The sequence below is a fragment of the Eptesicus fuscus genome, chromosome 2, assembly GCF_027574615.1.
Source record: "Eptesicus fuscus isolate TK198812 chromosome 2, DD_ASM_mEF_20220401, whole genome shotgun sequence".
NCBI classification, from domain to species: Eukaryota; Metazoa; Chordata; class Mammalia; order Chiroptera; family Vespertilionidae; genus Eptesicus; species Eptesicus fuscus.
In genome coordinates, this window is record NC_072474.1 from 771,920 (window position 1) to 832,867 (window position 60,948).

Sequence of the window (60,948 nt, forward strand, 5' to 3'; positions counted from 1 at the left end):
GTAGGAATTGCATAAAATGAGGGAGACCCACCTACATGTTGTTCTGTAAGCATCTTCATTCATTTTCATATTTATTTATGAATCTTCCCAATCTGACTGGGTTCCTTGTGGGTGGGAACCCATCTCCTCTTGCCTTTGTATGGCCTTTGTTACCTACCTTGCCTGGGCCCTGATAGTCATCTGTGGAAAGTGGGAGGGCTCCCACTGCTCCTGGAAGTTAACCTTATGGCTATTGTTTTACAGGGATCATACCTAGAAATCAAGAAGCAGATGGACAAGCTGGATCCCCTGGCCCATCCTCTCCTGCAGTGGTATGGATAGAATGGTTCATCCTTCCCAGAGTGGGGCAGGGACATGGTATTAGACGTGTAGCCTACACCTTCTCTTAGAGACAGTTTCAGCTTCTTTCCTGAGGTTATATATATATAACTAGAGGCCCCTCAGCTCAGCCTGCACCCTCTCCAATCTGGGATCCCTTGGGGGCAGTCAGACATCCCTCTCACAATCCTGGACCACTGGCTCCTAATCGCTCACCTGCCTGCCTGCCTGGTCACCTCTTACTGCGCCGCCCCCCCCCCCCCCCCCCCCCCCCCCGCCGCCAGCCTGGTCACCCCTAACTGCCCCCCCACCCACCCACCTGGTCGCCCCTTACTGCCCCCATGCCAGCCTGGTTGCCCCTCATGGCCCCCCCACCGGCCTGGTCGCCCCACGCAGCCTGCTGTTCAGTCGTTTGGTCGTCCCTCACTACACCCCCACCCCCACCCTCACCCCCACCCCCGGTTGTAGGCAGCCATCTTGTGAGGGTTAATTTGCATATTACCTCTTTATTATATAAGATGGCTGCTTTTTCTTGTGGTTTTATTGACACCAGGCTTTGACAAGAACTCAGATCCTATAGAGAACCCACAAATTCTGAGATGTCTCAACTTCTTTTTAGGGGTTTCTTATGTCTCAGTAGGGTTTTGAGTGCCCCTTGCATATAGGAATTAACACCTTTTGCGTCAGATAACTTCAGTGCACCCTTCTATTCCCTTTTCTTGTCTCAAGGTCTTCCCCATTGACATAGACTGTTCAGAGCCTTTCAGCAAAGATTCTGACCATTCTCTGCTGCCCTCAACCCCCACCCTCCCTCTCTGATTTATTTTTGTATTGTTGACAGTATTACAGATGTCCTCCTTTCTTCCCCCAGTCCCCCTCCACCCAGCCCCTGTCCCTCATCACACTATTGTCTGTTCTTTGGTTAACCTCTTCCAGTCTCCTTCCTTCCTCCCCCACCCCCTCACCTCCAAAATATATCAGTCTGTACCATGCATCCACGCCTTTAGACCTATTTTGTTTGTCAGTTTATTTTGTTGATTAGATTCCACATGTGAGTGAGATCATGTGATATTTGTCTTTCTCTGACTGGCTTATTTCACTTAGCATAATAATCTCCAGGTTCATCCATGCTGTTGCAAAGGGTAAGAGATCCTTCTTTTTTACAGCTGCATAATATTCCATTGTGTAAATATACCACAGCTTTTTTATCGACTCATCTATTGCTGGGCACTTGGGCTGTTTCCAGATCTTAGCTATTGTAAATAATGCCACTGTGAACATAGGATGCATATATTCTTTCTGATTGATGTTTCAGGAGTCTTAGGACATATTCCCTAAAGTGGAATTACTGGGTTATCCTTTTTCTCCATAGCCTCACCAGCATTTGTTGTTTGTTGATTTATTGAAGGTAGCTATTCTGGCAGGTATAAAGTGATACCTCATTGTAGTTTTAATTTGCATTTATCTGATGATTAGTGACATTGAGCATTTTTTCATATGTCTATTGGCCATCTCAATTTCCTCTTTGGAGAAGTATCTATTCAGGTCCTTTGCCCATTTAAAAAATATATTTTTTTATTGATTTTAGAGCATGAGAGGAAGGGAGAGGGATAGAGAGATAAGAGAGACACATTGATTGACTGCCTCCTGCATGCATGTCCCCCTCTCCCCCTCCCCCCGCCACCCCACCCCCGGACTGGGGATCGAGCCTGAAACCCAGGCATGTGCCCTGACCAGGGATTGAACTGGTTCCTCTTGGTTTATGGGTCAATGTTGAACCACTGAGCCACACCAGCCAGGCTCTTGCCCATTTTTTAATTGAATAGTTTGTATTCCTGGTGTTGAGTTGTATGAGTTGTTTATATATTTTGGAAATTAACCCCTAATCAGATGTTTCATTGGGGAATGTTCTCTCATACAGTGGGTTCCCTTTTCCATTTTGTTTATGGTTCCCTCCCTGATCTTGATTCCTGTTCTGTTTTCTTGACATGGCTTTTCCCTTTCTTTTTAGTCAGCCTTAGACATCAGTAGTTTCTCAATGCAGCATGCTCCCTCTTTAGCATGAGGAATGACCAGGCATAGATCCTCCAGAATGGCATCATAAGTACATGGGTGAAGCACAAAAAAACTAAACCATCCACTATAGCAGATAAGGCTCCTTTGCTGATCCCTCAGTGTTTTATGCCTTTGTTCTCTCTTGTCCTACATATAGCCTAGTCCCGTGGTCGGCAAACTGCGGCTCGCGAGCCACATGCGGCTCTTTGGCCCCTTGAGTGTGGCTCTTCCACAAAATACCACGGCCTGGGAGAGTATTTTGAAGAAGTGGCGTTAGAAGAAGTTTAAGTTTAAAAAATTTGGTTCTCAAAAGAAATTTCAATCGTTGTACTGTTAATATTTGGCTCTGTTGACTAATGAGTTTGCCGACCACTGGCCTAGTCTATCCTTGAATCCTCATGAAGTTTGTTCTAGTTTCATCTGCTTCTTTCTTCTGCCCAAGCAGTAATACTCTATCCATTCTTCCCCATCCCCGAGAGCCTTCAGGCTTCCTCTGAGCTCAGGTGGGATGGTCCTGAGCTCAGTTCTGAGTTTCCAAATCCCAAGGATAATTCATCACCATTCTAATACAGACCGCTCTCTAATTTATGTAGCTGACCTCTTGTTCTCTTCCTTTTGTTCTATTCTTTTCTCTCCGTAGATGCAGCAGCTCACCTCCCAAACCTCTCTTTCATCTGTTATTTAACTATCAGTAACTAGCTTTTTTCTTACATTTTTATATGCAAGCATTACTACCCAAGGGAATATCCAGATGGTGGCCTGGGTATTTCACACAATTTAGACAACCCTGGAATCCTTGCTTGTTCTCCCAAGGGCACAGCAGGGCTGCTGCTTTGTTCACAACGGCCTAACCACACACTTACTCTGTCATTTTCCTTATTTCTCTCTCTTGTTCTAGGATCATCTCTAGTAACAGGTCACACATTGTCAAACTACCTCTCAGCAGGGTAAGTGACCTTTTTCCCTCTAAACTTAAATATCTGATGAGAGGCAGGGAGGGGCCTCCAAACCAGCCAACTACATTGGTCCTAGATTTTCCTGATTGTCTCCGCCCATCAATAATAGTCTTTGGGCCTAAGCATATTTCTTTTATTTGGGGTCATTGTAAGCCTTATTTGCTCCCTATCCCCAACCCTTCTCTCCCTGATCTCCATTTCTGCTCTGTTTTTCTAACCCCACCCCCACCCTGGCAGCAGCTGAAGTTCATGCACACCTCACACCAGTTCCTCCTGCTGAGCAGCCCTCCTGCCAAGGAGGCCCGGTTCCGGACTGCCAAGAAGCTCTATGGCAGCACTTTTGCCTTCCAGTAAGAGGGGGGTGGTGGGGAAAGCAGAGGGCAACAAATGTAAGGTGATGGGAGAGTTCATTCGAGATTAATGAGTTTGTGTTACCTATGTCCATCACCAGTCAACAATTAGTTATATTGTGGTAGATTCTGTAGAACAAGCATGTCAAACTCGCAGCCCGCAGGCCGCACGTGGCCCACAATGAATATTTTTGCAGCCCAGCCAATATAATGGTATGTCAGAAATGTTTTAATAAAAATTTTGTAACCTAATTTTTACAATATCCTGTTATACATAATTATTAATAATGAACTACAACATTCACTAATGACTGACTACTATAGTCGTGTTGCATTCATTTCCCTTATGCGCCTTGCCACAGGCGCACCATTTCTCTCCACTGATGCTAGCAACGAAAATTTTAGAAACCAATTGCCATACCATTAGTCTTTTACTGACTTGTTTGGTGTGCACAACAGGGAATATTTCTCTTTCGGAGAACAAGAAAAATAGGTTTATTTGTATTATGCTTATTAATTTGTGCAGTTATTCAGTATCTGGAAAATTAACGTTCAAGAAAAAATATTTTTATTAAAATGTTCTATTATTTTATGTTAACGATGACTCATTTATTTCAGCCCTTTGTATTCAGCGTGTCTCTATCAAAATAAACCTATGTTTCTATGAGAATTGAAGCTTTTGTTTTTTGCGGCCCACATCACAAACTTAAACCTTTTTATTTGGCCCATGTTAGCCTTTGAGTTTGACATGCTTGCTGTAGAAGATAAAAAGATAGCATATGATATGGTCTTTACTCCCAAGCTATTTATGATGTAGTTGAGGAGAAATGGCATTTGCATATAAAAGGGAGGTTGAAAAAACAGATTAGAGGTATTAGATTTGAAAACGACTTTGAGGAAATCGTAATTGTGGGAGAAAAGAGAAAGAAAGAGCCATATTAAAGGTAATGCAAAGGGAGTGGTGGGACCCTTTTTCCAGAGTACACCTCAATTCAGGACTGGAAGCCGTATTTGCATTCAATGATAAGTTTGTTGAGTTTGAGAAGAATTCAATTTGAAATATAGGGGAATAGGCCAGTGAAAATACTGAATCGGCAGTTGAGGATTTATAATGCAAGTAGCTAAAGCATGGAAGAGATGATGGGACTGGAAATTAAGATATAAGAGGTTAGTCACACACATCCATCTGCATGCCTGTGACTATGTCCATATGCATGCCCATCACTAAGTATATGTGTCCATCTTCATGTCCTGTGTGGGTGGGAATGGTATTCTTGAAAGTACTCCTGGGAACCTCATACTGTGAAGAGATATGCATTCTACCCTGCCTTACAGTGGGTCCCACATTGAGAACTGGCATTCGATCCTGCGCAATGGGCTGGTGAATGCATCCTACACCAAACTGCAGGTGAGGCTGTGCCCCTTTTTTCTTGTTCTCCACCCCCTGTTTTCTGCCCCGCTTGGTTTTGGGAAAGTCTGCCCTAGAGTACTCAGTTGTTTTTGCCTCAGCATCCTTAAATCTAGTCTGCGAGTGGCTTCCCTAGGGAGGAAGTTGGAACTGTATGTAAAGAATGAATGTAGCTTTTACGTATTTTACCTCCAATGTTTTTTTGGTGGATTGGCGAATGGGAATGTAGCTGTAGGCAGGAGTATGAATTGCTGATTGCAGTCATTAGATGAATTACCCTATTAGAACTTTTCAATATATGTGACTATTCATTCAGAGTTGTATAATATCACCAGAGAATTAAATTTCTCCTATGCTGATGGGAGTGGGGTGGCTCTAGAGGTACCACTGAAATAAGCATTTTCAGAAGCCCCCATGGGAGAAGGAGATACGGTAAAGGCTTTATTGGCGGGAGTTACATTCCTCAGGTTCCAAAGTCCCATGCTCCTTAAACCAGTCCTGAAAGAGTGCAGCTGGTGTTCCAGTAGAGCCAAAAGGAGGGCCAGTGTCCAAAGTGTCCGTTCCATGTTGAAGCTGGGTCCAGTGCATTCAGTCCAGATTCAGTCCATTAATCCATTGTGTGGGTCCCACATGGCCATGAGCCACATGGGTGCAGGGTAGCTCGCCCCTGCAACAGGATAGCCAGGAGCCCAGCTGTGTGTGAGAGAGAGGCTCCTTTGTTCAGAAGCTTAAATATTCAGGTAGAGTGCTGCAGTGGCCACACGCATTCTGGCCACTGATTCGCTCCCCGGTGTGACTGACAGACAGGTATCTTCCCACATCACTCAGACCTTACTGCGCATTAGTCCAAACTGCCTTTGTTCACCCCCTTCCCACATCTCTATGGGGAACAGGCTTGGAGAGGGTGAAATTAGCAAAGCTGTGTAAATGACATGCCTGTATTACCTAGTCTTCCCTTCTTTTCTGTTAAATAATAACCTGGTTATTATAATGGTATCCATAGGAGCCTTATTTCTTTGCCCTGAGAGACCCCAAGGAACAGTTATTGCCCTCTTCCTGGCTATCTATTCTGTAGTTCTTTTTTTTTTTTTTTTGAATCTGCATATATTCCAATACCTGGGGACAGGAACATGGATTCTGAGGGACTGACTCAGTGGCTGTGCTATTCCTCACTCTCCAAGGCTTCAATATTTATTATTTCATAGACAAAGGGGTTAACCTGCAACCGATGTTCAGCCAATCGGCATTTTAAGAGTAGGTGCCTAGAGCCATCTGAATGAGTGATAATGGAGGGAAGAGAGGGCTGGCTAAGCCTTGTGGCTCCCTGATATTCAGTCATGGAGGGCCCAGGCTCATAGTGCTCATCCTGGTGTTTCCCTGCAAGCTGCATGGAGCAGCCTATGGCAAAGGCATCTACCTGAGCCCCATCTCCAGTATTTCCTTTGGATACTCAGGTAAGAGATACTTTCTGGCCACCTTGACTTTATTTATACTGCATCCATTTTGTGAATACACCATCTATGCTGTCTCCTCCTCTTCTGCCATAGATACTTGGTCTATGTCAGCTCTCTTTCCAGTCATGGATACAAACTCTGTCTTTCTCAGTTTTTCCTCGTTAGAAATTTGGATTCTTCCTTTTTTCCATGGGGATATGGCACTGGGAACTGGTGAGGGAATAACTGGGAAATGAAACTAGGCTTTTGGTAGACAACATTTTTGGTGTTAGCAGTAGCCCGTCGTCATAAATTGTATATGTGCACATGTGCATGTGTGTTTACCTGTAAATACACTTGAAGGCTTGAGTCCCTTTTATTGGCTTACATTTCTGGAGACATTGTTCTCCCTGGCAACTATCTTTTCAACAATGTATAATTACACACTACGCTATCAGTCACATTGAATGCAAGAGAAAGCATTTCATTCCAAAGATAAGGCATGAGCAAGGTCCAGAATCTGATTAGGAGATGAGTCTAGTTTTGTCCTGCTCAGAAAATGATTCTGACTTAAAACTCTCTCAGTGTTCCAGGTTCATGTGTTCATTCCTTTTCTGTTTTCTTTTATTCTTGTTCTGAATAGTTTCTGTATAAAAGAGAGCCAACATGTAGTTGTATGTCTACCATATGAAGGAGACAGTGCTAGAGTCTTTATAGATTATCATTTAGTATCCTCCAGTAATTATAACTGTTATAAAGATTAGAAACTTGCTCCATAGGTGCAGAACTAGAAAAGTCTCTAACAACACAATAAACTAAAAAAGTAGAAAAAAAAAGAATACAGGTAAGAACTGAAATCAACCAAATAGAAATAGGTACAATAGATAGAACCAAACAAGCAAAAGTTGATTCTTTTTAAGAACTAAAAAATATATATATATACACAAAACAGGTACAGCTGGTTAGGTTGAAGAAAAAGAGCACAGATAACTGAAAAAGGGAACATAACTACAGATGTAGCAAAATTTAAGAAGCTAATGGGACAATTTTGTCAAATTTATGTCAGTACTTTGAAAGCTTTGACAAAATGTATAAATTCTTAGAAAAATATCACTAAAAAATGATTCAAGAAGAAATAGAAAGCCCAAATAGTCCTAAAACTATAAAAGACATTGAAATGGTAATTTAAAATTTTACACCACACTCCACACTGCCCCTCCACACACACACACACACACACACACACACACACACACACACACAAAACCCCAAAAAAGCTACCTAACTCAGATAGTTTTCAAGTCAGTCTAAACTTTCAAGGAACAAATTATTACACAATTTTACACAGAATCATCCAGAGAATGAAAACATGGATTCATGAGTCATAAAAGATTGGTAAATTTGACTTTATTAAAACTAACAACTTCTGTTTATCAGAAGACATCTTTAAAAAGTGAAAAGATGCCCTGGCTGGTTTGGCTCAGTGGATAGAGCGTTGGCCTGTGGACTAAAGGATCCTGGGTTCGATTATGGTCAAGGGTACATGCCCAGGTTGCAGGTTTGATCCCCAGTAGGGGGCATTCAGAAGGCAGCTGATCAGTGATTCTCATCATTGATGTTTCTATCACTCTTTCCCTCTCCCTTCCTTTCTGAAACCAATAAAAAAACATTTTTTTTAAAAAAAGTGAAGAGACAAGCTATAAACCAGGAGAAGACATTTGTAACATACATAACCACAAAAGATTAATAATAAAGATATATTTTTAAAATTCTTAGAAATTTCCCTGACTGGGTGGCTCAGTTTTGGACCATCATTCTGTGTACCAAAAGGTTGTGGGTTCAATCCAAGGTCAAGGTGAGTTCAGGAAGCAACCATTGTTTCTCTTTCTCCCCCCTCTCCCTGTCCCTGATACCTTCAATCTCTCCCTCTTCCTCCCTCTCTAAAAATCAAAAACATACCCTTGGGTGAGGATTTTTAAAAAAATCTTACATATCAATAAGAAAAAGTCAACCCAATATAAAAATAGGCAAATGAGAAAAAGACTACCGGTCAAGATGCAAGATGGTTGCCCTAGCCCAGTGGTCGGCAAACTGCAACTTGTGAGCCACATGCGGCTCTTTGGCCCCTTGAGTGTGGCTCTTCCACAAAATACCACATGCGGGCGTGCACGTACAGTGCGATTGAAACTTCGTGGCCCATGTGCAGAAGTCGGTTTTCGGCTCTCAAAAGAAATTTCAATCATTGTACTGTTGATATTCGGCTCTGTTGACTAATGAGTTTGCCGACCATTGCCCTAGCTGGTTTGGTTCTGTGGATAGAGCGTCGGCCTGCGGACTGAAAGGTCCCAGGTTTGATTCTGGTTAAGGGCACATGCCTGGGTTGTGAGCTTGATCCCCAGTAAAGGGGCGTGCAGGAGGCAGCCAATCAATGATTCTCTCTTATCATTGATGTTTCTATCTCTCCTCCCTCTCCCTTCCTCTCTTATATCAATAAAAATATATTTTAAAAAAAGATGCAAGATGGCCACATAGGTAAATGTACTCACCTAAAATGATTCAACAATGATGTCAAAATTACAACTAAAGTACATCTCCCACAACCATGTCAAAATTACAACTAAAGTACATCATTCAGAACCACCTGTAATCGAGCTGAATGGAAGTCTTACAACTATGAAATTGAAGAAGTCACATTAAGACTGGTAGGGTAGAGACATGGAGGGCTGGTCCCACACCCATGTGTGGTGCATAAAAATCAAGAGCAATCTCGGCAGTGTAGGCCTCCCCTGAGGAGTGAGGGCCCCAGTCCCACACCAGACCTCCCCACTGAGGGTTTCAGTGCCAGCAAGAGAAGTCCCAGTAACTTCTAGCTGTAAAAACCAGTATGGCTTGAGACTGAGGAAGGCTGGCACTGCTGGAGTCCCAAGGAGTTTCTCTTAAAAGGGACTGCACATGGACCTACTAGGACTCACTCTTTCTGAGCTCCAGCATGAGGGAGCAGCTTGAAAGGCACCAGAGATATGTGAGGAGAAATTGCATTGTTTGGCATCAAGGTGAGAGCTGGAGGGACAGCTCTCCCAGACAGAAGTGTTGACAGAAGCCGCCATTTGATGAGCCTTTCCCCCACAGAGCTATCAGGTGCCATATCTGAAACTACCAACCTACCTTACACTGTGTGCCCACCCTGGTGATTCCCTGAGGCCTTTACCACCCAACTTTTGGGCCCACCCAAGCTGTTTCCAGTGACTTTACCATAGGAGTAGCCTGTCTTGACTGGTGCTTCAGATTTTCCTAAAATCTCTCAAGCAGCTTCTGGCATCAGTGAGCCCTTCTTGTTAAGTGGCCCTAGGCCTGGTACTAGCAGCAGCCAGCCTTGCCTGGGCACCTCTAAGCCCAGTGCAAGAAACAGCCATCTGCAGGTCGCTTTGTAGCTTATGCCTGGTGGCCTTGGCAGAACGCAGGTAATGGCTGACCTTGACCTGCAACTCCTAGGAGATCCCAAAGCCAATGCACCCAGTGGATAGCTTCAGGCAACATTGAAGCACCACCACTCAAATACCTCCACAAGTGATACACTGAAGTGGTGGAATCAGCGGGTACCAGAGCCCTGCTGAAGCAAGTCTTGCATTGTGTGGTGGGCCCTAGCACAGATGATCTACCAAGGTGATTAGAAGTTTGTGGTCAGCTGATCAGCCTGAGTAAATCCTTTCCATTGACATGCCAACAGCAATCAAGACTCAATTACAACAGAAGAGTTACAGCCCACATTAGGGGGGGGGGCGGGGGGCAGGTACACCTGTAGTGCCAAACTTGGGTGATCAGGAAGACTGTGCTGCTGGACCCCACAGGTCACCAACTACATTAGGCTACACTACCATGCCTAGGAGACATAGCAGCACAGAAACAAGTACAAGGAGGCAACCAAAATGAGACAAACGTCCCACATGAAAGAAGGGAATAGAACTCCAGAAAAAAATAAAATGGAGACAAGCAATCAACTAGATTCAGAGTTCAAAACACTAGTTATAAGGATGCTCAGGAAACTTAGTGAGAACCTCAGCAGCATTAATAAAAGTAAAAATAAAAACTAACTGAAGTAAATAATTTACAGGGAATCAACAGTAGAGTAGGTGAAGTCAAAAATCAAATCATCAACTTGGAATATAAGGAAGCAAAAAAAAAAAAAATCAGAACAACAAGAAAAAAGAACCCCCTCCCCCCGCCCCAAAATGAGGATAGTGTAAGGAGTCTCTGGGACAACTTCAAGTGTACCAACATTCGCATCATGGGGGTGCTGGAAGGAGAAGAGAAAGCAAGAAATTTGAAAAAATAATTACAGAAAACTTACTTAAATTGGTGAAGGATACAGACATCGAAATCCAGGGATTGCAGAGTTCCAAACAAAATGAACCCAAAGAGATCCACACCAAGACACGTCATAATTAAAATGCAAAGGTTAAAGACAGTCTTAAAAGTAGTAAGAGAAAAGCAATTACCTACAAGGGAACTCCCATAATACTGTCAGCTGGTTTTTCAAAAGAAACTTTGCAACCCAGCTGGCATGGCTTAGTGGTTGAGCATTGACCTATGAACCAGGAGGTCATGGTTCAATTCCTGGTCAGAGCACATGCCCAGGTTGCAGGCTCAATCCCCAGTAGGGTGCATGCAGGAGGAAGCCAATTGATGTTTCTTTCATTTGTTTCTCTCTTTCCCTCTCCCTCTCTCAAATCAATAAAGATATATTTTTTAAAAGAAAACATTTTTCAAAAAGAAAGAAACTTTGCAGGCCAGAAGGGAGTGGCAAGAAATATTCAAAGTGATGAAAAGCAAGGACCTACAACCAACATTATCCTGTAAAACTATCATTTAGAATTGATGGACATATGAAGAGCTACCAGCCAAGAAAAACAAAAGGAGTTCACCACCACCAAACCAGTATTACATGAAATGTTAAAAGAGTCTTCTTTAAGAAGAAAAAAAGATAAAAATATGAACAATAAAATGGTGATAAATACATATCTAGTAACAATTGAAACAAAATGAACAAGCAATAGAACAGACTCAGATACAGATAATTTTTCGTTAGTTGCCAGATGGGAGGAGGGTTCGGAAGAATGGCAAAAAAGGTGAAGGGATTAAGAAGTACAAATTTGTTATAGAATAGTCATGGGGATGTAAAGTACAGCATAGGGGATCCTATCTAATAAAAGAGTAATATGCAAATTGACCGTCACTCCAACACAGGATGGCTGCCCCCATGTGGACACAAGACGGCCACCACAAGATGGCCAGCAGGGGAGGGCAGTTGGGAGGGACCAGGCCTGCAAGGGAGGGCAGTTGGGGGTGATCAAGCCTGCAGGGGAGAGCAGTTGGGGGGGACCAGGCCTGCAGGGAAGGGCAGTTGGGGGTGACCAGGCCTGCAGGGAAGGGCAGTTAGGGGTGACCAGGCCTGCAGGGGAGGGCAGTAAGGGGCAATCAGGCTGGCAGGGGAGCAGTTAGGCATCAGTCAGGCTGGCAGCAGAGTGGTTAGGGGGTGATCAAGCTGGCAGGCAGAGCAGTTAGGGGCAATCAGGAAGGCAGGCAGGCAAGCAGTTGGGAGCCAGCAGTCCTGGATTGTGAGATGGATATCCAACTGAATGTTTAGGCCCGATCCTACCAGGCGAAATTGCATTGTTTGGCATCAAGGTGAGAGCTGGAGGGATCCTACCAGGATCGGGCCTAAACGGGCAGTCAGACATCCCTCAAAGGGTCCCAGATTGGAGAGGGTGTAGGCTGGGCTGAGGGACAACCCCCACCCCCATGCACGAATTTTGTGAACTGGGCCTCTAGTCTATAGTCTATACTAATAAAAGGGTAACATGCTAATTAGACCAGATAGACTGGATGTCCTTCCAGACAAAGCCGCAGTGGCTGCCAGGGCCGAGGAGGACTGGCAGCCACGGCGGCTGGGAGTGGCAGCAGCAGTGGGGTGATGGGGGTGGCACCTTCCCCTGATTGGTCTGGTCGCCTCCCGCAGAGGGAGTCCAGCACGAGGATCGGGCCTAAGCCATCAGTAGGACATCCCCTGAGGGCTCCTGGACTGGGAGGGGTCAGGCTGGGCTGAGGGACATCCCCCGCCCCCAGTGCATGAATTTTCGTGCACCTGGCCTCTAGTATAGTCAGTAATATTCTAATAACTAGGTGTGGTGCTGGATGGGTTTAGGATTTATTGGGGTAATCACTAGTAAAGTTATGTAATGTCTGGTCACTGGGGAATACACCTGAAACTAAAGATGTATGTCAACTGTAATTGAAAATGAAAATGATTTAAAAAATAAGATGGCACGAACAGGTATGTCACTGAAGAAACGACCAAAAAATGTGTAAAGCTGCTCAGCCACTATTAATCAAGTAAGTACAATCAAGACCAAATGACTTACCATTTTAGCACCCAAATGGATTAGCAAAAATTAAGAAATCTGATAATACCTCTGATGTACCAGAGTTCTAGGTCATCACGATTTCTTTTATTGCTTATCCTATATAATAAAAGGGTAATATGCAAATGACCACATGGTGGAAGGACAGGTTGCTATGATGCGCACGGAACACCAGGGGGCAGACGCTCCACGCAGGAGCTGCCCCCTGGTGGTCAGTGTGCTCCCACAGGGGCAGCGCCACTCAGCCAGAAGCTGGGCTCATGGCTGGCGAGCACAGCGGCAGTGGTGGGAGCCTCTCCTGCCTCCGCAGCAGCGCTAAGAACCCCTCGGGGGATGTCCGACTGCCGGCTCAGGCTGCTCCCTGGCAGGCGGACATTTCCCAAGGGGTCCCAGACTGCGAGGGAGCGCAGGCTGGGCTGAGGGACCTCTTCCTCCCCCGGGCCTCTAGTTAAATATATGACAGTGTGCCATGACCAAATATTAGGATTAATCCGCACAGGGTAAGTGCCCAATAAGTATTTGTTAAATGTGTACATGGATCTCATTCTGTGTGCCTGGTGTCTAAAGCAGGGTGGGGTTAGGGGATTCTTTTTGGCTTCTTTGTCTAGGTTCCTCAATTTTTATCTTTATCACAGCCTGAGCTTGCCTCTAATTAAGCTCTTACTATTTTCCAAATAGTGAAATTCTCCTGGTTCTCAGTGCCCACAAGATTCTTTCTTCCTATCTATTTTCTCCCTATTCTCTCCCTCTGTTGCTGGCCTTTGTTTACCACTAAGTGCCTGAATGCCATTAGTTATCAGATGGAGCCAGGTCTTTACCGACTTCCTCTCTTTCTTCATCACTTTACTGATTACTTAAAAACATCGTATGATACCATCCTTCTCAAAAAGGTCAATTGACTATATATACAAAATACCATAGGATTTTAGTATTAGAGTTGTAGGTCATCTTGTCCAATCCCTATTATTATTTTGATAAGAATGCTGAAACTCAGAAATATTAAGTGACTTTGTAGTCACACAGCTGAGTAGCAGAGCTAAGACAGGAATCCAGATCTCCTAACTTTTGGGACAGTGTTCTAACCATTATATTAGACTGACAGGGTAGGCTTTGCTCGAATGACTGACTCCATGAGGGCCCCATAGATATTGGAGCCTATGTAACAGTGGGTGGAATGTATGCAAGGGTCCAACTTAATGTAGTTAACTCTAGAATTTGGTCAACTTTATCTTATTGCATGTTTCCTTCCACCCTATTTTGCTTTTCTTTGTTCTTTCTCGGGGTAGGATCCTTAGCTAGCAGCATTGGGTGCCTTCTGGGAGCAGTATAGAGAGCATCCCTTTGACTAGCAGAGCCCCCAATGACTTGGCCAGAATATGCACATTAAAATGAGGACCAGTGAGAAAGGAGATGGTAAACTCCATCTATTTAGTCCTGTTTAGAGACTTGGAATAAGTATATACGCCAGACACAGAACATCCAGGGAGTATTCTAGCCATCATGTTCTTAAGGTCTGGTCTTGGGAAACTGACTGAAGATCACTGGGGCAGTATGGACAGGACAGTGTGCAACAGGATTGGGATGGGACAGGATTTATATAAGGACCATCTCTAAGAACAGCCATAGAAATCAGATTGTTCTTTCCTATCCTCTGGGGAAGTGGTCGGCACACTCATTAGTCAACAGAGCCAAATATCAACAGTACCACAATTGAAATTTCTTTTGAGAGCTGAAAACCGACTTCTGTGCATGGGCCACGAAGTTTCAATCGCACTGTACGTGCGCGCCCGCACGGGTATTTTGTGGAAGAGCCACACTCAAGGGGCCAAAGAGCCGCATGTGGCTCATGAGCCGCGGTTTGCAGACCACTGCTCTGGGGCATAACCTAAATGAGAATTACACTCAGAATCTTGCACTGAAATACCCAGGCTAAGCAGTCATATTTAGATGCAGAGCTAAAGCTAGTTCAGGCTAATGGAGAAGGTGGAAATGGATGGTGAGTGTCTGTAGGAGGAAAAAATTAGCAGTTGAAGTCTTAAAGCTCTCCTGGCCCTGAATTGAATATTCAGACCACAATTCTATCATAGGACTTTAGTGTGAGTACATGATGAATTTACAGCCTGATCAGTAAAGAATGTTAGTCCAGTGGTTATCATTCCCACAGCAACACCATGGCTATCACAAGACCAAAAATTGAAGCAGAGTGGAGTTAGTAATAATAGAAAGTTCCAGGGTAGAATGGTTGATAAGGCCCCTGCTTATGGCCTGTAATGATAGCATCATTCTCCATCTTCCTCTCAGTCTCATACATACACACACACACACACACACACGAGTCTGTGATAAGGCTGCCTTATGCTCAAGCTGAGCATAGAGATTGAAGTCCTAATCACAGGCAAGAAGAGTTGGGAGCAGGAGCACACAAGCACTGTTTTGTATCTGAGAAAAATCCAAAATGAGTCTATAAGTGGTTATAAACAGGACTATTCATTGGTAGGTAAGGGTGGGGAAGGATTTATGGATTTAGATAGCGTGGAAACGAGGGAATTGGCACCACTTCCTAAAGTGTGGGACTTCTGAAGGAAGCATGATTCTTCAAGCTTTTTGCCATTGTGATTATCTGGAAAATTAGTTATTCCTTAACTGCTATGTTTTCTCCCTTTTCTCTTGAAAGACTCTGGTCACAGTATTTTATGTAACTTTGAGGCTAAAGCAGATCTGACTTGCTCTGCTTGCTTCCTCTTGACTCATTTCACTCAGCCTGACATTTGGTCTGAAGTGCTGATCTCACCACTGTCTTGGGCATCTCATTCCTCTCATTTCATGTGTTCCTCCCCTATCATAGAACCCTTCAGTGATTCCCTGATGTTCTCAGGATGAACTCTAGTTGCCTTAACATGGCTACAAGGCCTGCTTGAACTGATCCTAGATTACCTCTTAGACATCATCTCTTGCCACTCCTCTGCCATTGACTATACTCCATACAAACTAAGGCATACTGATTTTTTCACTCCAGACCTTCTATTTCCTATTACCTCTGCCCAGAACATTGCCCCTCTTCTTATAAATCCCTCATCCTAGCTATCACCAGGAAGCCTTCTTCAGACCTCTAGGCTAGGTTCCTTCTCTGCCTCTGACTTACACAGTGCTCTCTATTGTCCCCATCGCAACACTTGGCATGTTGTTTTGTAATTACCTGTTCTTTGCCTGTACTCTCCACCAGACTAAATTTTGTGAGGAAAGATGTCCTATTTGTTTTATTCACTGCTGTATTGCCAAGTGTCTAGCTCACTGCCTGACAGTAGGTACTTGAGTAAATGTTTGATTAAGGAATGGGTGAATGCACTGGTTTTGTTGTTCTATGACAGGAATGGGAAAAGGACAACACAGGATGCCCTCCAAGGATGAGCTGGTCCAGAGATATAACAGGATGAATACTATCCCCCAGGTATTAATACTCCAGTGAGTCAGTACACTTCTCCTGGGATACGTTCCGGTTACAGAGATGGATGGGAAAACAATGGTGGGGGTGGTGGGTAGTTTGAAGATCATTTGAAGGAATCAGGTACATTCTAAGATGAACATGCTTCCAGTCATAAGTGGCTTTAGTCATAACTATGAAAACAAAGACCGAGTTTATGAAAAAATGCAGGGACATGTAATTGTAAAGATGGAAGCTGTGGACTCATCCAGATTGGTGTGTGTTTTTTTGTGGGGGTGGGGAGGTGGTGGTGGTGGCTGGAAGCCCAGGATATCCCTGATCCCACCCATCATCAGCAAACCAGCCTCTATAACAGTCTACCTGGCCCTGCTCTCTTTCTCTTCCAGACCCGATCCATTCAGTCAAGGTTCCTGCAGAGTCGGAATCTAAACTGTATAGCACTTTGTGAAGGTAAGTAGCTCAACCAGTCCCTGTTTTTCTAGGTCCCCAACCTAGTATATATACACTTTATATTTTTATTGATTTCAGAGAGGAAGGGAGAGGGAGAGAGATAGAAACATAAATGATGAGAGAGAATCATTGATTGGCTGCCTCCTGCATGTCCCACACTGGGGATGGAGGCCACAACCTGGGCATGTGCCCTGACTGGGAATCGAACCATGACTCCTGGTTCATAGATCAATACTCAACCACTGAGTCACACCACTGGGCCCAACCTTTCTTTTTGGTGCAACTAATGGCACATGATCCAGCCAAGGGTGATGTTGAAGCATCATATCTTCCCTTCTTTGCCTGGACTCTGACCTAAGCATTATATGTATATATAACTTCTGGCCCCCTCTTCTCAGTCATTACATCTAAAGACCTCCAGAAGCATGGGAACATCTGGGTGTGCCCTGTGTCCGACCATGTCTGCACACGGTTCTTCTTTGTGTAAGTCTAGGAGGGTACCTCGGGGATTACTCTGAGGAGTGAGGGGTGGGGGGTGCTGGCGTGTGACTACTGTTATCTTAGACTTGCCCCTGGCTACCTGAGTGCAGCTGTCACTGGGATTCTCCCCTTGGAGGTTGGGGATGCCTATATATCAGGGTCTGTTTAGAGGAAACCAGGTAAGTTGAATCTCTTCCACCCTAAGGAGAACCAAGAAAGTGTTTTTATTTATAGAATGGTCCACCTCCAAATACAGTTCTCCTGGTTGACATTATTTCTAGTATTGTTCTCTCTCTTATGCTCACACTTGCCCTATCTTTGGCAGATATGAGGATGGTCAGGTGGGCGATGCCAACATTAATACTCAGGACCCCAAGATACAGAAGGAAATCATGCGTGTGATCGGAACTCAGGTTTATACAAACTGAGGGGGCCCAGCCCTCGTACCACCCCTGTTCCCCCCAGGATTCATCTGCCCTTACTAAAGGGCTCAGGAACAGCTAGTGATGCTGCCCTGAGGAACCAAGGGGCAGGAAAAGGATAGAAGAGGCGGCCTTCATAGTGGAGATTGACCCAGGAACCACTCCACATTTGGATGGCTCAGACTGACCCCCTATCCCTGATATTCCCAGTTGATTTCACCCTGTTTGTAAATAAAACAATAAAATGGAAGGTGCTGTGGACTGGATATGATCACTGTGGTCTGACTGGCCGTGGCCCAGCACCAGCCCCAAGCCCCCAAGGGTTGGGGGGAGGGGGCGGGAAGAGTGGAATATCATGAGGATTGGGATTATTTAAATTAGGTGGAGTCAAAGCTGAGTTCATCTAGTGTACAGTACTACAGATCTGTCAACATTTTAATGAATTAATTAGATAAAGAAGGGAAATGAACAGTTATGCAGATTACACAAACTAAGACAGATAACCTTACCTAATAAAAGAGAAACATGCAAATTAACCATCACTCCGCTATGCCTACAGCCAGTCAGAGTGAGAATGCAAATTAACCCAACAAAGATGGAGGTCAATTTGCATATGCAGGCTCGTGGAGCAGCGGAGAGGAGGTGACACCTGCTATGAGGGGAAAAGGGGCGGCAGAGGGAGCTACTGAAGCGGTGCTCCCTACGTGCGGGCTCCTGGGCGGCTGGGAGTGAAGCCAGGGGAAGGAAGGCCTATTCCTGCACGAATATCATGCTACGGGCCTCTAGTAGAATATAATAACACTGATCAACTGTTCCCTGCGTTTTAAAAGGACCATTAAGACCAAAGCAGCTCAGGTTTCCTACCTCTGGAAATTAGGTCACATTAGGACCTCTGCTTTCTGCACAAAACCTATCCATTTTCCCTTGGTTTGTATCTCAGGCTGGGCCCTTACTGTCTTCCTCCTCCCAGGTACTTCTTTGGGATAGGGAAGTAGAGGAGAGCCGACAGTTGGGTTTGTCTTTAACTTGAAATCTATAAAAAGATCCTAAGGAAATGCAACCTCCCATCCTACCTAATAAAAGAGTAATGTGCAAATTGACTGCACCTTCACAATGCCCAAACCACACCCACCAGCCAATCAGGGCGAGTATGCAAATTAACCCAACCAAGATGGCGGTTAATTTGCATACATAGGCGCCCTGATCGGACCCCTGCGACGGATCGCAGGGAGCTGGGGTCCGCTCTGGCACCAGGCCGAAAGCCTCCACTGCCAGAGCAGACCTCCTGCAATCGATCGCAGGGAGCTGAGGGTTGCTTCGGCCTGGTGCACCTGCGGACCCCCTGTGACCTATCGCAGGGAGCTGGGTGTCCACTCCAGCGGAGGCTTTCGGCCTGGTGCATGAGCGGACCCCCTGCCATTGATTGCAGGGAGCTGGGGGTTGCTTCGGCCTGGTACACCAGCGGACCCCTACAATCGATCCCAGGGAGCTGGGGGTTTCTTCGGCCTGGTACACCAGCAAACCCCCTGTGATTGATCGCCTGGGCAGGGAGCTGGGAGTCTGCTTTTGGCCTGGTGCATGAGCGGACCCCCTGCTATTGATTGTAGGGAGCTGGGGGTTTCTTCGGCCTGCTGCACGAGCGGACCCCCTGTGATCGATCACCTGGGCAGGGAGCTGGGGGTCTGCTTTCGGCCTGGGCAGGAGCGGACCCCCTGTGATTGATTGTAGGGAGCTGGGGGTCCACTCCTGCCCAAGAGGCTTTCGGTCTGGGCAGGCCTGGGCAGGAGCTGAGCTGGTGATCAGAAGGAGCTGGAGAGGCCTGCCCAGGCCTAAAGCTTCGGCCAGAGGCTTTAGGCCTGGGCAGGGCACAGCCCTCCATTGGTGTGAACTATAGAGGAAACACCTTTTCTGACTGCACATTGGCTAAGCTTCCTGTATGCCACTGGGAATATTCTTAGTAACTTGGGTAATAAGAATCCAAAACGCTGATCTAGGGTTTTTCCACCACACTTCTGGAGAAAAAAACAAAGGTCCGCTGCTGGAAGGCTAAGAAATGTCATATCCTGCCCTAGCCAGTTTGACTCAGTGGATAATGCCTCGGCCTGCAGACAGCAGGGTCTGGGTTTGATTCTGATCAAGGGCATGTACCTAGGTTGCAGGCTCCTCCCTGGCCGGGGCCCAGATCAGGGCTCATGCAGGAGGCAACCAATCGAAGTGTTCCTTTCACTTTGATGTTTCTCTCTGTCTTTCCCTTTCTCTTCCACATTCTCTAAAAGTCAATAGAAACATATCCTTAGACGAGGATAAAAATAAATAAAGAAATTCATATCCTATGAGAGACACATCTTGAAAATGCCTAAAGAAAGTTGTCATTTTTTCTTGGTGAAGGGACTGGGGTCGTGTTGATGAAAACACCTTGGTGGCTGCGGTGACTGACAGTGGCTGCAGCAGTGGGGTGATGGGGCTGGTGCCTTCCCCTGATCAGCCCGGTTGCCTCCCACAAAGGGAGGCCACACTGGGGCTTAGGTACGCTCCCTGTGGGGCACGGGCCTAAGCCGTCAGTAGGACATCCCCTGAGGGCTCCCAGTATGTGAGAGGAGGCAGGTTGGGCTGAGGGACCCCCGACCCCCAGTGCACGAATTTCGTGTATCGGGCCCCTAGTAATGAAATAAAATTCAGATTATCCAAGTCCAGCCAGCAAGGTGAGGGAAAACTGCTGTTTCTAGATCTAATTTTTCAGTGAAATCCATCTCCCTGTTGAAATTCCCACTGATAACCTCTACTAGCCTTTGTGCTCCATGTACCTACAACACTTAGTTGTAAGAGACAGGTTGGACATTGATAAATAGTTTGAAATATTAATGAAGAAAAACAGAAATATAAGCACAGAATTTTTTTTTTAAAGCATTTTCAAGTACAAGCATACCGTGGAGGTACTGTGGGTTCGATTCCAGGCCACTGCAGCAAAGCAGCTGTTGCAATAAAGCAAGGCATAATCTTTTTGCTGATGGAGGATATTGCCTTCAATTTGAAATAAAAAGGTAACATCTGTGAAGTGCAATAAAACTAGGTCTGCCTCCCAATAAATTCAATTAATTTTTTTTTAAGTGAGGTCTACCTGTATAGGCTTTTTTGTTGTTGTTGTTGTTGTTATAGCTTCTTGATTTACAAAGCCAGTGCTAGATCAGCTATTTTCTTTCATTACCTTCACCCTACTTTGGAGATACCCTTCTTTGCCTGGGTTCCTTACTGGCTTTGTAGTTCCTGACTTGCCTTCACTTGGAAGTACCATTCTTAAGGTCCAAACCTCCCTCTCCCCCTAGGAGCTATTTCTTTACCTGTTCTTGATCAAGACTACTACACTCTGACTCTACAAGTCTTCTAAGGCTCTCTCCCCTTCCTGGTTTCAAGTCTAGCAGAAACTGTCTTCACTAAGTGAATGACCCCATCAGGGAGCCACCCTAATTGACATTCCTGCCTCCTGGGATGACCCTTGCAGCTTATCTGTACAGTATCAGAGATAGCTAACATCTCAGTTTTTACTAGGTAGGTGCTAGGCATTATCCTAAACACTTTAATAATTTGCTAACACTGGCTTACTTACTATGTGCTTGGCATTATAAGCTCTTTACATGTATTGACTAATATAATTCTCTCAAGAAGCCTATAAAGTAGGTGCCATTATCCCCATTTTGTAGATGAGAAAATAGAGGCACAGAAGATAGTGATTGCCCATGTTGCACAGTTATTGACGGACAAGCAACCTGACTCCAAAACTGCTGTTCTGGTTTTATACTAGATAGCCTTTCAAATTTTACAAATGTTTTCATTTAATCCTGACAACAAAAGGTGGAAGGTAGGTTTTCTCTAGAGATCTTAATGTGTCCAAGTCTCAGCTAGTTAGTGGCAATGCAGGGTCTTTAATCAGATCTGCCCAACTCCAGAATCTAAGCTGTTAACCATTCCTTTACATTCCCGGAGGTTCTCAGACTGCTCCCACTGTGTTCCAGCACGTGCACCAAGTGCTGGACTACTCAAATGGCATAACAACATTTTTGCTCTATTTTCAAAAATTGTCAATAGATTTTTCTCAGTTGTAAGCATTTCTTTTTGAAAAAAATATTTTTTATTGATTTCAGAGACGAAAGAAGAGGGAGAGAGAAAGAGAGAAACAATAATGATGAGAGAAAATAACCAATTGGCTGCCTCCCACACACCCCCTACTGGGGATTGAGCCCGAAACCTCTGGCATGTGCCCTGACCAGAATCGAACTGTGACCTCCTGGTTCATAGTTTGATGCTCAACTACTGAGCCACACTGGCTATAAGCATTTCTTATTTTTCTTGACAGAGCAAGCACTAGTAAATGATGAAATGAGAAGTAATAAACAGATAGGGTATGTTACCTGAGAAACGCAAATACCTAAGCTAGTCTCATGGGTGTCTGGTTTTTTTAAAATATGCATGATGATCCTTTTTTTTTTTTTTTTGCCAAAAATTGTAATGAAATTAAGTACAGCAAGTCCTCAAATAACATGTCTTTATGATGTTGATGAGATACCATAGGAACTTAACTGTTTTTTGTTTTTTTTAAAATATATTTTATTGATTTTTTACAGAGAGGAAGGGAGAGGGATAGAGCTAGAAACATCAATGAGAAAGAAACATCGATCAGCTGCCTCCTGCACACCCCCCACTGGGGATGTGCCCGCAACCAAGGTACATGCCCTCGACCGAACTCGAACCCAGGACCCTTCAGTCCGCAGACTGACACTCTATCCACTGAGCCACACCGGTTTTGGCGGAACTTAACTGTTTTTTTTTTTTTTTTTTTTTTTTAAATATATTTTATTGATTTTTCACAGAGAGAAAGGGAGAGGGATAGAGAGCCAGAAACATCGATGAGAGAGACACATCGACCAGCCGCCTCCTGCACAACCCCCACCGGAGATGTGCCCGCAACCAATGTACATGCCCTTGACCGGAATCGAACCTGGGACCCTTCAGTCCGCAGGCCGACGCTCTATCCACTGAGCCAAACCGGTTTCGGCTTAACTGTTTTTTTATAACAATTAGCCTGTGATAAAATTGGTCTACTTGCATGCTAGACCTTAAAGTCACAGAAAGCTACTGATAACATTAAGTGAAGACTTACTGTACCCCATTTTAGTGTTTGAAAGCTATACATAATCATAGCTAAAAAAATTTAAAACATGTATGGTATAAAATAAATCTGATTAAAACCCTATAACAAGAATTATTGCAGGGGAACTTGCTAGGTTCGGCCATGAGTTTCTAGAGCGGAATCCTCCCACAGCCTGGAGGAGGAGTTGGGGGAATATTGCCCCTCCCCCCACCCCCACCTGGCTACCTTGGAGGAGGAGGGTGTGAAACCCAGGTTTGAGCAAGACATTGTCCTTCACAGAGGCCAAGGCTATTATTAATACTGCACACAGAGTTTGACAGTGCCCTCCTACCTTTCATATAGTCCTAGGTTCAAGCAGCCCTACTTCATTGAGACCTGGATATGCTTCGTTAGGAATAGGGCTCAGGGCCAGGAAAAGAACTATTTTCCTCAATCAATTCCAGGTGGAGAGTAGATGGCTGTGATTTCTGGACTGGGAACTCAAAAACCCTAGGAGCTTAACTTTCTCTTTCCCTCTCATGATGATTTTCCATCCGTAGGGTGTGGCCATGACTCAGTTTGTGGTGAGGATGTAGCCATCCACAGGGGAGGAGCCTCCTGTGTGGATATGCCTTTCATTCTAGACTGTGGGGAGAGGAAGGGAAGAGTCTGGTGCTGAGTCATAACTGGGTTACTTACCAGCTCTCACAGGATGAATTCTGAGCTGGAGGTTTGGAAAATGTCTCAGCTCTGGGCCCAATTTAGGAGTGATGGGAAGGAATTCATGGGTCACAGAATTCCCCCAGAGCCCTCTTCCCCAAAAGGGTGGGAATAAAGTAGGCTTAATTCATTTATGTTTTTGTTGTTTATAATATATTTTTATTGGTTTCAGAGAGGAAGGGAGGAGAGAGAAATAGAAACATCAATGATGAGAGAGAATCATCTATGGGCTGCCTCCTGCACACCCCACACTGGGGATTGAGCCCACAACCTGGGCATGTTTCCAGACTGGGGATTGAACCGTGACCTCCTGGTTTATAGGTCGATGCTCAACCACTGAGCCACCCTGGCCGGGCTTAATTCATTTGAAAGGGCATCATTCCCTTTGGAGTATAGGACTTTACATATATATTTCAGGACCCCCTGCAATGAGGCCAAATATACCACCCTAAATTAAAGCATTGTCTATCAAAGTTATTTTATCTAGTAGAGGGACCAAAGTCTCCTTAATCCTAGCTGTCATTTTTGGGCGAAGTGGGTCAGATTAGCTGGTAGCCAGTGAGTAGGGAGGTGGAGACTAGAAGTGTAACTGGACAATCAGTGGGTCCATGCTGCCTGTTACTACTTGAGCCAATTAAGCAGAGACAGGGTTGAATCATATATGAGTGTTTATTCCATACTGCCGGCAGTATGGGAGAGCAGCAGGTCACCCACAAACAGCTGCTCTGCAGCCCCCATAAGCCAGCTGCTTATATAGCGTAGGACAGAGATTACATGGGGAAGTAGGAGGCTGGGGTGGGACTCCATTGGTTGGGCAACAAGGTTGTTAATATTCCATGATGACAGGCAGTTCCAGAATGAGAATGGTTCCAAGGTTGACTCCCAGGTCCTAGGGGCATATAACTCCCAGCCAGGTCCGAATGTCCCTTCTTTAACCAACACAAGGCAATCATGGTTAACAGACATGATTAATATTTCCCATAACCAGAGCTAGTCCCCAATATTCTGTCTTTGCCCCTAACAGAAGAAGGTGCCAAAGGAAAGGCAGGCTTTTTCTGTTGATCTGCTACAGAACTTCCTGGGGAAGGGGCATTGATCTGCTACAGAACTTCCTGGGGGAAGGGGCGTTGATCTGCTACAGAACTTCCTGGGGAAGGGGCATTGATCTGCTACAGAACTTCCTGGGGAAGGGGCATTGATCTGCTACAGAACTTCCTGGGGAAGGGGCATTGTTCACCGATGCCTTTCTTGGCCGGTCCTCCAAATCTTGATTACTCTTGGGAGATGGGATCTGCTTACATTTGCATCTTAGGGAGCCTGAATTCTGGCTACACTTGTAGGGAAAAGGGCCTCCAAGGGAGTGGTTTGGTGGACGGGTTAACCTGCCCTAAGGAGACTTGTCCTGGGAGCCCTAGCAGGCCTGGACTAGAAAAAAGATGGCTGGGGGTTACTTCAGCTGACAGGGTCATGTTGGCCGAAGCAGTATTTCTGCTGCTTCCCTCTTGCTTCTAAGCGCTGATGGGGCATTTCTCAAGGGGGTACCAGATATATGGTTGCATTCAGAAACGTTCTTTACTGTTTCTTTCCCCTGGAATGGCCTTCCTATACCCAATTTCTATCCTGACCAACCCTCCATCTCTTCCTCCAATGAAACCTTCTCTTTCCCAGACAACCTGTTCTCTCTTTATCCTTAACTCCAAAAGGCCAACTTTCTCTTCCATCTAGGCCAGTGATGGCGAACCTATGACACACGTGTCAGCACTGACACGCGTAGCCATTTCTGATGACACGAGGCCGCTGAGGTGGCCGCATGCCGAGGATGAAACATTTGCTGCTCCTGAGGATGAAACATTTGCGAAATAATGTTTTTTCCTCAAAGTGACACACTACCCGAGTTATGCTCAGTTTTTTGGTGAAGTTTGACACACCAAGCTCAAAAGGTTGCCCATCACTGATCTAGGATTTTCTGGAGGGAACTCTGGAATTAAGATTTTGTGCTACCCTGGTGGGCCTGAAGAGATCTTGGGAGTCTGAAGGAAGACACAGAACAAATGTAAATGTCTACTTGGTCTGGCTCTGGAAAGGGCATATAAAATCCAAAGTTAAAACACTTCGGCTTTAACCTGACAATCAGGGCCTAGAGGCTGCTCTGGAAATCTGTATTGTACTGAGAGAGAAATAATATTGCTGTTTCAGGTAGAGGCCACAGGTCACATAATGGTAAAGCCTGTAACTAGGGCCAAAGCTCATCTTTGGGCTCCAAGAATGGATCTAGTATCGTGTGCCGACACACCTACCCCACCAGGAACTCCAAGTGGCCTTGGAGACTTAAGCCATGGAACTCCAGATTATGTGGTTCTGTGGCCCATAATCCAAACAGGCAACAGCAATCTATATCTCATTCACAATCCAGACCAGTGAATCTAGCGGCTACCCCTCCCATCCTGCTAGATCAGGGAGCACAGTGGAAGGACTGGCTCCAGGGAGAGGGGCCTGGCCTCCAGGAGAGTCTGTGCTTTCTCAGCTTTCCAGTTTCCTGTAGTCCTGGGATTACTTGTTGCTGGGTTGATAGAGGTGAAGATTCAGGAGGATGGCCAATAGAAAAGCAAACTGAGTTATTTGAATTCAGAAAGATGTCCTGGCACCAGTCATAAGAACAACCCTCCCGAACAAGTCAATTCCCAAAGAAAGAGGATGCCTTGTGCTGACATCATCTGATCAAACCCCATCCTATGAAGCAGGAATTGTCCTGAGTTTACTTTTTAAAAAAAATTTTCTTTTCTTTTTTTTAATTTAAATTCTTTATTGTTTAAAGCAGCGGTTGCCAGTTGGTGATCCGCTGACCACTGGTGGTTCGTGAGGTCCCAAAGGCTGGAGACCGCTGGTTTAAAATATTACAGGAGTCTCCTTTCCCCCCATTGACCTCTCCCCGGCCGCTCCCAACCCCAGCACTGTCCTCAACCCCCTACTGTCTGAGTCCATTGTTCAGTTTACTTTTAAGGAACTGGACTCTTACACATTAAATTCCAGGATATAGTCATAGGGCTAGTGAATGAAATTGGAACTAAGATATGACGACGAAACACAAGCTTCTATACCAGTGATGGGCAACCTTTTGAGCTTGGTGTGTCAAACTTCCCAAAAAACTGAGCATAACTCGGGCAGTGTGTCACTTTGAGGAAAAAACATTATTTCGCAAATGTTTCATCCTCAGGAGCAGCAAATGTTTCATCCTCGGCATGCGGCCGTGTCATCAGAAATGGCTACGTGTGTCAGTGCTGACACGTGTGTCATAGGCTCGCCATCACTGTTCTATACTATGCTACTTTTCAGCAAAATGACAATCAACTTAAACTCAATGTGACAAATTTTTCTCTATGCATTAATGTGAGCAAGGATATGCTGGATTTACCTCTGCCAGAGTTTCATGGACAGCATTTTTATAACTGTTGGATGATCAACATCTGTAACCAATAGTTTGCAACCAACTCTCTAGTTTAATAAATGTGTATTAAATCTTGGACATATAGTCAAACTTCGGTTCTTGAACATCTTTAATCTCGACCAAGTTTTTCACAGAAAAAAATGTCTCGGTTGTTGAACCAAACTTCTGTTTTGGTTTTTGACCTGACAACCTTTTCTTGCTGATACCTCAGAAAGACAGCATCTATCTGGCAACAAACAAAGGAGAGAATGCTTTTGTTGCTAGCACAATTTTAAAACATAAGGAGGCCTGCCAGAGTGCTAATGTTGCTGAGGGTGTGAGAGAACAATGACCATATGCAATTGAAGACATAGAAAAACTGTTATAGACTTGGAAAAACATTTTTAAAAATAGATTTTTGTTGATTTCAGAGAGGAAGGGAGAGGGAGAGAGTGATAGAAATATCAATGATGAGAAACATTGATTGGCTGCCTCCTGCACGCCCCCAACTGGGGATTGAGCCCCAAGCCAGGAATTGAACCTCGGACCCTTCAGTCCCCAGTCCAACGCTCTATCCACTGAGCCAAACCAGCCAGTGCTAGAAAAACATTTTTATCCAAAAGCAGACTGACAGCATTTCGGAGGCAATGATATATGAGCAAACAAAGATGCTGCATGTTGAAAGACACCCCTGGAACATGTGCTGAAAGAACTTCATTTAAAGCTAGTAGGGGGAGGTTTGATAAATTTAAGAAAAGAAGTGTTTATTTATAGATTAAACACTATATAAGAATGGTTAAAACAGGGAATCATTTGTGGGTCTGGAAAGGGTTAATTCAAGTTGCTTTATTTCTGATGGGGAAAAATGATTTGGTTTTCGAATAAATCACTTCTTGAACAGCCTTCCAGAAGGAATTCTATTCAAGAACCAAGGTTCCACTGTATATCTAGATTTAGAACTTCAAAATGCAACATAGTACAACACTGACCAGATCACTGTCCCCCTTAGCTCCAGTGCTGTCCACCACTGCACTCACCCAAGGGGCCAAAGAGGGCCACTGATGCCATTCCTCTCTCTGAACCGGGAAGAACAGGATTCTCCTGGTAGGGCATGGCCTTTTTCCTTTCAACCACTTCAACACACAGGCATTTACTTCCTGTCTTCAACTAAAGGACCCAAATAGGCTCACAGAAGAAATTAAAAGATTTTATCCCCAACAGAAACTCACTTTTGGGTTCACGTTTCCCTCCCAGCTTATCGGAGGCTCGGGAAGCAGAGTGACGGCCTGTGATTCCGCTGCAGGCGGTGTCTGCCTGAGCAGGCCACACCCATTGGGCTAATTTTCCAGGAAAAGCAAAGAACCTAAAAGAAGAGTCTTTTAACGATTTTTAATGAAGCAACATTGTATCTGCTCTCAAAACTTGGCTGAATGAAGGCAAGGTTTACATCTGTTTCACTGATATTTATCACTGGGTGGTGGCTGTATTACTGAGGAACTGGAAAATGCCTTGGAGAAAATGATCTGACGTAGTATTTCCTGATGGTCAGTTCTGCACGAATACTAATACCTTCTGTAGGATCTCCACTCTCAGGGGGTTCAGCCTACTGAAGCATTCACGGGGCCCCAATCTGTCCCTCCTAACCCCAAGAACAGAGGGGCCTTGCGCTCGCGCTCCCAGGACAGGCACCCTCCCCGGTTCTCCCGACCCCCACCCCCGAGCCCGAGCGCCCCGAAGGAGGCCCAACCTCCAACCAGCCACGCTCTCCAGCCCTCCCCACCTTCGGACCCACCGCAGGCCCCCGCCCTCTCAGCCCCGTCCCCGCGGTGTGCAGTAGGCGGGCGTCCGCAGGGGTGGGGCGGCGCTGAGGAATGCTGCCGGGGACCCCTAAACCTGGGCACCGCCCCAACAGGCCCGGGCACCGGGGCGGCCTGGACCGAGGGGCAGGAGGGCAGCCTCCTCCAGCGCGCTCCGGGGCGGCAGCAGGTGGCCCAGGCGCCCGAGGGTCTGGGGGTCTGCGGCTCCGAGGGCGGATCCTGCCGCCTCTTCGCTTCCTCATTGGCCCCACGAGCGCCACCGAGAGTGCGGCCGGTGTCCTTCCGCCGAGGAAGATAGTCCTCCCCAAAAAGGCCACCTGCGGCGCGTTCCGGCCCGCGGCGCTTCCTCCTGCAGGGCCTGCGCCCCGCGAGCACGCGGGAGGCGGGAGGCGGGAGGCGGGCGGCGGGCCAGGGGCGGGGCGGGCGGCGGAGGGATCGCGGCGGCCGCGGTCGGGGTAACCTTGAGGCGCAGACGGCGGAGCCGCAGAGCAGCGACGCCCGGAGCCCGGACCGCCCTCCCGCTGCAGCTCCCGCCGGACCGGACCGGACCGCCCGAGGTGAGCGGCGGAGGCTGCGCTGCCCACCCGGACCCGTGCCCGGCCAGTGCGGGGTCCTGGCTCCATTCCCCGGCGGCGCTGGGCCTGGGCATCCTGGACCGGACCGGGCCGGGCTGGGCTGGGCTGGGGAGAGGAGCCGCCTCTCGCACCCGGGGCCTGTTCTCCAAAGAGAGCCCCGGCCCCGCTCCTCCGGAGGCAGAGGGCCAGCCAGCGCCTCCTGCCTCAGCCCTCCTCTGCCGGCCCCCCGGCCACCCACCTCCCCCGACCTTCCCGCTCCCGCTCCCTCCTCCCCTCCCCTCCCCTCCCCTCCCCTTCCCCTGATGCGATTCCTTCCGCCGCCCCCCCTCCTCCTGGGGCTCCCCTTGTACCCTCTCCGTGAGGGCCTCTGGCTCCCGTCCCCCTCCCCGCGCAGGTCCCGGTGCCCTCTGCACCCCCACCCCACGCCACCCCATGCATGCTCCGCTTCTCCCCCCTCCGCTCCCCTCCGCTCCGCTCCGGTCACGTCTGCTCCCCGCACCCCTGTCCTCCGCGCCGCGCGGCCCTCGCCCCTCCCCCTCCGTTCTGGTCACGTCCGTCCGCTCCCCGCCCCACCCCCCATCCCCATCCCCCATCCCGCATCCCCATCCCCGTCCCCCACCCCCCATCCCCATCCCCCATCCCCATCCCCGTCCCCCACCCCCCATCCCCATCCCCCATCCCCATCCCGCATCCCCCACCCCCATCCCCGTCCCCCGGCTCGGTCCGGTCCCTGCTCCGTCCCGCCTCCGTCCCGGGCTCTCCTGCAGCCCCGGCGCATGGCCCGGGCACCGCCCGAAGGGCAGGTTCTGCGATGGGCAGGTTGCCCGGGGGCGGCCGGTTCTGTAACCTGCGACCTTCCCGCCTCGGGAGGAGAAAGGGTGGGTGCTCCGGGGACGCCCCAGATCCCATGGGGGTGGCCCGGCGCTGACCGCCCGGAGAGCGTGGCCGGGCTCCATCCCGCCGCGGCGGGGCTGCACGTAGCGGCGGCGGCGGGCCCGCCCCCGGGATCGGGTCCCGCCCGCCTCACCTGCGGCGCCGTCAGTGCGCAGGCGCGGAGGCCAGGCCTGGGCTCCCCGCGGCTTCCCCGATGCTCCCCGCTTGTGGGACGCGGGGCGGGATGGGTAGGTGTGGGCTCGGCGCTGTGTGCTAGGAGTTGTTTGGGGGAAAGGGATGACTAGATCGGTCCTGGTCCACAGTGTTCACAATCTTTTATAAAAATATATATTTTATTGATTTTTTTACAGAGAGGAAGGGAGAGAGAAAGAGAGTTAGAAACATCCATCAGCTGCCTCTTGCACACCCTCCTACTGGGGATGTGCCCGCAACCAAGGTACATGCCCTTGACCAGAATCGAACCTGGGACCCTTGGCAGGCTCTATCCACTGAGCCACACCGGCCAGGGCCAGTGTTCACAACCTTACTGGGAAGTTATAGCTGGTTAGTGTGGTGCGGAGGGTACGCCTTTCCTGCTTGGGGAAGGGGGTGGCGGGTGCCAGGAGGCCTCACAAGGGGGCATCACGCCGAGTTTGAATAAGTAGGAAGGCACCTTATGGTCTGAAGGTTATTTAAAGGCAGGTCATGGAAAGGTGCCCCTGGCTGCTTCTGCATGTCTTCGAAACGGATGCTGGTCCTCTAGTACCAGAGAGCTGGTGGATCGAGGCATTGGGAAGTTGTCAGCAGACTTTTAAGATTATGTTTGACTCATTAACATACTGAGAAAAATAATGAAAGGAATTCGGCCTCAGGAGCTCAGTTTTTCCCTGTGGAAACCTGGAGTAACATTTTCCTCCTGATGGTTGGAAAGACTGGTTTTTAGACACACACACCACGTTCAATAGTGCAGAGTCTAATCTGTGATGAGATCTCAAAAAGCAATGCCTCCAAATGTGTACTTTTAGTCACTGAACAAATTAATACGTAATTGGGCATGAAGGCTCATCTCCGTGCCATCCCCATACACAGCTCATAGTTATCCTTGGGAGTCTCTAAGTGCCAGCTTTCTCCTCAGGGATCCTGCAGTGTTTACAAAGTAACTAACAGCGTTACTTTGAAACGCCATTTGCAACCGGTTTTTTGATCTCCTGAGAATAAGGACTTCTAGACAAAAAGGCAAGGGGGTGGATTTCAGTCTTTAGTGTTTGGCTATAAGAAACAAATTTGCAACCCCAAGACTGAAATCTTTACCTTCTACTCCCATCCGCCTAGATTCTAGGATTTGCCCAGCCAGCTGGTAAGTGTGAAATTAGGATGGCAGTAGCCCCCTCCTGGCCGCACTGGAGGTGTGGCCACTCCCTAGGGTAATAGGAGGGCCTAGGTCAGGACTCCCACTCTGTAGCATTGTTAGCAAATAATTTGTCCTCTGGTTTTTCAAGGATGCTGCTGGGAATACAGTGGGGCTGTTCAGAAGGTCTGGTATGTTACAGCATCTTTGTGGGTGGGGGCGGGGAGGCTCTGGGGAAGATGACTCAACCTTTCAATTTAACTGCTTTTGAGAGAATTCTCTTCGTTGGGTGAGTAGAAAACTATATTGTGACCTTTGCGGGTTTAAAAAGTCCCCTCTCCCCTTTCAGTGAGTCAGATAATGAAACATGCATTTCCTAGTTAAAAATATCTCGGCTAAATGAAAAAAGGTTGGTCCAGGTCCCAGGCTCAGTACTGTTCTAAGAGCAGAAGTGCAGTCAGCAGACACCTGTACCCAGTCTGTGCACCTGCATTCCAGAACCTTCTGTGTGCAACCTCTTGAGATAAGGGCTGTAGTAGACCTGAATAAGACCTGGAAGAATGTCCTTGAACTCATTTCTGAGTTACTGGATTTGAGCCAGAAGATATGGACATTAGTCTCTTCCTGTCTACTACAGCTGCTCTCATTTTAATCACTGCAGTAGAAGTAAATTTAGTGTTGAATTTAAAGTTTAACTAAGAGCATTAGTGCGTCTTTAAGAAATGTACCCTCAGTGATTTGGCAAATTTGGTCACTGTGACTCCAAACAGCTAGCACATTATGGGAGTTATTTCTGTGCCTTGAATGTTGGGACATCAATGTGGAGTCATAGGAAAAACGATTTCATTTTTTAAAACTGTTTATTTCTTAATGTTGAGGCAATGGAAGAAATGAGGAAATGGTTGTGAGTTGGAAGGTAGAAAAAATGCCACTCTTGCATTAAAAACTCATACTAGCCCTAGCTTGTTTGGCTCAGTGGATAGAGCGTAGGCCTGAGGACTGAAGGGTCCCAGGTTCGATTCCAGCCAAGGGCACATGCTGGGTTGCAGGCTCGATCCCCAGTAGGGGGGCATGCAGGAGGCAGCCGATCAATGATTCTCATCATTGATGTTTCTGTCTACCTCTTCCTCTCCCTTCCTCTCTGAAATTAATAAAAATATATTTTTTAAAAAAGCACCTCATACTACATAAGTTTTAATCTATTTTGCTTCAGTTTTTATGAAAACATGCCAAGAGGTGTTATTCTGACCCAGAGCTAAGGCTGAGATCAAAGTGGGGAAAGTGACTCATTTGATACTATTATTATTTCTGAATCATTTTGAGGATCCACATTGAAATCCAATTGACTGGCACACCACAAGAATGTGAACAGAATTTTCTTGCAATCTTGTGAGATGTATAAGTTAAGTGACTTATTTGGTAAAAGGTCTTATAGTACCTTGACTCATCACTTTAAGCATCACATTCTGGTACAGATTGAGATAGAGCTAAACGAAGACCATTCTTAATGCCACCATACATTCTCCGAGAGGCAACCCTAGACTAACTAAATGAATAATCTGCTTCTTCAGAACTTTGTCAAAGAAGCTTTTTGGGGAAAGGTGAGCCGAAGGGGGTGGTGGGTGGTACAGTGCAGCCTGGGCCGGGCCCCTGAGCAGGCTGGGCCGGGCCCCTGAGCAGGCTCCACCCCGCGGTGGTTTGTGCCAGTCTGCACGTAGGAGGGAGACTGCAGTACCCCTGGTGGCCTCTGAGACTAACTCCCCCACTTCTGACCACAGGCAGAGCCCTGGCGCTCTAAGCCTCTTTCCTGATGTCAGCAAGCTATATTGGGAAGTCAGGCAGGGGCTGTGGTGGGGAGATGCCAGGACCCCACTGTGATAGGGCAGTGAGGCTGCTGGTCGTAGCATTTCTGAGGATGAGGCAGGTTAGCTGATACAGTCCAAAATTTTTTCTGCAAGAAGCCCCATCCCTCCTAAACATCTTTAATTAACCTACAGAGAGATAATGTTTCTTTCACTTTAGACTACAGGTGTCTCTCCTGCCTCAGGAATGAGTCAGCTGAGTCAGTTTGGTATGAGACAAAACCGTGCACATTTTGGAAAAGCTCTGGAGTTTCGATCTGGGTAAAATGTAGGGAGGTAAAGACTTGATATCTAATATCCCTCTTTTGTTATTTTAGAGAGCAGACTAACAAAAGTTACCCATCAGATGGTATCAAATGTTGGCGAAGGGGTGGTAAGGCAAGAGCTGACATACTGGTTATTGTAAATGGATATAACCACTTTGGAGAGCAATTCAGCAATATTTAGTAAAGTAGAAAATAAGCATACCTTATGGCCCAGGAATTTTATTTCTAGGTATTTAGAAGCTCACACCTGCACAATGAGACATATACTAGGAAAGTAACAGTATTTATTGAAAGCTGGGGAAAATAGGCATAATGGGGGTGGGGGGAAATGGCCAACCAGTAAGGGAATATATAAATAAAGCATCTAGCTGTGCAGTGGGCTGGTGTAGTAGTTCCCATGAATTTATTAGATCTATATATTAACTGGATAGATGTTAAATGTGCTGAATGAAAAAGCAAGTGTGATGATATTTGTACAGTATACTGTTTAGGGCATTTTAGAGAACAGCAATATTACAGGGCTCAGTATAGCTATGGACACACTTAAATGAACTAGAAGGATAAAAAATGTGTGATATTGGTTGGTGTCAATGTTTTTGATGGGGTGTGGAAGAGTTGAAGGGACCTGGGGATGGAGAAGAATAAACTATAAAATTGTAATTGTTTTTTTTAAAGTCTGAAAAGAAATTTGGCTAAATGTTAATGGTCAGTTCTGGGTGGCAGATATACAGATGTTAATATTTCTTTAGTTCAAAACAAAAAAGAAGTAAGCCTACAAGGTCATTGTAGGAAGACCAGTCATACTAACCAGGTCCGTGCTCTTGGCCAGCTGGCACCGCCCTCCCGTTTCTCCCTCCAGCTATGATGCAGGTCGGCTCCTCCTTTAAATGCTGAGGCCACCACCCAGCCTGGTTGTACCTGACTTGGAAGAGCCTAAACCAAAATATGAATCCCATGCCTGGAAGCACTGCTCATTACCTTAAGCCTGGTAGGAAGCACCGTAACAGCACAGCAAAGCTTCACCCGAACTTCCTCCTTTGGGCTGAAACAAGTTCTCTGCTCTGAGCATGTGCAGTCAAACCGGGAAATCCTTGGCATCTAAGGTCATGGAGCTTTCCCTGACTTGGGACTTCCTGCCCTGGAGTTGACTGTTCCATTTGGGGTTGGGCCCTTTTGTGTCCTATTCCTCACTCTAGTTTGAAAAATGACCTTAGGCTCCTGCTTACAAGGTTAAAGTCACTTCGTTCTGGCCCTGAATAAATAAAAGCAAGGGGGTTTTACTTGAACCCACAGGTAACCAGATAAACTAGACTTTGCTTTCTGTTATGGGCCTGCTGAGGGTAGCACAGACTTCTAACTCACATCTCTTAGTTAAAAATTGCTTACCCTCCATAACCCACTCTATATGCAAATAGACTGTCGTTCCTCTAACTACATCAGGATGCATGCCCATTCACTCCAGACTCTCGGTTCTGGGGAGAGAGCTAGGGAGCAGGCTGGCCTGAAGCCTTGTCCAGGATATTATGATGTAAACTTTGTAATGAATGCTGATCTTCTGAAGATTTGGGAATTGAAAGGCCTTCATGCTGGCTTAGAGACTTGGAGGCCCAAGTAGGAAATTGATGTGAGAGTGAGGAAGACAATTGTAGGCATCAGGCGTCGTCATTATTGGGTTAGTCTGTGTGGTGAGACTGGCATTAAAGCAAAATTGGTGCAGAAATTCCTGCCTCGTTAAAAATTGGTATATGCACGTATAAGTTCATAGGCCAGGCTGTTGACTAGGGAAGAATGATGTGGGCCTTTGTGAGCCATAGAATTGGTGGAGTGAAGTGTGAATCTTTCCCAGAACAGCTTGCCAACAGTATAGGCTCTAAGAAGTGGCATGTTGGGGGTTTTTGTATGAATCCCCCAACTCCCTGCTGGTTTCTGAAGAGTGGCACAAATGATAGTATAGCTTTAGAGCGCCAGGAGCCACTTGATAAGAAAGGAAAGGTGGACATAGGAGCACCTGGAGCTGAGCTGCCTGCCTGCTCTGTCCTGAGGCCTCTGATGGTGTCTTGTTTCCGACCCAGGAGAAATGGCTCTGCGGAGGGTCCTCCTGCAGGGGCTCGGGCTCAAGAATAAAGCTCCTGTACCTGGGCACGGTGTCGGCCACCACCAGCGGATACACCGGGCCCCCGCTGCTGCCCGGAGGTTGGCGCTGCACGGCTGTGCCTCCCGAGGAGGAGGGTGCAGTGAGAGCCTGGCGGGGCTGGGGGCCTGTGCTGGCGGCCAGCATGAGGAGGGGAGCTCTTCCCGGAGGCGGGCCCTGAGAAACCAGGGCTGTGGCTTCCAGGACGTGTTTCAGGCAGAATTCTGGGTGGTGGGTGGGATTGGCAGCTTGTGGTCTGGAGGCCTTAGAGACAGGCAGGGGACCAGTTCGCTGGTGAGCCGGGGATAAGACGTGAGGTCTCTGGTCTGGTAGACGCCTGTAAGGACATGCTGAGACCTTGTAGGAGTCTGGACCGACTGGATGACAAGCAAGGTTTTTTTTTTTACTGCTGGTATGTATTTCCACTCAAATACCAAATAAGTTTTTATTAGTTATTTTTGTGAACAAATATACCTGGGTGATCATAAAATCAGAGCTTATAAACCTTGATTTAATTTGAGATGGTGAAATAGGGTTAGTGTTTGAGCCCCATATAATTGTATCTGCTAATAGCATTTCCTGGTCCTGGAGGCGGGCCTTCTGTCCCAGAACAGCGTTGTAACAAGGATTTTGCTGTGAAGCCTGAGGACAGACTAAACAGGAAAAGAAGTTTGCTGGATTTGGTCATGTAACTAACAGGTTTTTGCATTGAATTTTTCTGTGAACTATATTATTAATATTTTTATTTATTTGCTTTGAGGTTCTGAATGCATCAGGTTAAGTTTTTTGTTTTTTTTTTTTAATATGTTTTTATTGATTTCAGAGAGGAAGGGAGAGATAGAAACATCAATGATGAGAGAGAATCATTGATCAGTTGCCTCCTGCATGCCCCCTCCTGGGGATCAGACCTGCAATCCGGCATGTGCCCTGACAGGGAATTGAACCAGGACCTCCTGGTTCATAGGTCAATGCTCAACCCTGAGCCACAGTGGCAGGGCGGAGTTCACCTTCTTAAGCCAGTGAAACTGTCCAATTGTGACCTAGGGCTAAGATGCGTTATCTTACCTGCCACACTTAAACAGAGTATTCCTGAAGTATATAAAACAGCAATTGCTTGATAGAACCGGGAGATTCATATTTGTGTTTTGTTTTTGTTATATCCTATATAATAAAGAGGTAATATTGCAAAATGACCATCACACCCTCACAAAAGATGGCCGCCCCCATGTGGTCACAAGATGGTCAGCAGGGGAGGGCATTTAGGGGCGACCAGGCCAGCAGGGGAGGGCAGTTGGGGGGGACCAGGCTGGCAGGGGAGGCAGTTGGGGGCGATCAGGCTAGCAGGGGAGTGGTTAGGGGGTGATCAGGCTGGCAGGCAGAAGCAGTTAGAGGCAATCAGGCAGGCAGTCCCGGATTGTGAGAGGGATCCCAGATTGGAGAGGGTGCAGGCTGGGCTGAGGGACACCCCCCCCCCCCCCCCCCCGCGCAAGAACTTCATGCACCGGGCCTCTAGTACGTGTGTGTGTGTGTGTGTGTGTGTGTGTGTGTGTGTGTGTGTGTGTGTATTGATTTCAGAGAGGGGGAGAGAGAATTATCAGTGATAAGAATCATTAATCGGCTGTCTCCTGCATGGCCCTTACTGGGGATCAAGCCTGCAATCCAGGCATGTGCCCTTGACTGGAATCGAATCCGGGACCCTTCAGTTCCCAGGCTGATGCTCTATCCACTGAGCCAAACCAGCCAGGGCATCGTATTTGTTTTTAATTTCAACACTTTTTCCAGGATGCTTGTAAATACATTGTTTTTAGAAGAGATATATTTATAATTTTTCTTACTATAAAAGTTTTTCATATTAGTAAATTCATTAGTAAAGACAAGAAAAATTTTGCTGTACTCCTATCACCCTGACAACATACTGTTAATATTTGGGTGGCTATCCTTCTAGTCCTTTTATGTATGTTTAATTTAATGTCAGTTCCACCTGAAAAAAGGGAAGAGGAAACAGGTTTTTGTATAGTAGTAAAATATTTTTTAAATATATTTTTTATTTTTATTGATTTCAGAGAGGAAGGGAGAAGAGAGAGAGAGAGAGAGAGAGAAACATCAATGATGAGAGAGAATCACTGATTGGCTGCCTCCTGCATGCCCCCTACTGGGGATTGAGCCTGCAACTCAGGTATGTGTCCCTTAACCGGACTCGAACCCGGGACCCTTCAGTCTACAGGTCAACGCTCTACCCACTGAGCCAAACCAGCTAGGGCAGTAGTAAAAGATTTTACCGGGAAAGAAATTGCCCCCAACTGCCCTCCCCTGCGGGCCATCTTGTGTTAAGGTAGGGGATAAAGCATCATAGAGGGGCCAGTCAGAACTAACTTTTACCTGTGAGGTTTCTTGACATTTTCTTGGGAAGCGTGTGTTTTCTCTGTAACATAGCTGAATCTCTAGGAGCAGGCACTCCCAGGGTACCTGGGTATTGAAGTAATTTTCCATCACCCCAAAGAGCTTTAGTTACACTCGGCTTTCACCTTAACCCTCGTACAGCTCCGCAGGGAAGACCTTACTCAGCTCCGAGCAGTCTTTGCAAGTGGGGCCAAGGAGCTACCCTGGGCCAAAAAGAGAGCATTATGTCACCGGAAGCCCAAGCCAGGAGAACATGAGGTATGACCAATAATCAGTGGCTCCAGCCAGATCTTTGCAAGGAGACCCTAATGTCTCAGGTCTAGGTGAAGAGCCAGATGATGCTTTTAAAGAAGAGTGGGGTTAGTTACTCCAACCCAGTCATTCAGACCTTATTTTGTTCATGACACAGTCTTTGGGCTGGATGGCTCTCTACTTGGAGGCCCTATGAGGCCTTTGTGTCCCAGTTGGCTCCGTATGCCACCTGCAGCGTACATCTCAGTCACGTTCCCTTAACGGCCATACTTATTTAAGCCTGGCTGGGTGTTCTAAAGGCATGCAAGCCCTGCTTCAACTGTGAGTGCAAGTACAGGGACCTTGGCTGTCCAGCCATCCTGCCATAAATCAGAAGTTCCTCAGATTTGGCATGGGAGAGTGGAGATACAACTTTGATTTTGACAGAAAGGCATTAAGACACGCGAAAAGGTATTCAACAGACACTGGGATATGTCCAAATAGGTCATGGAGGAGAGGGTTGACGTTGATTTGGGGGGACCTGGTAAGTATTAGGGAGTTATTAGGAAATGCACATTGAAAAGGAACAGTGTGTTTGCTATGTGGAATAGTTAGCCGGTATCTTGTTTTTTATTCTAAAAGTTTTAGATTCTGTATTTGAAGACTTACAGCCATCAGTTTTGAACAGCTGACAAAAGATTTGCTCACAACTGGTTACAAAGCTTTTGGGGCTTTTACCAGATTTCTTGAAGATGGCAAAGATGAGTTTAGTTGCGTGCTCTGGATCCACCCAGAGAGGCCACAGAGTCAGGGATGGAGGAAGAGAAGTAGTAAGGTTATATGTATTGGGAGGGTGTGGGGGTATTTGAAGTCCTGAGACTGAGGAGGAGGTGGGACAGGGCTAAAAAGGGGTTTGTTCCTGAGCCTGGACTGAAGCTTTAAGCTTGAGGGCTTTAGAAGGAATGGCCCTTGGTCTGAGAACTGGAGGAAGGGACAGCCTGCTGAGGAGCGTCAAGCTTCTGCTGCACCCTTGCCGAGCAGTTCTTCACAGCACTGGCCACAAGCTTCTCACTTTGTCTCAGATCCGCTAACTGGCTGAGTGAGTTTAGTTAAAAGTTAGTCATGCAGAAAAGCACAGGTCAGGCCAGTTGTCAGGATTGTAACGTTGGCTGGTTAATTACCTGGAACACATGGTTTTGTTACTGGGAGTGGTGTGCTTGTCAGACTTCAAAGGGGAATCGGGATGGTGCATCAGAAAATCATTTGGGGAAAAGATTTGACAAGCAACTTTAATCTTCTCTTGTTGCAAATATAGCTCATTTTAGAACTAGACTAGAGCCATTGTGGTTATCCTTGGTTTTATGCAAATTGCTTTGCATATCCTAAAGTCCTGAGCAAAAGTAGATGTGGTTTTTAGGTACACACTCCTGGGACAAAAGATTTTGCATTCAGAATTCTGGTGGGACTTTGCTTCCTGTCTGGGGATTGGTTTTTATTGCCCATCAGCAAGCTGGGTCCTACTCGGGCGAGTCGAATGAATTTATATGGTGCTTTGGATGAGTGAAAATCTAGGACTCCGGAGTTAGGAGGACTGCCTGAGTGGTGGTTGTCTTTAGAACTAGGAACATCACTTGGAGTTTGGGTGGGGATTGTTAAGAGGCAATGTGAATGCCCCACCCATCGCAGATATTTGTAGCTTTGAGACAACTTTTCATACAAAGATCTGATTTACTGAGGCTCTAAACTAGGAGTCAGTTGTTTATATCACTGGAAGGTGGTTACAGTTTTCTTTTGAGTAAGCTCCTTCCGGGCATGTAAAATGATAATATTTATAGGATTATCAGGAAAGCTGTCAAGGTAGAAACTAGGCCAGTGTGAGGGAGGTCTGCTTAGAGTGGATGCCTGGGAAGTATATGCATTGGGTTTAAAACTGAGGTTTTAACTTGCTCACGGTTCCGTGAGCCCTTTGCCTGACTTGAGGAACACCCACGTGGTCAGAGTATGCGGGCTCCCTGCAGCTTGTGCACAAAACGTGCATGTTGAGTTAATGTGTAAGCAGAAAGGCCTCCTGTGCCAAGCGGTGAAGAACATCCCAGGCTTCTCAGACTCATCACGCTCCTCATTCCCCTCGGCCCAGGACCTCAGAAGCCATGTCGAAGCCCCATAGTGATGTCGGGACTGCCTTCATCCAGACGCAGCAGCTGCATGCAGCCATGGCTGACACGTTCCTGGAGCACATGTGCCGCCTGGACATTGATTCGCCGCCCATCACAGCCCGGAACACTGGCATCATCTGTACCATCGGTGAGTGGGACCATCGGCGAGTGGTGTACTCCTCCTCCTAAAACAAGGCTTCATGTGAAGTGATCTTTTCTCCCAAAAAGAGTAAATGTAGCAAACCTGGGTGGTGAGTGAGATTCTACACAGATTCTTGTGGGAACTCCGATCACAGGAAGCTGCAATAAAGAATTAGTGTGCTTTGTTTCTGCTAACAGCAAAGTTAAGAAGGCATCTCCCTTCTAGTATCTCTGTAGGATCATCTCCAAGACCAAGGACGGATCTTCTTGTCATTCTCTGCAACCAAGATTCTATGGTTAGACATCTGGCTTCAGGGAGAGCAACATATTAAGAGTTCTTTAATCCTAAGCAAGTTTCAAGTATTAATCCTTTGAATAATTAAGACTTATGTCTTTAAAACTTTGTTTACTAGGCCCTGCTTCCCGATCAGTGGAGATGTTGAAGGAGATGATTAAATCTGGAATGAATGTGGCTCGCATGAACTTTTCTCATGGAACTCACGAGGTGAGCCTTGGCTGGGCAGTTTGGCTACTGAGATGGCTTGTAAGATGCAGTGTTTATTTGGCACCAGTGGACCAGGCAGGAACGGGGTTACAGCCAGTGGGACAATGGCCTTCACTGGCCTCTTCCTTCTCTCCTTTCCCCTCTCCTGCCATCTCAACTGGCTGTGTCGCCTTGAACAAAGACTTTTGTCAACGGCCATGGTTCTCCCACATGCCTGGGCTACCATTGGTCCTCACAAAGGAAAGTGGAAGGATTCTACTGGAACCCTCCCTGAGCCGTTAGGGTCCTGGCCACAGGGCTTGACACTCCCCCACAGGGTTTCTGGACTGGCCTGTAATGCAGTGACGAGCCAGAAGGTCACCCTGCATGCTGATTCTGGCCTAGTTTAGACCAAGAGAACTGGGCAGGTCCAGGAGAAGGGTTTCCACTATGGCAAGTTAAGGACTGAGTTAAAGCACTAGCAGGTGCCCCGTTAGCACAGTAGGTAGTGCATCATTCTCACAAAGCACTAACACTGGCTGGCATTTAATTCCCCACTTCATCAGCATTGTGTTCCCAATCTCTCCCTTCCCGAGGGTTCAAGTCCTAACACTTCCCCAGGAGCTGGGAGGGTTGTGTAGTGCTGGGGCTGTTTATAAGCTGACTTGACCTGTGGAAACGGGCCTTACAGGGACAGGTGGCAGCTATTGGGAACTCCTCCATTCCTGCTTCTGCTCCCAAGGTCAGAATGCCTTTTAAAAGCCTTCAGGCTCAACCATAGGTCCTGGGATTTCACGCTGGCACTGATAGAAGTGTAATGGATGAGGCAAACTTTCCCTGCTCGTTGTTGTTGTTGTTAATCCCCACCTGAGGATATTTTTCCATTGATTTTTGGGAGAGTAGAAGAGAGAGGGAAAGACCGAGAAACATCGAAAGACAGAGAGAAACAGACAGAGAAACCAGGGTCTGGGCCAGGGAGGAGCCTGCAACCAAGGTATATGCCCTTGACCTGACGGACTTTGGTCCACAAGCTGACACACTATCCACTGAGCCAAACCGACTAGGGCCAAACTTTCCCCACTCTTGACTTCTGTACTTCCTATTCAGAATAAAGAGAATGCTACCCTATATGGGTAGGGCTGAGGGGTTGCCCTCTGGCATTTGGAAGTTGGTGTCAAGTGTAGACTAAAAATAAAGTCTCAGGAAGAGCAATCCAAGAGGTGAATTCCTCCTCTGGAAACATGAGACTTCATCATAGGTTCCCAACCCATTTTCCATCAGCAGCCTATGGCCTGGCAGGTAGCCGGCCTCCAAATGTCATGAGGACCTGACCAAGTTCAGCAGAACTGCTCAGCAGGCACCTCTGGCAGTTAGAACACACCATGGCATTCCCTGATTTTCCAAAGGTCGGGGTCCTCCACAGGAGTCACCAGGAATTACTTAGCCCAAAAAGAGAGCTAGACATTGTGAAAATGGGTTCACTATTGATCCCTGCTGCTGGATCAGCGATTCAGGGTCTCCTGTGTGCAGGGGAGGGAGCAGAAATAGAGTTTAAGATGTTGACCTTTAACTGAGCTTTGTGACCTCTTCCATCCAGTAAAATAAAACCGCACAGCCCTGAAATGGCCAAGGCAAGTGCTGTCTGCTGCACCTGCTGGATGGGGGCTGGCTCCGGGATATAACTTAAAGAGACATTTGGAGGTAATCTGTGCTTTTAACTCTTATTCACAGATTAGAATTGAAATTAAAAAAAAAAAAAAAAGTCCCTCATGCAGGTTTATTTTCGGTTTTTGGCCAGGATGAGGTTGTCCCTGGATCTGGACTTTGGAAGCTGATCTGAAATTGTTCTAATCCTATATAATAAAGAGCTGATATGCTAATGGTCAGTACACCGTGAGGCATAATGACGGATCACCAGGAGGGTGGGGCAGCGAGCTACCTGCAGTGGAGAGCTATGAGCAGCCGGGGGTCGGCCGGCCAGCTGAGGCCAGTGGCCGCGAGCTACTCGTGCACGGATTCGTGCACAGGGTTACTAGTATTCTATAACTAGAGACCCAGTGCACGATAATTTGTGCACTCGGTGGGGCGCGCCTCAGCCCGGCCTGTGCCCTTTCGAAGTCCGGGAGCCCTCAGGGGATGTCGAACTGATGGCAGGGAGCCCTAAGCTGCAGTCTGGCCCCTGCCCCCCATTGCCACCCTGCCCCCCAACGCTGCGCCGCCGCCGCCACCACTGGTGGCCTTTCTCTGATGACCAGAGGTGACTGTGGGCTGGCCCTGCCCCCCATCGCTGCCCTGCCACTGCCACTGGTGGCCTGCCTCTGCAGGAGGCGAGGGGGATGGCGCCTGCCAGCAAGCGACCGGTCCCACCCCCATCACACCATCGCAGCTGGTCACACACACACACCCTCCACCCCCCCCCCCCATCATCGTCCCCTCCCTCTGCCCACTGGCTTCTGCCTTGGCTCCTGCCCCCCTGCCAGCTGGCTGTTTGGTCAATTTGCACGTTAGGCTTTCATTATATAGGATGTAATATAAACAAGTCATACTGTGTACGTCATGGCTCTTGACTAGCAGCTGGGGCTCTTAACATTTTAAATACTCTGCTAAGCAGAACATTGAAATTGCTTTTTCTCCCTCACTCTGACAGAGGAATATCCACTGTCTGCATTTCATCTCTTCACGGCTTTACCACAGTATCTCTGGCCCCCACTTTTATCATTTCACATGGGCAAGATGTGTTGTTACTGAACATGTGGTCCCATAATGCCATTTTGGCCAGAAATACTGACTTGACCAACCTAAATTTTCCACAAGGGCAGCATTGAATGATGCAATTCTTTACCAGTTGGTAACATCCAACAAAGCCACAGCCACAGTGTAAGGCTTCAGCACGCCCACCAAAACATGACCAACTTAGTGGGTTTGGTAACATAGTACCTGAGGGTCTAATTAGTATGTGTATATGATTTTATCTGCAAGACATAAATGCATGTTTATTTAAAAACACCGATGTGGGCTGGCGTGGCTCTATTGTTGAATGTCGACCTACGAACCAGGAGGTTGTGGTTCGATTCCTGGTCAGGGCACATGCCCAGGTTGCGGACTCAATCCCCAGTACGGGAGGCGGCTGTTTGATGATGCCCTCTCATCATTAAATGTTTCTCTCTCTCCCTCTCCCTTCCTCTGAAATCAGTAAAAGTATTTTTTCAAAAGATGCTAGTAATTAAAAAATATATTAGGCCACCAAAAAAACGAAAGTTTCATCAAGTAGAAATTATATAAACCACATTCTCTGGCTTATCTTTTTATGGAAATTGAGAATAAAGTCTAATATAGTAATCAGAAAACTTGTGAACTTAAATCCACTTGTCAGAAAGCAAGAGTCTGAAAGTAAGTGAAATAAATACATATTTAATACAAAATACTAGGAGGAAAACCTAAAATAACTTTAACCCTTTGCACTCGCTTGCTTTTTTTCTCAATTCTTTTATTCTACTCGGGATTTAATTTTTTAAATACCCCAGATTTTACAAAGCGCGGCAGTAGAATAAAAAACTGGAGTTTCTTTTCATACAAACTTATTTATTTGGATTTTTTATATTTCAAATTACTGATACATTCAATAACCGTCACACTCGACATCCGAGTGCAAAAGGTTAAAAGGGTAAAAGAAAGGAATTGACTTAAAAGTATAGTTAAATGAAGTAGAAAATAAATTTGACAAATTGAGCCACGAGCTGATTCTTTGGGGCAAAAAAAGAAAAAGTAAAAACCAGTAAAGCAAAAACTGGAAAGCCTGGTCAAGATTGAGGATGCATAGAAAAGGAAATGTTTCCTATTGAAATGAAGTTGAGTATTTCCCAAGAAGTAGAAAACGTTAACAGACTAGCAGCCTTAAGAAAATGAAACAATGACTGTAAGACTTCCCTCTGCTCGGAACACCAGGCCCAAATGATTTTGATGGTTGAATTGTATCTCTCCATCAGGAAGAGTTAAATCATTTGTTATTCTGTCCCAGTGCATAGATAAGTGTAGAAATATTGCCAATATGTTCTTTAAAACCCTGATGCTAAAATGAGACAAGGACCAAACAGGTTAGTACTAAAGGTTAGTACACTAGACCAGTCTCACTTAGAAAGATGCAGAAAACATAAATAAAATGTAACAGTCTAAATCCAGTAGTGTATTAAAATCATGACCCTGGCCAAGTAAATTTTATTCTAGACACAGTTCACATTGTGATTAAAGTGTGATCGGTGTAGTAGAAGATGACAATAGGTAACATTTGTTAAATAATTACTATGTACTCATTTCTGTCCTAAGTACTTCATGTATTCTCTTACATCAATTCTGAAGAAAAGGTGTTTGACAGTATCCAGCACCCATTCCTTTAAACTATTTCTGTGTTCTATTCTGTACTATTTTATTGTAAGTCAGCAGTAGAAATTTTCATAGCCTACAGTAAGGACCTCCACCTCAGAAAGGCCCTCATTAGAAAGTGCCTGAAGTAGAAGCTGAGGGTTTTCAGACACAAGCTGTAGGCAACACCGTGCTTGGAGAGTAAACGCTGGTTTCGCTCCTCTCTGGCCGCCTTGCAGCAGCTGCTCTCCTGGGCAGTGGTGGTCCAAGGACAAGGCCACACGGTGCTCAGTGGGGCCTCATTGTCAGCAGTGTCATATCGGTTACACCTTTTAAGAACTTTGGACATCTTGGCTTTGAGTCAAATGGTAATGGCAAGGGGAAAAGAGAAAGGGCTTGAGAAAAAAGATTGGCCCAGCCGGAGTGTCAGTTTGATTCCTGGTCAGGGCACATGCCTGGGTTGCGGGCTCAATCCCCAGTGTGGGATGTGCGGGAGGCAGCTGACCAATGATTCTCTCTCATAATTGATGTTTCTATCTCTTTCCCTCTCCCTCTCTCGCTGATATCAATAAAAATTATTAAAAAAGAAAGAAGATTGAAGTCAGGATTGTTGCAAGGGAGAAATGAAAATAGCAAAGGGCATTTAGTTCAGAGAAAAGCATATTTCCATCTTTCCCTATTCCACTTCAGCCTCCAGAAAGTAATGGGGAAAATAGGCCTGCATGACCTTAGGAATACGCTGCCTTTTATTTAGCTTGGGCCCCTGTTGCTTAAGTAGATAACTTCAGGTTTGAATTGTAGCTGGAATCAATAGAGGAAACGCTCAGAGTTACCAAATCTACTCAGCATCTGACTGACAGACCAGTGTTATCTAAACAAGCTGGACCTTTTACTCCTGCTTTCTGCTTTATTTGATGAGCTCAGAAAGAGAGAACCACTGAGGGACACAGGCTTCTTCCCCCGCGGCTGCCCCAAATTATTGGGAAGAAGGAAAGACATTTCAGTACATAATAAACAAATATAAGAAATGGAAAAAAGTGTTGCAGATGCTTCTGAGGAGTAGAACTAGAGGTATAAGAGGAAGTACTCTTTTTTTTTCTTTTTTAAAATAATTATTTATTGTTGAAAGTATTACATATGTCCCCTTTTATCCCCATTGACCCCCTCCAGCGTCCCCCCCCAACCCCCGGCCTTAAGCACCCCATTCTCTGTGTCCATGGGCCATGCATATATGCATACAAGGTCTTTGGTTGGTTACCTCCCACCCACCTCCCCCTTCCCCGCCTTCCCTCTGAGATTCCGCACTCTGTTCCATGCTGGATCCACTCCCTTCATCAGCTTGTTTTGTTACTTAGATTACACATATGAGTGAGATCATGTGATACTTGTCTTTCTCCAACGGACTTATTTCACTTAGCATGATATTCTCCAGTCCCTCCATGCTGTCTCAAAGAGTAAGAGATTCTTCTTTGTTACTCCTGCCTAGTATTCCATGGTATAGATGAACCACAGCTTTTTTATCCCCTCACCTACTGATGGGCACCTGGGCTGTTTCCAGATCTTAGCTATTGTAAATTGGGAACACAGGCTTCTTTATGTTGAGACGTGTTTACACCCATGCCTTTAATGGTTTTTTGTGGCAGTACTCTGAAAAGTTTCTAAGATTTACCCTTGAAGTGAATGAGTGCTGTGGTAGAAGTGGTGGAAGCCAAGGAGCTTGAAATAAGCAGGGCGGGTACTCAGTGCGTGGATGGCGCTGAGACTAGACCAGCGATCGCCAACCGGTAGTCCTTGGACCGCTGGTGGTCCGTGAGGGCCGAAAGGTTGGCGACCGCTGGACCAGACAATGGAGGAGGAGGCTTAGAACATCCACAGGTCTGTCTTGAGTGATCAGCATCAGCTCCCGTGCTAGATCCTGACCTAGCCAGTGGGAGGACGCTTATCATTTCCCCTCCTTTCCCCCAGTACCACGCGGAGACCATCAAGAACGTGCGCACGGCCACTGAAAGCTTTGCCTCTGATCCCATTCTTTACCGGCCGGTTGCTGTGGCCCTGGACACTAAAGGGCCTGAGATCCGAACTGGGCTCATCAAGGGCGTGAGTATCCTGGGGAGAAGAGCGAGGGAACGTGCGGAGTCGGGGCCCAGAGATGTCCTCAGCTGTCTCTGCTGTCAGAAGCCAGCCTTCCTCAGGGTTTAGGAGTATAAATGAAGGTTGTATTCATCGCTGTAAAGATGTTGATTTAATCTACTTGGCTAAGAAACGATACTAAAAAAGGAGCCCTTTTTACTCTAAAAAATTACTTCCAACTCTCTACCTTTGGGGAGCAATTTGTCTCTTTTCCCCTGTCATTAAATAGCATAACTAGAACATTGTAGGCATTTCTGGGGTTATTTCTTTGAAATATACTAAGTTAGGCAATATGATTAGTCCTCGAGGAAAAATCTTTACTGTTACTTCTACACAAGATTTGAGCATTGTTCCCTGGAGGAAAGCATTTCTTTCCCTGCCGAAAGGGCCTGTGTGGCCTCTGAAGTTTAGACTTGGGGGTAACTCTCTTGTCTGCAGAGCGGCACCGCGGAGGTGGAGCTGAAGAAAGGGGCCACTCTCAAGATCACTCTGGATAATGCCTACATGGAAAAGTGTGACGAAAACACCCTGTGGCTGGACTACAAGAATATTTGCAAGGTGGTGGAAGTGGGCAGCAAGATCTACGTGGATGACGGACTTATTTCTCTGCAGGTGAAGGAGAAAGGTATGTTTACAACCGGCTTCCATCTCTAAATTTTGTTGCTCTGCCTCCCCACCTACTCCATTTCACATAGGTGCTGACTTCCTGATAACAGGAAGAGAGGGAGCTCATTCGGCTGACAGCAAGATTGAGTCTATTCCCAGGAATTCCCTTTATAATATCTCCTGATCCTCAAAAGAAGACTGAGTCCTGCTTAATTGTGCTCCTGGGTAGTATATAAGATTTAATTGTGCTCCTGGGTAGTATATAAGATTTAATTGTGCTCCTGGGTAGTATATAAGATTTAATTGTGCTCCTGGGTAGTATATAAGATTTAATTGTGCTCTTGGGTAGTATATAAGATTTAATTGTGCTCCTGGGTAGTATATAAGATTTAATTGTGCTCCTGGGTAGTATATAAGATTTAATTGTGCTCTTGGGTAGTATATAAGATTTCTTTTGTGCACCCTCACTGCTTTGAGCTTCCTGCTTCTTTCCTCCATCCATCAATGTGATACGTGCAGGACTCCGGTGTTTCTGGGAATGATGGCTCATTTAAGTGCCAGGCACTATTCTAAGCATTTTAGATGATAATTTGTTTAAATTTTAAGACAACCTTATGAGGAGGTGTTATTCCTATTTAACATGTGAGGAAACTGAGGCACAGAGAGGTTAATTGACTTGCCCAAGGTTACACAGTCAGTGGAATTGGGATTTGAACTCTCGCAGTATGATTCCAACTGCCCATGATGCGTTGCTTCCCAGTTCACTGTACTGGGGACAGAGGCAGCGGCTTTTCGTTTCTCCCCTTCCCGTTGAGGACGCATGCCCTCGTTGCCCTGCCTCCCCACCTCCTCCATTTCACAGGTGCTGACTTCCTGGTGACAGAGGTGGAGAACGGTGGCACTTTGGGCAGCAAGAAGGGTGTGAACCTCCCTGGGGCTGCGGTGGACCTGCCTGCCGTGTCAGAAAAGGACATCCAGGACCTGAGGTTTGGGGTGGAGCAGAATGTAGATATGGTGTTCGCATCTTTCATTCGCAAGGCATCTGATGTCCACGAGGTCAGGAAGGTCCTGGGAGAAAAAGGAAAGAACATCAAGATAATCAGCAAAATCGAAAATCATGAAGGAGTTCGGAGGTAAGTCCCACCATCTGTCCCCACCTTCTTCTGCCCCAGCCCAGCTCTCTGAGGAAACAGGTGTATCCTCGAGTACCTGGCTGCCTGTGCATCAGAATGCAGACTTAGCTTGTTCCAGACTCACCAAACCAGAATATCTGCAGGGGAGAGTGGAAGGCGTTGGTACAATATTTTATAAAAGCTTCCCTGGTGATTGGAATGCCAGCATCATGTCGTCGTTCCAGAGACCCAGGGATCAGCCTTGGACAGGGTCACTGCTCACAGGATCAGGAGCCATCGTGCTGTATGCCTAACCAGGAGTACCACCTGTGTTTTGCTGGAATGTGGGGGCCACCCAGAGGAAAGGGCCATGTGGAAGGAAGCTCAGGGCCTGGAGTTGATACTGAAGATTATAGCTTCCTAGTGTTCACTTAGAAAGTAGCTGGCTCGGTGACCGGGCTAGCTCTGGCATGATATCACTTCCCGGAGGGGGGCATGTGGTTCTCCTCTAGGCTTAGATTGTCCCAGCTCAGCTCACAACCTCCCCAGTGCCCACCAACTAGAGCCAAAGGATTGTGGCCAGCGTGGTGACATCTGATCTTTCGTTTCATATTAAAAACAACTCAATGCAGCTAAAACCCTAGACCTCCTCATGTGGATTAGGCATGTGCTTGTGGAGGGTGGAAGGAGCAGCCCCGCCCACTCTTGTGACCTTGTGGCCCTTGACTTTGTATAGATGTCCTTTGTGTTAGGCAGTTTGGGTCCTCCCTCTGCCATCCTGATCAGCCGGCTGACCTTGGACCCAGGCCAGGCAGAGCCGTGTGTCCTCTTCCCTTCAGCCTCAGGAGCAGCCCTCGGTTCCTTGGCTGGAAGAGGCCATGGACCTTTGTGTTGGGAGCTTTTCGCCGGCCTTAGGTTTCCTTTCTGCCTTGGGAGTGTAGATGGCAGAGAGACCTCAGGAGGGGCCGCATAAGATGCAGATGGAAAAGAAATGGGCCCGTGGGACTTGAGCGGAAACCTCACCCCTCCCCTGTCCCTGATGAAGTAGCCATACTAGTACTGAAGAAACCCAGCAGGCTAAACTGTTGGGCTTAGCTGGAACTCCCACCTCCATGCATCAGTGATGACATTGTGGGTGGCTGTTCTGCAAGGACAGCTAAGGCAGGGGATCCCAGGAAAAGTTGCTTTGCATTACCATACCGGTGACCCCTGTCCCACATAACCTCTCTCTCTCCCCCTTTCCATCAGGTTTGATGAGATCCTGGAAGCCAGTGATGGGATCATGGTGGCCCGCGGTGACCTAGGCATTGAGATCCCGACAGAAAAGGTCTTCCTCGCTCAAAAGATGATGATCGGGCGCTGCAACCGCGCTGGGAAACCCGTCATCTGTGCCACGCAGGCACGTGCCTCTTCTCACTACAGATGCTTTCACTGTTTCCTCCACAGACCCTTCCCCACGTCACAAACACACACACACATGTTCCTTTCCCCCTGTGCACCTACACAAAGCCATACTCTGTGTACGTACACACTCCAGGGAGTCAGCGTGCAGTCATTCATCTCTGAAGACAGCCCAGGCCATGTCTCACTAATGTCCTGTCTCCTCCCAGATGCTGGAGAGCATGATCAAGAAGCCCCGTCCCACCCGGGCTGAGGGCAGTGACGTGGCCAATGCAGTCCTGGATGGCGCTGACTGCATCATGCTGTCTGGAGAGACGGCCAAAGGGGACTACCCCCTGGAGGCTGTGCGCATGCAGCACCTGGTGAGTCGGGGCTGCCTGTCTCCCAGGCTCGGCCCGGGCTGGGTGGAGGCAGCTCTTGCACAGAGCCATGCCTTTTATTTAGGCTCCTGCACCCATGTTTTTTATTATCCTTCAAGTCACAGCACGAGTGTGGGTGTGTCTTGTTTTTTTCTGTTCTGCCTTCCCTCCCACAGCCCCTCTCCTATTTCCCTCTGTTTTGGAGTTTTCTCCTTCATTAGACATAGCCCAATCACTCCGGCTTCTTCCCTTGGCTCAAGTATCGAGATGCTTGAACCTCTTCCTCTGGACAGCCCAGAGGACCTAGTACCTCTGCCCTACTCTGGAAAAGGCCAAGGCCTCCTGCTCCTAGCCATCCTCTTTGTTTGGCGTCTGTTTGATTCCCCACCTGTCCCACAGACAGGGGCCTCCTCCACAGGGGCCTGTACTGCAGACTGTTGTCCACCCTGAGTTGACTGAGCTGGCCTTGCATGGTGCCTGCAGCTGGACCTGCTGTGCTGAGCTGTTGCACTCACCTCAGACTAAAAAGTGAGGTTTAAGTGACAGGCGTCAGGTTCACAAATAGCGACTGGTGGAAGAATGGCTGATCCTGCCTGGTCCTGCAGTGAGAGCATCTGGTAGAGTCTTGGAGGTGACTCTTCCCCCTGACACCCCCCCCCTCCCCCCCGCCCCTGGTCCAGGGAGCTAACTAGCTTTTCAAGGCTTTTCTGCTCTGCATGTCCCACTGCTTGGTTGTGTGTCACGGCTTGTCTGCTCCTGCTCTAGAGCTTACTGAAGCGTTAACGATGGAACCAGCTATCAGGGTTACGATGCCTGAGAAAATGAATGCTACAGATTAACTTGCCCACAATAGTCTTAGGTCAGTGTTTATAATATGTAGCTCAGTGAATTTGTATCTTATCCTGAAATGGGTTTTCTTTAACTTCCTACTTCCTTTCAATCAACAAAGGACCCCATGCCCTTTGTGCAACCTCCTCTCCTGCATTCCCCAAAAAGAACCTCTGGACTAGGTATCTTCCTTTCCTCCATTTTCTGTGTCCAATTACTAGGTTTAACTAGCTTCCAGAGAAGACGTCATTTATAATTTCATACCTTTTCAGTGGTGAACTGAAACGTCTTTTTTTTTAATTAAAAAAAATTTTTTTTTAAATTTAATAAATCTTTATTCAGATTATTACAGTTGTTCCTCTTTTTTCCCCCATAGCTCCCCTCCACCTGGTTCCCATCCCACCCTCTGCTCTTACCTCCCCCCCCATTGTCCTCATCCATAGGTGTACGATTTTTGTCCAGTCTCTTCCCGCACCCCACACACCCCTTTCCCCCTCAGAGTTGTCAGTCCACTCCCATTCTATGCCCCTGATTCTATTATATTCACCAGTTTATTCTGTACATCAGATTTTTAAATTCACTTGATTTTTAGATTCACTTATTGATAGATATGTATTTGTTGTTCATAATTTTTATCTTTACCTTTTTCTTCTTCCTCTTCTTAGAGAATACCTTTCAGCATTTCATATAATACTGGTTTGGTGGTGATGAACTCCTTTAGCTTTTTCTTATCTGTGAAGCTCTTTAACTGACCTTCAATTCTGAATGTCAGCTTGGCTGGGTAGAGTACTCTTGGTTGTAGGTTCTTGCTATTCATCACTTGGACTATTTCTTGCCACTCCCTTCTGGCCTGCATAGTTTCTGTTGAGGAATCAGCTGACAATCATATGGGTGCTCCCTTGTAGGTAATTAACTGTTTTTCTCTTGCTGCTTTTAATATTCTCTCTTTGTCTTTTGCTCTTGGCATTTTAATTATGATGTGTCTTGGTGTGGTCCTCTTTGGATTCCTTTTGTTTGGGGTTCTGTAAGTTTTCAGTCATTATTTCTTCAAATAGGTTTTCAGTATCTTGCTCTCTCTCTTCTGGCACCCCCATAATTCTGATGTTGGTACACTTGAAGTTGTCCCAGAGGCTTCTTACACTATCTTCAAATTTTTGGATTCTTTTTTCTTTTAGCTTTTCCAGTTGAGTGATTTTTGCTTCTTTGTATTTCAAATCTTTGACTTGATTCTTGCGTTCCTCTAGTTCGCTGTTGGGTGTCTGTATAATATTTTTTATTTCAGTCAGTGTATGTTTAATTTCTAGTTGGTCCTTTTTTATATCCTCGAGGGTCTCGCTAAATTTATCGGCCTTTTCTAGGAAATTCTTGAAAAACCCTATAACCGTGGTTTTGAACTCTATGTCCAGTCGTTTGTTTTCCTCCATTTCTTTCGTTTGTGATCTGTTTCTTTGTCTCCGCATTTTGGCTGCTTCCCTGAGTTGGTAGGGTAGCTTTGTGTGCTAGGTGTCCTATATGGGCCAGTGGCTTGGCCTCCCCAGTTACCTGAGGTGGACACTCTTGGTGCACCCCTTTGTGGACTGTGTGTACAGCCTTGTTGTATTTAAGTCTTGATTGTTGTTGGTATCAGTGGGAGGAGTTGACCTCCAGGCCAATTGGCTGTGAGAATCAGCTGTGTCTACTCCAGGAGACAGCCTTATTCGACTAGTCTTGCAAAATTGCAAAAGCCTCTGTGCTCAGCTTGGTTGGGGCGGAGTTTCAGGGTGGAGCCTACAGCCTTGGCTTCCCGTCAGCCCCGCCCTATGAGGTTCCTGGGTCTCAGTGTCCCTCAGTGTCCCTCGGTACTCACTGCAAGCACCTCTGAGAGAAAAGTGCCCTGTAGTTTCGCCCACTGCCAGACAGTCTAGTCTCTCCCCAATGAATCTGGATTCCCAGATTCTCATCCAGAACTGGGGTTCAGTGCAGTCAGAACTGGGGTTCAGCGCAGTCCGGAGCTTTTGTCCTCTGCGTGCATTTACATGCACGCCTCCGGAGCTCTGCCTTTCGCCGCTCCCCTGAGTTTCCACCTTACAGCCCAGATTCCCCCCATATGAGCCTGGGTCCCCAGGGTCTCACCCAGAACTGGGGTTCAGTGCAGTCGGAACTGGGGTTCAGCGCAGTCCAGAGCTTTTATCTCCTTCCCGCTAGAGAACGCCAGTCAGGCACTCAGCCACCCCGTCCTCTCCGGCTCTGTCCTCTCCACACATGCACGCCTGTGTCTCCGTACCTCAGGCTTTTACAGCTCCTCTGATTTTCCTTGTGGTTTTCTCTTTCCTTCTAGTTGTAGGATTTCCAGTCAGTGAGCTTTCCTGTGGTTCTGGATGATGTCCGTTTTGTCTTTTAGTTGTATTTTTGAAATTGTTGTGTGAGGCTGCAGTTTAGGTGTTTACCTATGGCCGCCATCTTGGTTTCTCCAGCTGAAACGTCTTAACAAAAGTTGTCCTTTGGGGTGTCTTCAGCATCCTTCATGGATTTCCCCATGAGGAAATCCTGTCCCTGGCATGTCTGTGTACCTTGGCCCTAGCGAGTATGCACCCCGTTTGTGAGACAAGCTTGCTGTTCTGATGCTCGGGTACCCTGAGCCATTCTCTCTCCCAGGAGACAGTGGGCCTTGAACCAGTGATCTCTGGAGTGGCTGCTGTGTATTTATGGGCCTCTCCACACATCACCAGTCTCTGATTTCCTTGCTTAGATGTATGGCCTCAGGTACAAGAGTGACCTGATTTACTGAACCATGAAACATGTAGGGACTTTAGTGTGTCTCAAGGCCTTATCTGTAAAATGAATTAGATGGGATATGTTTAATTATAGACTTAGCATTAAATATTCACTGTAATTATTAAATGTTTGATAAGTCCCTGTGTACACTGATGTAATCTTCATAGCCTCTGTGAGATATAGAAGTCACCCAATTTATCGATGAGGATTACATGGTAATATAAAGCCTGAGTTTGAACCAATATCTGACTTCAGAGCCAGTGTTCTGTCCTGCACCACAGCACTGTAATCTCACGGGAGGTAAGGCCAGGTCTCCACATGGGCTCGACTGGCCTCAGAGACTAAGAATCGTGCTCTGGGCTCTTACTTCATGTCCATTTTTTCCAGACCCCAATCTTTCCTATAACGTATGGACACCTTAGAACTGCAGGGCTCGGATTACATGGCCCTGCTCAAAAGATAAGTTATGGCGTCCAGGCCAGGTGGTGCTGGCCTGTCCTTTCCGTGTCCCTAGTTAACACTGGCTGACGGCTTCTCTTAACTGTTAACTGCTTTCTCCTGTGTCCTGACTGATGCAGCAAATGGCCTGTAACTAAGGGCCAGGCAGTACCGAGTATGGTTCAGTTCCTGCTTCTGTTCCTCTCCCCTGTCCTTTGGGCTGCATGCATTCCATTCTTGAAGAGAGAAAACTAGTGAATCCTGCCACATATCTGTCAAATTAATGAGATGATATTACTGATTCTTCCCTCACCCATTATTCTCTAAGCTGTTGGCAATTGCATTATAATCCTCTAAAGCTTAAATTTTCTTTCTTATCTGAGCAGGTGGTCTGTAAATAACTCAGTGGCATTCTCATGACTTTCAATTAGATTTTAATCAGATGTCTTGTTCAACTTGCCTCCACAGGCATCTGTCTCCACATGGCTGTTCAGTCATCCTGACAAATTTGCCAGTTTTCTACCCTCCTGCTTAGAATGCAGTTAAGCCTCGTGGCTTTCACTTTCCAGCGCTGCTCATGTGTTTCCATGGGAGGCCATTGGAACACCCCTGTGCCCGGTGCCAAACCAAGCGCTCCGTGTGTGCATGGAAGCTGGGCAGGAAGCCCTGGAGAGCTAGACAGCCATGTGAGGAGGGAGGCCTGTTTTCTTCCTGAAAGCTGTGTCACGAGGCAGTGTGATCACGTCCTGCCAGGGAGTGCCTGGGCCCAGTCTGGACATGTTTCCATGCTAAGATACTGGAGCCTGCCACCATATTGTCTCCCTCACCCCCACCCCCAATCAAATTTCCTTCCAGAATGGAAGGACCAATTTCCCCTTTGGAGGGAAGCAGCAGCAGTTGAGGCTGGAAATTCTTCGCATATCCCTGAACTGGCTTGTATCACCCTGCCTCATTGCATCTGCCTGAAGGACAGATTTAGCCAATTAACCTAAGGTTACCTTCTCTTCTGATTAATTCCCCATTCTGTCTTTCCATGTTGTTGTCTCTCATATTTTTTCCCTCCTCCTTCCCTTTCCTCGCCTCCCCTCTCCCCTAAACCTTACAGATAGCTCGTGAGGCTGAGGCAGCCATGTTCCACCGCCAGCTGTTTGAAGAACTTGTGCGAGGCTCAAGTCACTCCACAGACCTCATGGAAGCCATGGCCATGGGCAGCGTGGAGGCTTCTTATAAGTGTTTAGCAGCAGCTTTGATAGTTCTGACGGAGTCTGGCAGGTAGGGCCCTAAAGGCAGGTAACTCTGTAGGATAACCAGCCTCTTGCTCCAGCTGCTCTAGCAAACAGGCAGGGCCCAGCCCTGCACCTGGGCCTGGGCTCAGAGCCTCTTTTTTTCATCTGCAGGAAGCTGGTCAAGGGAGCTCAGGGCAGGGCAGAACCAAAGGGACTGTAGCTCGGTAGGCACAGGTGGTGTCACAGGCACCTGGTGAAGGACTGGTTCCTGCGGGTCTTGTTCTTGATCAGCTCAGAACCTGCAGTGATTGGGTTCCTCTTGGCCTGTGCACCAGGGAGTGTCCCTCACCAGCTGTCTGTGCAGCTCTTCCCCCCTCTCCCATGTGACACAGCTCTGACAGCTCTGTCCCCCTCTCGTTCCTCTGGACGGATGTTGCTCCCTTAGATTGCCCGTGAGGCAGAGGCCGCCATCTACCACTTGCAATTATTTGAGGAACTCCGCCGCCTGGCGCCCATTACCAGCGACCCCACAGAAGCCACCGCCGTGGGCGCCGTGGAGGCCTCCTTCAAGTGCTGCAGTGGGGCCATAATCGTCCTCACCAAGTCTGGCAGGTAGGAGGTGGCAGCAGCTCCCTGGGAATGCCCTGCTCAGTGGCACCTTTCCTTGGGGGTCCTGGGAGCAGTGCATTGAACAATGCTCAGCTGACACTGAGCCAAGGTAAGACCCTGCTGCCTGCCACCTGGACCCTGCAGGGAAGGAGCTCCCTCAGCCCCCAGGCCAGGATCCAGGAACGAGCAGAGCCCCCCTGGGCTCAAAGGACTCCAGGTAGCACTCCAAAGGCCTGGGGGACCATTTGGCTTCAAAGCAAGTTTACACCATCAAGACTTCACAGCTTAACTACAGATATACTGACTACAGTTAATTACTTGGTATTTCAAGGCTGGTCTTCTAAAATAGTAGCAGATCTCCAGCTTTGCTGCTTTCAGTACTGTGTGCTCTTTAAAGGCTCGGTTTGGAAAACGAGTGCTGTTCACTGACGTGCCCTTTGGCTGGTGCACGGCCCCTCTCTCTCTTTGAACTCTGAAGACAAGTGATTTCTGGCCCAGGAAAGGTCACCATGTTGTCATGCAGCCAAGCTGGGGCCTGTTTGGCCATGGACTTAGGATCCCCTGGACAGTCTTGGGGCATGCTCCTTGTCCCTGTCCACAGGACAGCTTGGGTTTCCTGGAAGAGGAGCAGACAGGCAGACCCCATGCACTGAGAAGCAGCAGGAGGGGCTACCCAGACACTAGATCTATGCAGATTCCTTCAGCAGAGTTCCGGGTAATCAGCCCCAACCATCGGGGTTGACATTTATGAAAAGGTCCAACCTTTGCTATCTAGCTATTTTTAGCTCCCGTCTTGGATTTCACTCTCAGCCTGTCCTGATTTCAGCAACTGTTTTCCTTTGAAAGTCTTGTAGAGGCCAGGCAGGCCTTAAGCTGGGCATTCTCTGCTGCAATATGGTGTAAGTTTCCTTGACACCTGTTGCGTGTCCTCATAGCTTGCCTTCTGGGGCCCAGTCACTCCTGCACACTCTTCTCCAACTCATGAGACACATCTGCAAGCATACAGGAAGTACCCAACACTGGGACGGCAGAGGGTCCCCTACCTTCCAGAGGAACCGGCCCAAGCAGAGCCTCCCACACCAGCTCTTCCAGTTCCTGGTCTTGCCCTCACTTAGATACTCAGGTTTGACTCAATCTTTAGAGCTCAGTGGCTGGAACTGTTTCAGGACCTGGAGACCTGGGGGCCACATGGGGTCTCGGGGGGCCTAGCAGTATGGAAGGCAGCTTGTGTTGTAGATTCCCAGGGGGTTGGTAGGCTCTGTTCCTGTTCTTTGCAGATGTCAAGAGTTAGGTGCTATTCACCTGCTGCTTGGCTTGTAGGAGTTACTGGCATCTTGAGAAAAGTGGGTGCTGGTGAGTTTGGTGAGGGCTGCCTCCCTGTGCCAGAGGGAAAGGTTCGGAGGGGGCATTCTGCCATCTGTGGGCCATGTGGGGACAGTGGGTGAAACTGATCGTTCTGGGTCAGGAGGGCTTCTGGGCCTAAGAGGAGGGGTGGAGGGCAAGTGGGTCTCACAACTCTGAAGAGGAGTTCCATGCTGTGGAAGATACAGGAAGAGGGGCTGCCCCAGCCATGGGAATTCCCACAAGGACCCAGGGGGTAGATGTTTAAGTGGCCAAAGCCTCAGGCTGGCATAGTGAGTTGGATTAGAAGATGAATTGTTGAAGCCCCCGAGGGGCTTCCTGGGAGGCTTCTAGAACATTATTTAACGGTGTCTTCTGCCTATCCTTCATCCCCTCTCAGGTCTGCTCACCAGGTGGCCAGATATCGCCCCCGTGCTCCCATCATTGCTGTGACTCGTAATCACCAGACAGCTCGCCAGGCCCACCTATACCGAGGCATCTTCCCTGTGGTGTGTAAGGACCCAGTGCAGGAGGCCTGGGCTGAGGATGTGGACCTCCGGGTGAACTTGGCCATGAATGTTGGTGCGTGACTGGGAGCAAGGGCTAGAGCCTGTGGTGGAGGTGCTTGCACACTGAGCTCTCTGGGATGCTCTGGAAAGGGAACATGCAGACCTTAGGGTGCAAGAGACCTGGCTGGCCACTGTCAGTGGGAATGTTCTCTCTGATTCCTCCCTCCATCCCCATCTTTGAGGTCTTGGGCTGAGCCCAGGAAGGAAGAAGGCCTTTGAGTTGTGGGGCTGAACAGTCCAGTTTCTCCTCACTCTTCCAGTCTAGGGCCCAAAGCCAAAGGACCTAGATAGCAGGATTGTCCATTCTTTGGCATCTGCTCATTACTGGGTTTTCTGTGTGTGCGTGGGGGGGGGGGGGGGGGAGGTTTTAATAAAATTGGCCAGAGCTCCTGCACTGTGGGGTGGCACACACACAGATTATGTACTGATGTGGCCTTGGTCCCAGTGTAAGTGTAGGGTGCCATTGAATGAGAGGAAGCAGCCAGCTCTAACCTTAGGTCTCCATCCTTCAGTGTATGAAATGAGTGATGTCCAGAGGTCCCTGCCAAGTCTGCCCTCTGAGTGATAGGGAAATGTCAGGACTGCCCTCATCCCCCTTACCTGGCTTTGAACCTGGGGCCACCTTGTGGTATAAAGAAGTAATAGCCAGCCAACCCTGCTTGCTGTCTCTGGGTGTGGGGCAGTGTCCCAAGTTCATACCTGCCTGGCTTGGCATTCACTCACCCACATCTCTTCTCTTCCTTTAGGCAAAGCCCGAGGCTTCTTCAAGAAGGGGGATGTGGTCATCGTGCTGACCGGGTGGCGTCCTGGCTCTGGCTTCACCAACACCATGCGTGTAGTGCCTGTGCCGTGATGGGCCCCAGAGCCCCTCCTCCAGCCCCTGTCCCCGCCCCTCCCCCAGCCCATCCCTTAGGCCGGCGATGCTTGCAGTGCTCGCTTGGGGCTGTAGTGCGGCACCCATGGACGGGCTCCAGGGAAGAAGATTAAGGCCTTTGTAAAGCGTGGCTATTTTTAAGACCCTGTTCAGGTGAGGTATAGTCCAGAGCCAGGCTGCCCATCTTACGGCCCTGCCCAAGCCAGACAGACAGATGGGTGCAGGACTGGAGGCTCCGAAGCTGAACATAGAGGGCAATCGCTTCTGCTTCTGCTCTGTGCACTCCATTCAGTTCCTGTAGAAATGGACACTCGCAGAACTCCCAAGCCTGGCCTGGGTCAGAAGATAGCTGGCTAGAGAGGGCAGTGGTTTCAGTTTCAGCAGACTGTCTGGCCCTGGCCTTCACTTCTCCAATCCCCTCAGCCTCCCCCACTCCCATCTTGTGCACTGTGCACCTCCGTTCCTGCACTCCACTCAGCCGTCCCTGCAGACACTCCATCCTCCACCTCTCATCCCCACACTGCAGACGCCTCTAGGCCTGTTGCTATACAGCCTCCCTGTATGTCAATAAACAGCAGCTGCAGCACCTGTTGCCTCTTTTCTGAAAGGGGTGGTGGTGATCCCTGCCCTCTGAGCAGGCCAAAGAGCATGAGCCTCAGGCTCCGGGTGGGCACTCCCGACAGCTCAGGCCACCTGTCACCCTGTCCTCTCCACGGGGCAGAGTTGCATAGTGAGTCGGATTGGAAGACGAACCGTTAGTAGCTGACTTGCACAGGTTGCCCCTCAGGCGGCTGTGTGAAAGCTCCTGAAGCCTGGCTGGTGTGGTTCAGGTGACAGATTTTTGTCCTGTGCGCTGGTGTCATGGGCTCGATTCTGGTCAGGGCACATACCCAGGTTTTGGTATCCATCCCGGTTGGGAAGCAAGTAATGTTACTCTCTAAAATCAATACCCAAAACTGCAGCTGGGGAAATTAAAAAAGAAATCCTCACCCAAGGATATGTCTTTATTGATATTTAGAGAGAGAGAGCAAAACATTGGTCAGTTGCCTCCCCTAC

General features: G+C 47.4%; 2 protein-coding genes across 13 annotated transcripts in view; both read left to right on the top strand.

Annotated features, from left to right (window-relative positions):
• Positions 1-18,004, top strand: part of PARP6 (poly(ADP-ribose) polymerase family member 6) — a 41,161-nt gene extending 23,157 nt beyond the window's left edge. For 4 of the 10 annotated variants that reach the window (XR_008557922.1, XR_008557926.1, XR_008557928.1 and 1 more), the window contains 7 exons: positions 244-311; positions 3,272-3,320; positions 3,567-3,679; positions 5,015-5,087; positions 16,308-16,387; positions 16,768-16,831; positions 17,637-17,687. Coding sequence is in view for 1 of the 10 variants with exons in the window: in XM_028160382.2 (XP_028016183.1) it covers positions 244-311; positions 3,272-3,320; positions 3,567-3,679; positions 5,015-5,087; positions 6,472-6,541; positions 16,308-16,387; positions 16,768-16,831; positions 17,230-17,314; positions 17,637-17,739 (705 nt within the window). In the remaining 9 variants the exon portion in view is untranslated. Of the gene's footprint in view, positions 1-243; positions 312-3,271; positions 3,321-3,566; positions 3,680-5,014; positions 5,088-6,471; positions 6,542-16,307; positions 16,388-16,591; positions 16,637-16,767; positions 16,832-17,229; positions 17,315-17,636 lie in introns of those variants that run through there. The other 6 variants (XM_028160382.2, XR_008557927.1, XR_008557923.1 and 3 more) reach the window with 6 other exon arrangements.
• An 11,249-nt stretch (positions 18,005-29,253) lies between these two features.
• Positions 29,254-60,478, top strand: PKM (pyruvate kinase M1/2). 3 transcript variants are annotated; one of them, XM_054725184.1, is made up of 12 exons: positions 31,861-31,904; positions 38,416-38,532; positions 40,643-40,809; positions 41,216-41,307; positions 47,611-47,742; positions 48,214-48,400; positions 49,244-49,514; positions 50,742-50,892; positions 51,104-51,256; positions 56,379-56,545; positions 58,850-59,031; positions 59,765-60,478. In XM_054725184.1, exons 2-12 carry the CDS (start codon positions 38,528-38,530, stop codon positions 59,869-59,871), a joined length of 1,614 nt encoding a protein of 537 aa, XP_054581159.1. In that variant the 5' UTR covers positions 31,861-31,904; positions 38,416-38,527; the 3' UTR covers positions 59,872-60,478. The 3 variants fall into 3 exon arrangements, with proteins under 3 accessions (XP_054581164.1, XP_054581159.1, XP_008149596.2); XM_008151374.3 differs by lacking the exon at positions 56,379-56,545 and adding an exon at positions 56,945-57,111 and having other exon boundaries at positions 31,866-31,904; XM_054725189.1 differs by lacking the exons at positions 31,861-31,904; positions 38,416-38,532; positions 56,379-56,545 and adding exons at positions 29,254-29,376; positions 56,945-57,111.
• The last annotated feature ends 470 nt before the right edge of the window (positions 60,479-60,948 follow it).

What these genes read in the sequence shown, in the direction of transcription:
- PKM (XM_054725184.1), top strand. An exon ending in TCTGCAGGTGAAGGAGAAAG is followed by an intron (nt 48,401 to 49,243) that starts GTATGTTTACAA and finishes TCCATTTCACAG; the next exon opens with GTGCTGACTTCCTGGTGACA. An exon ending in GAACTTGGCCATGAATGTTG is followed by an intron (nt 59,032 to 59,764) that starts GTGCGTGACTGG and finishes CTCTTCCTTTAG; the next exon opens with GCAAAGCCCGAGGCTTCTTC.